Source organism: Aotus nancymaae, unplaced genomic scaffold (assembly GCF_030222135.1).
Source record: "Aotus nancymaae isolate 86718 unplaced genomic scaffold, 86718_ANA_hifiasm-v0.15.2.pri h1tg000004l, whole genome shotgun sequence".
NCBI classification, from domain to species: Eukaryota; Metazoa; Chordata; class Mammalia; order Primates; family Aotidae; genus Aotus; species Aotus nancymaae.
The window spans coordinates 62041088-62113176 of record NW_026988415.1 but is presented as its reverse complement, the minus strand read 5'-3'; the positions used below and the strand labels follow the sequence as shown (position 1 = coordinate 62113176).

General features: G+C 35.6%; 2 pseudogenes; one reads left to right on the top strand and one right to left on the bottom strand.

The window, feature by feature from the left end:
• Positions 1-11076: 11076 nt before the first annotated feature.
• On the bottom strand, positions 11077-11196 carry LOC135269284 (5S ribosomal RNA; annotated as a pseudogene).
• Positions 11197-11637: 441 nt separating this feature from the next.
• Positions 11638-53475, top strand: LOC105729862 (selenoprotein K-like; annotated as a pseudogene).
• The last annotated feature ends 18614 nt before the right edge of the window (positions 53476-72089 follow it).

Sequence of the window (72089 nt, the reverse complement as noted above, 5' to 3'; positions counted from 1 at the left end):
CTGTGGGTCTATCATTTATGGCTACTACTATGGTGAGTTATGTTTCTTCTATATATAAATGTTTGGTATAATTTAGTAGTGAAGTCATTAGGCGTTTCTTTACTGGAAGAATTTTTATTATGACTGATTTTGTTATTTGTTATTGATCTGTTAAGGTTTTTTGTTTCTTCCTGGTTCAATCTTTTTTAAAAAATAAATGAGTTGTCCTTAGGTTGTCCAGGCTGGCCTCAAACACATAGCCTCACCTCCTCAAATGCCAGGAGAACTGGCCTGAGCCACTGCAGCTCCTGTCTTCCTGGGTCAATGTTAGTACACTGTATGTGTCTCAGAATTTGTCCATTTCTTTCAGATTTTTCAATTTATTGACATATAGTTACTCACAGTTTTCACAAATGATCTTTTGAATTTCTGTGGAATAAGTTTCGATTTCTCCTTTTTCATTTCTGATTTCATTTACTGGTATCTTCTTTCTGTCTTAGTTACTCTGCATAATCATTTGTCAAGTTTAACTTCAAAAAAACTTTTTGTTTTATTAATATATTGCATTGCTTTATTAGTTTCAGTTTCATTTATTTCTGCTCTGGTCTTTATTATTTATTTTCTGCTACTAATTTTGCATGTCATATGCTCTTGCTTTTCCAGTTAATCAAGATACATTATTTTGTTGTTTTTTTAAAATTTTTCTTTTTTTTTTTCTTTTTTTTTTTAATGTATGCACTTACAGTTACTGGCTTGCCTCTTAGTACTGGTTTTGCTGCATTTTATAAATTTTGCTGTCCTGAATTTCCATTATCCTTCGCTTCAATAAATCTTACAGTTTCCTTATTAATTTCTTCATAGATCCACTGGTCAATCAGGAGCATCTTGTTTAATTTCCACATCTTTGTGTAGTTTTCAAAATTCCTTTTGTTGTTGATTTCTAGTTTTATTATAATATGGTGAGGGAAGATACTTAATATTATTTCAATTTTTTATTGTTTTAAGACTTTTTCTGTGACCTAACATATGGTCTATCCTCGAGAATGTTCTATGTGCTGAGGCTAAGACTGTGTACCCTTAAGCTGTTGGATGAAATGTTCTTTAAATATTAGATCCATTTGATCTGTAGTGCAGAATAAGTGTCATATTTCTTTGTTTATTTTCTGTCTGGGAGATCTAGCCAATGCTGCAAATGGAGTATTGAAATCTTCAGCTTTTATTGTGTCTGAGTCTGCCTCTCTCCTTAACTCTAATAATATTTGCTTTATCTATCTGGATGCTCTATTGTTGTTGCATATGTTACTTCTAAAATTGTTATGTTCCTTTGCTGAATTGACCCATTTTTCATTATATAATATCCTCCTCTGTCTCTTATAGTTTTTTGTCTTGAAATTTATTTTTGATGTAAGTATAGGTTCTTCTGCTAATTTTTGGTTTTCATGGTCATGGAATATCTTTTTTTCTATATCTTTATTTTCAGCCTATGTGTGTCTGAATAGGTAAATTTAATAACTTTGGATAAACATTAAAATTGTGACAGAAATAAATTTTTTTTGAAACAAATTAAAATTGGAGCACAGAATACCAAAACCTTTGGGGTGTGGCAAAAGCACTGTTAGGAGGAAAGTTTATATTGTTAAACATCTATATGAAGAAAATAAAAAGATCTGAAATTCAAAACCTAACTTCACACATAAAGAAAAAACTAACCCAAATGCTAGAAGAAAAAAATAATCAATAAAATTAATAGCACAACTAAAAGAAATTGTGACCATGACATTTATTTTAAAATCAATGAAATGACAAGTTGTTTCTTTGAAACAATAAAAATTTATAGACCACTAGCTAGATTAACAAAGATAAAGAAAAATTCCAAGTATGAACAATTAGAAATGACAAAAATGACAGTTTAATCCTGAAGAAATACAAAAGTTTCTCAGAGACTTCAGTGAGCATCTCTATGCACACAAACCAGATAATCTAGAGGAAATGAATAAATTCCTGGAAAATGTACAATCTCCCAAGAATGAACCAGAAAAAAATTAAAACCCTGAACAGATTAATAAATAGTTACAAAATTGAATCAGTAACATAAAATCTACCAACCAAAAAAAGCCCTTGATAAGATAAATTCATAGCTACATTATACTTGATATGCCAAGAAAAGCTGGTATCAATCCTATGAAACTATTCAAAAAATTTAGGAGAGACTTTTCCCTAACTTAATCGTTGAAACCAGGATCTTCCTGATTCCAAATTCTGGCAAGGACACAACAACAATTAAAGAAAACTACAGGCCAATATCTCTGAGGAACAGATGCAAAAATTATCAATAATATACTAGCAAACCTAATCTAACAGCACATCAAAAAGATATATCACCATGATCAAGTGTAATTTATTCCCAGGATGTTAAAATGGTTTGACATATGAAAATCAGTAAACACAATTCACTACATTAATAGATTTAAAAACAAAAACCTCATGGTTATCTCGATAGACATACTCAATATTAATAGATGCATTGAATATTAAAAGCATTCAATGAAATCCAACAGCGCTTTGTGATAAAAACTCTCTTTAATCTAGAAATATAAGGAACAAACCTCAAAATAATAAGAGTCATCTATGATGAATCACCAGTAAAAATCAAACTGATTCCGCAAAAGATGTAATCATTCCCTCTACGAACTGCATCATGAAAAAGATGTTCAATATCACTACTGTAGTTCAACATAGTATTGGAATTCTTAGCCAGAACATCAGTTAAAATGAAGAAATAAATGGCATACTAATAGGAACAAAAGAAGTACAATTATATTTTTCTTGATTATATGATTCTATATCTAGAAAATGCTGATGATTCTGCAAAATTGACTACTAAACCTGATTAATGACTTCAGTAGTCTCAGCATACAAAATCAACATATAAAAATCAGTAGAATTTCTATACATTGATATTATTTAATTTGATAATCAATCAAGAGTGCAATCCCATTTACAATAGCCAAAAATAAAGATAAAATACTTATGAATACATCTTGTCAAGAGGTGAAGTTCTCCACAAAGAGAATAACAAATCATTTCTGAACAAAATCATTGATGACACAAAATAATGAAAAAATAATCCATGCTCATGAACTGAAGATATCAACATTATTAAAATATTTTTACTGTCCAAATCACCCTACAGACTCAATGCAATTGCTATCAAATTTCCAACGTTATTATACAAAGAATTAGGAAAAAAGCTATTCCAAAATTAACATATACCCAAAAAAAGAATTTGGATAGCCAAAGCAATCCAAAGCATAAAAGAAAAATCCAGAGGCATCACATTCCAAATACATACAACCAACTAATCTTTGACCAAGATGACAGAGATAAACAATGTGAAATGAAACCCTATTCAGTAAGTAGTGCTGGGAAAACTGACTAACTATAAGGAGAAGAATAAAACTGGATCCCTACCTCTTATTATATACAAAAATCAACTTAAGATGGCTTAAAACTTAAATTTAAGACCTCAAACAATAAAAATACTAGAAGAAAACTAAGGAAATCCTATTCTGGAAACTTCCTTAGGCAAAAAATTTGAGTGAGCTTTCAAAATCAAACACAACAAAAACAAAGATGAACACTTGAGATCCAATTAACCTAAAGAGCTTCTGAACAACAAAATAAACTATCTAAGTAGTAGATACACAACCTACAAAATGGGAGAAAATATTTTCAAAATATGCTTCTGACAAAGGGCTAATAACCAGAATGTATAGGATACTAAAACAAATCAAGGACAAAAAATTAAAAAGTAAGCAAAGAATATGAACAGACATTTCTTGAAAGAAGACGTACAAAAGCCAATAAATATATGAAAAAAATTCATCATCACTAATCATCAGATAAATGCAAATTAAAACAACAATGAAATATCATCTCCCACCAATCAGAATGGCCATTTTTAAGGAAAAAAAAAAAAAAAAGCAGATGTTAACAAAGATGTAAAGAAAAGGGACTGCTTTTACACTGTTGGTGGGAATGTAAATTACTTCAGCCACTGTGGAAAGCAGACATTTCTCAAACACATAAAAATACAACTACTATTCAACCCAGCAATCCTATTATTGAGTGCATACACGAAGGAAAGTTTAATGAAATTATACCTATGCTTGTGTGTTTATCACAGCATTAAGCACCATTCATAATAGCAAAGATGTGGATTCAACCCAGGTCTCATCAATGGTAAATGTACACTATGAAATACTTTGTAGACATAAAAAAAATTAAGTTTTTTTAGCAACATAGATGGAGCTAGATGCAATATTCCTAAGTAAATTAATACAGGAACAGAAAACCAAATATCACATGTTCTCACTTATGAGCTAAATATTGAATTTATATGGACAAAAAATGGGAAAAAACCATATTGGAAACTCCAAAAGGCAGGAAGGAGGAAGGGTGCTAAGGATTGAAAAATTACCTGTTGAGTACTATGTTCACTATTTTGATAATGGGTTATAGCAGCCCAAACCTCAGCATCACAAAATGTATCAAAGTACCAAACCTGCACAGGTACCCCTTGAATCTAAAATTAAAATGAATAAAATAGAAAATAATAAAAATATAAAAGCTGTTCCAACTTCTTAAGTTGCTTTTAGCAGCATAATAAGTGGTTAATAGTATGGGCATTGAAGTCACAGACACTCTGGTTTGGGCCTACATTGAGCCCTTAAAGATTATATAACTTTATGAAAATAATTTCACCTCATATTCCTCATTGAGAAAATTACTGTTAAGAAATCTAATTCAATGCAAATGAGCACAATGCCTGGCACAAAAGAAAACTCAATAATTTATTAACAGTGGTAAGTTTATGATGTTTTTGTTACCAATTAACTGAACATATTTTTAACATTCCAAACCTCCTTTTTCCAAAACTGGGTGGTTCAGGGACATTTCACTGTCACATTGAGAAAACATGAGTCTCTGAGGAGCCATTGACGTCATTGTGCCAATACGTTATTAAAAGATGGGTACCAAGCCAAATTTAATAATAGTGATTAAAACTGTCCTAGCCTCCTGGACTCCAACATTCTAAGGGAGTAAATTAAAAATCCTTTTCCCCCACTACCAGCCCTTAGTATTTTGTTATTGTTATTATTTTTGTCCATATACTTGGGCCTAACAGAATAGGCACTTGTATGAAAATGGAGGCTACATTTTTCTGCAGAACACTTGAGAATATCTTAGAAACTGATTTTAACTGGCATATCTAAGCTTTATAATACAATTTAATGATTTTCAATCTTGTCTTTAAATTTATGAACATAATACTTTTAAGAACAGAGGACAGTGACTTTCATTTCTCATTCTGACTGAAAAACTTGTTTTAAAATAACCCTAATATCTAGAATAAGTGCAGAAGTTTGAAACATATTTAAGATCAATTGTTTAAAATTTTCAGAGAACAAATAAGGTAGCCAGACCTTGAAAGGCCAAGATTTCAGGAACAAGGAAAAAGCACTGAAGTTAGCCTGATGTTCTTTGCCACATCTCCCATTAGGGAATTTGCTAATTCTAGATAAGTTTGGATGAGATGCTGAGTAGACAGTGGCAGCCCAAAGCTTTTGACAATTTAACAGCATTCAGGAGACAAATAAAATTTAGGATGACTAAGGCTTCAAGAACTTAAAGTACAACATATTAAACACACTAAGAACTCATTAGATGAGTTCAACAGCAGATTAGACGGAGTATAAGACAAGATCAGTGGGCTAGAAGATAGCTTACTACAAAATATTTATACTAAAATGTCAAGAAAAAATGATGGAAAAAGTTTAGAAACATATGGCACATGGCACCAAAAAAGTAACGTATAGCTAAGTAGGGGGCAGGAAGGACAACAGCAACAATGGGGTTGAAATAATACCTGAAGTACATTTCTACATACATATGTGTGTGATAAATTTTTTAAACAAAAAATATGTCAAACCACAAAGTCAAGAAATGCTGTGAACACTAACTGAGAAAAATACAAAGCAAAGTACACCTAGGCATACCTCAGTGAAACTAAGATAAAAATCCAAAAAGCAAATTATTTAGAACAGCAAGAAAAAATAAGCACACAATTTTCCAAGGAGCAAAAGACAATAAAACTTACAGCTAATTCCTGCTGAAACAGTGAAAGTCAGAAATGGAATAACATTGTTAAAAAGAAAAATTAACATCCCCAAAATTCTGTATGCAACAAAAAAATCTTTAAAAAATAGAAGCTAATCAAAGATCTTTTAAGACAAACAAAATCTGAAATAATCTATTGACCACAGACTCACTAGAGAGTGTTAAAATAATTCCTCAGACTCTAAAATAATTATCCCTGATTGTTAATCTTGGAGAAACAGGGGAGAGTGATGAGTAATACTTAAAGAGATAAATAAAATGTTAAATACAAATAAATACTTTACAGAAATTAAAACAATGATTCCTTGCAGGGTTCAAACATATATGTTTGCATATGTACAAGTGCATATGCATACATACATATGATTAAAATTCAGGAAAACAATAGCACAAAAAATACGATGGGTAAATGAAGTTAAAGTTCTCTAAGTTCCTTGTCTTACTGCAAAATGGTAACTGTACTAATTTTTAGTTTTAATTCAAGGATACATGTTGTAATTGCTAGAGTAACTGCTATGTTCATGTCCTTTGTAGGGATGTGGATGAATCTGGAAATCATCATTCTCAGAAAACTGACACAAGAACAGAAAATCAAACACTGCATGTTCTCACTCATAGGCGGGTGTTGAACAATAAGAACACATGGACACAGGGAGGGGAGCATCACACACTGGGGTCTGTTGGGGGAAATAGGAGGGGGCAGTGGGGGTAGGGAGGTTGGGGAGGGATAACACGGGGAGAAATGCCAGATATAGGTGACGGGGGGATGGAGACAGCAAACCACTTTGCCATGTATGTACCTATGCAACAATCCTACATGTTCTGCACACGTACCCCATAACCTAAAGTGCAATAATATATATTACATATAATTATATATATATATATATATATAAAAAGAATAAACCCAAGAATATACAACTAATATCTATTAGAGGACAAATGTGGAATAACAATAATAAACTTGATTAATTCACATGAAGGCAAGAAAGAAGACAGCAGGAACAATGAAAAAATGGAAGACAAATAGCAAATGTCAGATATAAACAAAATTATATCACAAACTATACTAAATATCAATAGATTACTCCATTTAAAAGCAGAGGTGACAGACTATATAAAAATCAAAACAAAACTCCAAAATATAAGCTGCTTACAGAAGCATATCTTAAAAAGTAGTTCACAAAAAGTTTGAAAATTTAAAAAAGAGAAAATATATACTATGCAAATATTAACCAGAAGAAAGCTGGACAGGTTACACGTCACAGGAAAACATAAATAGACTTTAATTGAAGAAGTATTACTAAAGAAACAAAGAAACATGTAGATAAAAATGTCAATCCCTCAGAAATGTGAAACAATTTCTAAATTTTAATAACTCTAACAGCATGGCTTCAAAGTCTTTCAAATAAATTTTGTGTGAATTAAAAAGTAAAAGACAAATTGATTTTAACACATCTCTTTCAGTAACTGATAAAAAAGAATACCAAAAATCAATAAGGATAAAGAAGGTTTGAACTACATGATAAAAAAATTGGACTGTACATAAGGAAATTCTGTACTCAACAATGACAAAATACTAACCATATATTAGGTATTATAGAAAGCATTAGCCAATTTTAAAGTATAAAAGCCACATTTTAAATAACACATACAAAATGTGTTACTTAAAAATGGAAGTTTTCTTTTTTTTTGACATGCTATTTTATTTTATTTTATTTTTATTTATTTATTTATTTATTTTTATTGCATTTAAGGTTTTGGGGTACATGTGAAAAACATGCAAGATTGTTGCATAGGTGCCTATGTGGCAGTGTGATTTGCTGCCTTCCTCCCCTTCACCTATATGTGGCATTTCTCCCCATGCTATCTCTCCCCAACTCCCCACACCCCGCTATCCCTCCCCTATTTCCCCCCAACAGACCCCAGTGTGTAGTGCTCCCCTCCCTGTGTCCATGTGTTCCCATTGTTCAACACCCGTCTATGAGTGAGAACATGTGATGTTTGATTTTGTGTTCTTGTGTCAGTTTGCTGAGAATGATGGTTTCCAGGTTCATCCATGTCCCTACAAAGGACACAAACTCCTCGTTTTTAATGGCTGCATAATATTCCATGGTGTATATGTGCCACATTTTCCCTGTCCAGTCTATCATCGATGGGCATTTGGGTTGGTTCCAGGTCTTTGCTATTGTAAGCTGTGCTGCAATGAACATTCGTGTGCATGTGTCCTTATAGTAGAACGACTTATAATCCTTTGGATATATACCCAGTAATGGGATTGTTGGGTCAAATGGAATTTCTATTTCTAGGTCCTTGAAGAATCATGTCACTGTCTTCCACAATGGTTGAACTAATTTACACTCCCACCAACAGTGTAAAAAAAATGGAAGTTTTAAGCCAGAAATTGATAAGAAGATAATTAGAAAACCTCCATATCCCTATAAATAAAACAACCTACTTCTGACTTCTGTATAACCCAAAGGTCAAAGAACAAATTACATTGGTAATTAGAAAATATTTTGAGATGAATGACAGCATAATTATGATAAAAATGAGTGCAATTTATCTAAAGCCTTGTTTTGAAGGAGATTTCTTTCCTTAAATGCATATATTAGAAAAAAATAAGATGACTGAAAATCAATAACCAGAACAAATTAAATGTAACAAAACAGAAGAAATAAAATAACAAAGATAAGAGCAAAAGTTAATTAAGTAGAAACAAATGTACATCAGAAAAAAATCAAGATAGATAAAAAAGTTCATGCTTTGGAAAAAGTAATAGAATTAATAATCCCATAATGAAATTGATTAAGTAAAATAAACATTTTAAAAAATGAATAACAACAAAAATAATAATAGCAATAATGGCACATAACACATTAAGCATTAAAAATATTCCAGGTTTTGTACTAAACCTCTTATTTGCATTATATCAAGGATTCTTGATACTGGCTGCTTATTATAATCTCATAAAGAATTTTCATAAAATGTTCAGAGTCCACTTAGATAATTAAATAAAATTTCTGAGGATATCTGTCATCAAAAGTTTTTAAAAGGTTCCTAGGTGATCTGATTATGCAATGTGGAGGAAAAAGTATTATATTGTATTATTTAATAATTACACCCACCTTGTATGATACTACTCATATTAATAACTTTATTTTTCTAAAGTAAAAACTGAGATAATAAAAGGCTAAGTAACATACTCTGGGTCAAACAGCTACATAGTTAGTTATCAATCTTTGTACTCTGATAGACACATAGTATTTGAATTGTGTTATGAGATGGCCTACCCTTTAATAACACTTCAGTTCCCAGAGTAACTCTTAAAATTTCTGTAGAGTTTAGGTCAAAGTCTAGAAAGTTAGTCAAATCAAGCAATACCATACTCCTAATAAATGCCTTACCAATCTTTCTTTATGCATTTTTGCTAGAATGAAAATTCTCAACTGTTCCATGAAAACATTCCTGATCATATCTCCAGGTAAAATTATTTGTTTTCTTCCTTACTGTACTATACAGTGTAAATACTTCTATAATATTATTTCCTTGAAGGTAGAGATGACATGTTATTTGCTTGAGCATTCCCAGAATTTAGTGCAGCCCTTGCCACATAGTAGGTGCTCAGTAAAGGTGAATGAATGAATGAATGGATGGATGGATGGATGGATGGATGGATGAATGAGAAGGGATATCTACAATTATCAATGGCATCAGTGTGAGTGTTTCCAATATGCTTCTCTCCTCTACCTCGATAAAAGCCATTTGTATAAGCCCCATGATTTCTTTCAAGCTTTGAGTTCCAAGAGATACGGTGTTGAAGGTCAGACTTGTTCTCTTTGATAACAATTTCAAATTTTAAAGTGCTCCTCAAACGTCTTCAGTTGGTTGCTAGTTTCCTACAATGGCTAACATTTATTTGGCATTTACTGTGCACCTGGTTACTTTTATCTCAATTCATTCTCAAAACTAGCTCATGAGGTAGATACTATTACTATCCTTATTTTGCAGACAAGAAACTGAGTCGATAAGAAGATAAATTATTTACTCAAGTTTACCTGAAAGTAGAGCCAAATTTATTTCCAGTTATACATGACTACAAGATCGAATGATTAGGCTACATTTCTTCTCAAATACTGATAATAATAGTTAAACTTAACATTTCCTGGGCAATCATTTGCAAGGCACTCAGAGAAGTGCTTGATCTAATCTACTTCACACAAACAACTGTGAGAATTCAGTACTGTTATCACCAGTTTTTACTACTAATTAAAAAAAAACTATTTTAAAATGATTAAATACCCTATATAAATTCACCCAGTCCATTCTTCCATCTTTCTGTTATGTCACTCACTTGTTTTTTCATGTTACAATGGCCTTCTCCATGACCAAAACCAACCGCTTCTTATTTATATTAGGACTTTACAAACACATTCCTATGCCTGCAATACTCCCTTGACTACTCTGCCTAGATTTAGTTCTACTCATTTTTCACATCAGAGCTTAAATATTCCTTGACTCAACTCTCTCAGTTCTAACTCATCACCACTATTTTACTCTCATAATAACAGAAATTTGTATTTTCCTCCCCCAAACTTAAAATGACTTGAAAATTATTAATTTATATTTATTGGGTAATAATTTATTAAATTTTTGTCTCTTCTATTGGATTATCAGCTTCATGAGATGTGTATTTATTGCTCAGATGTTTTACTTACTGTTCTATATCTAGCACCTGACATAGAGAAAACATGCAGAAAATATATGTTGAAGGAACAAATAAGACAAATCTTGATGTAGTTTGGATATGTGTCCCACCCAAATCTTAGATTGATTGGAATCCTGTATTGGAGGCAGAGCCTGGAGGGAGACGATTGCATTGGTGGTGGGGGGAGGCAAAGTTTTTTTTTTTTTTAAAGCCTACAGCACCTGATATTCCCAGGCAGTCTCCCATCCAAGTACTAACCAGGCCCAACCCTCCTTAGCTTAACAAGATCAGACTAGATCAGGTACATTCAGGGTGGTATGGCCTTAGATGCAAAGGTCTTATAAATGGTTTAGTACCATCCCCCTCTGTACTGTGTAGTGAGTTCTCATGAGATCTGGTTGTTTAAAAGTGTGTAGTACCTCCCCCATCATACTGAGTTCTTCCTGCTCTGGCAATGTGAGGTGATTCACTTCCTCTTTGCTTTCCACCATGTTTGCACATTTCCTGAGGCCTCCCTTGAAGCTGAGCAGATGTCCAGGATTATGTTTTCTATACAACCTGTAGAACCATAAACCAATTAAACATCTTTTTTTTAATAAATTATCTAGTCTCAGGTATTTTTTATAGCAGTGAGAGAATAGACTAAACAGAAAATTGGTACCAGAAGTGGGACGTTTTTACAAAGATATCTGGAAATGTGAAAGTGGCTTTGGAACTGGGTAACAGGCAGAGGTTGGAACACATTGGCGGGTTTAGAAGAAGATAGGAAGATGAGGGAAAGTTTGGAACTTCCTAGTGGTTTGTTGAATGGTTTTTACCAAAATGCTGATACTAATATGGATAGAGACAGCCATGCTGAGGTGGTCTCAGATGGAAATGAGGAACTTATTGAGAACGGAACTAAAGGTCACTTTTGCTATGCTTTATCAAAGAGACTTGTGATTTTGTGTGCCTAATCTAGAGATCTGTGGAACATTGAACTGGCGAGTGATGATTTAGGGTACCTGATGAAAAAGATTTCTAAGCAGCAAAGTGTTCACAAGTGACCTGGCTGCTTTCAACAGTGTATTTTCATATACATAAGCAAATAAATAACCTGAAGCAGGAACTTATATTTAAAAGGAAAATAGAGTGTAAAAGTTTGAAAACTTTGATGGCCGGCCGTGTGGCAAAAAAGAAAAACAATTCTCTGGGGAGGAATTCAAGGCAGCTACAGAAATTTGCATAAGGATAAAGAAGCCAAGTGCTTCAAAGGCAATACAGAGACCTTTGCAGCAGCCCCTCCCATCACAGGCCTGCAAGTTTAGGAGAGAAGAATGGTTTTGAGGGCTGAGTCCAGTGCCCCTCTGCCCTTTGCAGCCTCAGGACACTGTTTCTCACATCCCCACTGTTCCAGGTTCAGTTGTGACTCAAAGGGGTCCAAGTATAGCTAGGGTTCCTGCTTCAGAGGGTGCAAATTGTAAGTCTTGGCAGTTCTCTCATGGTTTTAAGCCTGTGAGTGCACAGAATGCAAGAGCTGATCTTGAGATCCTCCACCTAGATTTCAGAGGATGTAAAGAAAAGCCTCAATGCACAGGCAGAAGCCTACGGCAGGGGTGGATCCCTCATGAGGAACCTCTACTAGGGCACTGCAGAGGGAAAATGTGGGGTTGGAGCACCCACAGAGTTCCCACTGAGGCACTGCATCGTGGAGCTATGAGCAGAGGGCCACCATCCTCTAGACCCCAGAATGGTAGATCCACTGGCAGCTTGCACATTGTGCCTGGAAAAGCCACAGACACACAATGTCAGGCCATGAGAGCAGCCACCAGGGCTTACCCCTGCAAATCCACAGCTGCCCAATGACATGGGAGCCTACCCCTTGCACCAATGTGCCCTGGGTGTGACACATGGAGTCAAATGAAATTACTTTGGAGCTTTTAGATTTAATGACTGCCTTTCAGGGCTTCAGACTTGCATGAGGCCTGTAGCCCCTTTCTTTTGGCTAATTTATCTCTTTTGAAAAGGGAGTATTTACTCAATTCTCATACCCCCATTGTATCTTGGAAGTAACTAATTTGTTTATTTTACATGCCCATAGGCAGAGGAGACTAGCCTTATTGCAGATGATACTTTGGACTTTGGATTTTGTAATTAAGACTTTGGAGGACTGTTGGGAAGCCATGATTGTATTCTCAAATGTGAAAAGTTTATGAGATTTAGGTGGGGCCTGGGGCAGAAATAGAAGATTTGGAGCTATGTTTTCAGCCAAATCTCAGGTCAAATTGCAATCCCATGTTGAAGATGAGGGCTGGTGGTAAGTGCTTGAATTAGGTTGTCAGAGTTCTCATGAATGTTGTAGTACCATCCTCCTTGGTACTGTATAGTGAGTGAGTTCTCACTAGATCTTGTTTAAAAGTGTGTAGCACCTCCCCTGTCATTCTCACTTTCTCTGGCTCAGATCATGTAAGGTGACTTGCTCCTCCTTTGCCTTCTACCATGATTGTGCCTTTCCTGAGGCATGCCCAGAAGCGAAACAGATGGCCAGCATCAGGCTTTCTGTACAGCTTGTGCAACTTTGAGCAAATTAAACCTCTTTTCTTTATAAATTACCCAGTCTCAGATATTTCTTCATACCACTGTGAGAAGGAACTAATTCAGGCCTTAAACCTGATTCTTGATTCCTTGGCATGAACTCCCAATTACTACTTAACAGAGAACCTTTAGACATTATTTTCTCAGACTATAATTACATCTCAAGACAAGAGATTCCACACTTTTTTCCTATTAGGTAAAGTAAGAATTATTTTCATTTTTCCTTGATATCTCATTTCCAAGCAACAAAAGAAGTTTTTTCATTCTACTTTAACAGGATTTGGTTGTGGAAATAGTCTGTGTTTTTTTGTTTTTTTTTTTCCTCAATGTATGTTTTCTTGGTTTGTGGACTTTGATCACTTCCCTTATCAGCACTCGTCTTTCCAAACTAATGAATCTCCATTTTTTAATTTGTCCTCTGTGCTTAATGTCACTCCTCAACTCCACTGTTTTTTGAGAATTTTATAGTATTATTTTATTTTGCATGGTCTTCATAAATGAAATAAATCACATCGACATTCTAGTAGGTAGTATCAATAGTAGAATTCTTAAATAATAATGGAAAAACAAAACTGAAATAAAACAACTGAAAAAACCACTTTGACTATGAGATAAATGTTGATTAGGGGGATATGTGTAGTCTCGGTAAGAGTTTTTTTCAGAGTAATGCTGTAACAAGTTATCAAAATTACTATAATAAATATTTTTTCTAACCTTTAGGCTGTATTACTGTAATCCATTATTTTAGTGTTTAATATAGTTTGTATTTCATCAACAAACGCTATTGTTTCCACAGTTTTTTCTTCCACTTTAAAAAAAATAGACTTAATAAAAATAATTTATAAATGACATATAAGCATTATCTACTAAGAACAAGAAGATTCAGGTCTTCACATTCTAAAAAAGAAAAGATCAATTTAGTTAAAAATTACTGTTTCCTAGTGTTTCAAAGAAAATGTTAAAGCTAAGATGACATTGACAAATTGCCACCATTTATTTAAATGGTGTAATGCAATCTACCAGTAGTTCTACAATCTGTGTTTTTGAAGTAGTTGACCTGACCAACTAATGCAAACAAATTAGCCTCTTGGGAGCTAGCTGTATTCTATAGGCAATTAAATATCATAAGCTAACATTATTTGATACATAAGATCTACTATCTTAAGCATTTTATTAAATGTGAATGATATAATTGCAACACACTTGTCTTTATCAAGTTTGGTGGCAATCATTTCTCCAAATTGCATGATTGAAATATATTTAAAGTTCAAAAAATAAAAAAAAAAATGTGTAAGCAGTATAATGCCTTCTCCATATACTAATTAAATCCCTATCCACTATCTCAAAAGAGTTTTCTTTGGGCTTGAAGTTTGAGTCTTTGATCTGCATTGTGATTTTTTTTTTTTTTAATCTTCCTGGTTACTGTGCTTTAAATGAATTAAATTTAGTTTTAAGACAAAAATCAGTAAGCTAATGGAAAGAACTGTGAGTTATAACCATTCTTTATTTCAAAGGTTTATCTGAAGTCAGGACAAATGCCAATTCTTTATAGTGCACTAAAGTGACCAATGTCAATCTACATGTATATATATTTTTTCCCAAATGTCCAAAGGACAATTGCCAATCAGTAACTTGCCCAATTAAGCTTCAGTTCTATTTGGTTACAAAGTTGTTTCCAACAATCAGTCCTAACTACATCTTGCTGCTCAATGATTAACCTACAGATGATTCATCAAAATAATAATGTTAACACAGCATGAACATTAATTTTTCAAAGACCCAGGTTTCAAAATACTCTACATCACCATAGCTAATCTATGTAATACATGTTTAACAATACTTTTAATGCCTCTAGAGGTGCAACTCATGAGAAAAAATAGTACTTTACGAGGAAATTGGAAAAAGAAAATTTATTAATTATGCAAATGCAGCAATATGAATAAAAATGTTATTTTAATATATTTTTATTCTTGATCACATGGATTCTTTTCTTGCAAGAAGTAATGTGATTATGAGTAAATACACATATTCTTTATTTGAATATATATTATTTTATTTTGGTATAATTTCTTCTGTTGAAATGATACTAAATTTTATTTTTCAGCTGGCTAAAATGCTATAAGATTTTATTACTACCCTCTTCCATAATAATTCAAATTTGATGTAACATGTAATTCAATTCCGCATACTTATTGGCACCTGTTATATACAAATAATTTTATTAGAAAAAATAAGGGAGAAAAATTGTACTATCCCCAGCAAAAACTTACAAGCAAGTGAGAGATGGGAATGTGTATGCACATATGTATATATACAATTGTAATGCATGGCTATCTTAAAATAATAAATATCCATGATGATTTCTTACTAATTGCTAATAGCTTATGATACCTCAATTGTTAAGCTTTTTACATACATTTTTTTACTTTATCCTCACAACTACCCTATCAGTCAAGTTCTAATTTTAATACTTATTTTACATAAGAAGAAACAGTTATACAAGTTAAATTATGCACCATGATCACAAAAGCAAGGAAAGAACTAGATATCATTCAAGTATATGAAAAATATTTATTTTTCAGTTTTGAAAACAGCCTCGAAGAATCAATTGAACTTCTCTACAGTAGAAGATTGTGGAAATGGTCATGCAAATAAAAGAAAACCGTTTTTGGAAAGTTTCTAAGTCAAGAAAGTTCATAGTCTCTTTGTAAAATAGCAAATGTAAATAGAACGCTGTGGTTATAGGTGTGCGCTCTGCATTCAAAATACCTGGTTTTGAAATCTTGCCAATAGTTATGCAACCTGGGGCAAATTACTTTTTCGTTCGTCATTTAACTTATCCATAAAATGAAGCTGATAATTGTACCTTTCATGTATGGTTTTTGTGAGGACAAAATAAGATGATATCTATAAAATGACTAGAACATGGCCTAGCACCACAATAGTGGTGAGTAGCCTGAGGGGGCTGGCTTAGTAACTCCTATTACTGATTTTTGTTCATGTAAGACACCCAATACTTAGTTTTTCCTTGGTTACTCAACTCAAAAGTGGCTTGTCATCTCTTAACTGATATTTTGATTATGATTTGTGCCATTATTTTAGAGTTATCATATTGTAACTACCTTTTATTTAGCTAATTTTAACCTTTTTTTATTATACTTTAAGTTCTAGGATACATGTGCAGAACATGCAGGATTTTTAAATATGTATACATGTGCCATGGTGTTTTGCTGCACCCATGAATCCATCATCTACATTAGGTATTTCTCCTAATGCTATCCCTCCCCTAGCCCCACTAGCCCTCCACTCCCCAGCAGGTTCTTGTTTGTAATGTTCCCCTCCCTGTGTCCATGTGTTCTCATTATTCAACTCCCACTCATAAGTGAGAACATGGAATATTTGGTTTTCTGTTCCCGTGTTAGTTTGCTGAGAATGATGGTTTCCAGCTTCATCCATGTCCCTGCAAAGAACATGAACTCATCCTTTATGCCTGCATAGTGCTCTATGGATGTGTTCCACATTTTTTTTAATCCAGTCTATCACTGACAGATATTTGGGTTGGTTCCAAGTCTTTGCTATTGTGAATAGTGCTGTAATAAACATATGTGTGCATGTGTTTTTATAGTAGAATGATTTATGTTCCTTTGGGTATATACCCAATAATGGCATTGCTTGGTCAAATAGTATTTCTGGTTCTATATCCTTGAGAAATCACCACACTGTCTTCCACAGTGGTTGAACTAATTTCCACTTCCACCAACAGTGTAAAAGTGTTTCTATTTCTCTATATCCTCTCCAGCATCTGTTGTTTCCTGACTTTTTAATGATCACCATTCTAACTGATGGGAGAGTGTAGCTGATTGTGATTTTGACTTGTATTTCTCTAATGACCAGTGATGATGTGATCCTTTTCATATGTTTGTTGGCTGCATAAATATCTTCTCTTGAGAAATGTCTGTTCACATCTGTTGCCCACTTTTTGATGAGGTTGTTTGTTTTTTTCTGGTAAATTTGTTTAAGTTCTTTGTAGATTCTGGATATTAGCCCTTTGTCAGGTAGATAGTTTGTAAACATTTTCTCCCATTCTGTAGGCTTCCTGTTCACTCCCATGATAGTTTATTTGCTGTGCAGAAGTGCTTTAGTTTCATTAGATCCCATTTGTCAATTTTAGCTTTTGTTTCCATTGCTTTTGGTGTTTTAGTCATGAAGTCTTTGCCCATACCTATGTCCGGAATGCTATTGTCTAGGTTTTCTTCTAGGGTTTCTATGGTTTTAGGTTTTACTTTAAGTCTTTAATTCATCTTGACTTAATTGTATAAGGTGTAAGGAAGGGGTCCAGTTTGAGTGTTCTGCATGTGGCTAGTCAGTTTTCCCAACACCATTTATTAAATAGGGAATCCTTTCCCCATTGCTTGTTTCTGTCAGGTTTGTCAAAGATCAGATGGTTGTAAATCTGTGACATTATTTCTATGTCCTCCGTTCTGTTCCATGGGTCTATATATCTGTTTTGTTACCAGTGCCATGCTGTTTTGATTACTGTAGCCCTGTAGTAGAGTTTGAAGTCAGGTAGCATGATGCCTCCAGCTTTGTTCTTTTTGTTCAAGATTATCTTGGCTATGAGGGCGTATTTTGGTTCCATATGAAGTTTAAGGTGTTTTTTTCCAGTTCTGTGAAGAAGGTCATTGGTAGCTTGATGGGGATAGCGTTGAATCTGTAAATTACTCTGGGCACTATGGCCAATTTCACAATATTGATTCTTCCTAACCAGTAGCATAAAATGTTTTATATCTGTTTGTGTCCTCTCTTATTTCCTTGAGAAGTGGTTTGTAGTTCTCCTTGAAGAAGTTCTTCACGTACTTTGTTTGTTGTATTCCTATGTATTTTATTCTCTTTGTAGCAATTGGGGAGTTCCTCATGAGTTGGCTCTCTGTCTGTTATTGGTGTATAGAAACATTTGTCATTTTTGCACGTTGATTTTGTATCTGGAAACTTTGCTGAAGTTGCTTATCAGCTTAATGAGATTTTGGGCTGAGACAATGTGATTTTCTAAATATACAATCATGTCATCTGCAAACAGAGACAATTTGATTTCCACCTTTCCAAAGTGAATACCCTTTATTTCTTACTCTTGCCTGATGGCCTGGCCAGAAATTCCAATACTATGTTGAAAAGGAGTGATGAGAGAGGGCATCCTTTTCTTATGCTGATTTTCAAAAGGAATGCTTCCAGTTTTGGCCCATTCAGTATGATATTGGCTGTGGGTTTGTCATAAATAGCTCTTATTATTTTGAGATATATATTATCAATACCTAGTTTATTGAGAGTTTTTAGCATGAAGGGGTGTTAAATTTTGTCAAAGGCCTTCTCTGCATCTTTTGAGATAATCATGCGTTTTTTGTCATTGGTTATGTTTATGTGATGGATTATGTTTATCAATGTGTGTATGTTGAACCAGTCTTGCATCCCAGTGATGAAATTGATTTGATCGTGATGGATTAGATTTTTGATGCCAGACCACTTGGATCCCTGGCTTCAGCCCCCTTCCAGAGCAGGGAAGAGTTCTGTCTTGCCAGAGTTCCAGGTGCCACTGGGGTACAAAATTAAAACTCTTCCAGGTAGCTTGGTGTCTGCCCAAATGGCCAACAAGTTTTGTGCTTGAAACTCAGAGCTCTGGTGGAGAAGGCACTGGAGGGAATCTCCTGGTCTGCAGGTTGCGAAGGCCATGAGAAAAGCACAGCACCTAGGCTGGAATGCACCATCTCTCAAGGCATAGTCTTTCACAGCTTAGACCCTCAAGTTTTCTCTTGGCTAAGAGAGGGAGCTTCCCAACCCCTTGCACTTCCAGGGTGAGGTGAAGCCCATCCTGCTTCAGCTTGCCTTCCATGGGCCTCACCCACCATCCAACCAGTCCCAATGAGATGAACCAGGTACCTCAGTTGGAAATGCACAAATCACCCACCTTCTGCATAGATTTCACTGGAAGCTGCAGAACAGAACTCTTCCTATTCAGCCTTCTTCTATAATCTTATATTTGTAGAAATTTAGATAATCCACCAAAAAACTATTAGAACTAAAAAATTCAGTAAAGTTGCAAGATACAAAATTAACATAAAATATCAGTAGCACTTTAATATGCCAACAGAAAGCAATATGAAAAATAAATCAAAAAAAAGAATTTCATTTATGATAGATACAAATAAAATAAGATAACCAGAAATGAACTCAACTGAAGAAGTAACAGATCTCTACAATTAAAACTATAAAACATTGATGCAGGAAATGGAAGATGAAACAAAAAATTAAAGAGATATTTTATGTTTATGAACTTAAATAATTAATGTTGTTAGAATGTCCATACTACCATGCTAATGTCCACACAATCTACAGATTTAAGCAGACCCTTATCAAAATACTGACATTCTTCATAAAAAATTTTAAAATCCTAATGTTTATTTAAAACCACAAAAGTCCTAGCCAAAGCCATTTGGGAAAAAAAAAAAACTGGAGAAACCACATTACTGGACATTAAATTATACTACACAACTCTAGTAACCAACATAGCATTGTGCTGGTGTACAAACAGACACACAGAGCAGTGGAACACTAACAGAAGAGAGACCTCATGAATAAATCCACATCTACCATGAAGCAATCCTCAAAAAAGTTTCCAAAAACATGATGGGGAAATAACAGTTTCTTCAATTAATGGTGCTGGGAAAACTGGATATCCCATGCAAAGCAGTGAAACTTACCAGTAACTCCAATGTACACAAGAAAACAATCAAAATGCATTAGCACCTAAATCTAAGACCTCAAACTATGAAATTACTAAAAGAAGACATTGAGTAAACTCTTCAGAATACTGACTTGGGCAAAGACTTATTGAATAATACCCCAAAAGTATAGGTAATCAAAAAATTTGACAAATTAAATCAAATCAAGTTTAAAAGCTTCTGCACAGCAAAAGAAACAATCAAAGTAAAGAGACAACCTATAAAATAAGAGAAAAGATTAACAAACTATCTGACAAAAAAATAAAAACCAGAATACATAAGGAGCTCAAGTAACTCTATAGAAAAATCTAAGTATCCACTTAAAAATTGACAAAAGAGAGCTCTGCCAAGATGGCCAAATAAGAACAGCTCCAGAGCTCAGTTCCTAGAGAGAGATGCAGAGGGTGAGTGATAGCCACATTTCCAACCTAGGTACCAGGTGCATCTCAATGGGACTGGTTGGATTATGAGTGTAGCCCAAGGAGGGCCAGCTGAGGCAGAGTGGATCACTGCCTCACCTGGAAAGTGCAGCGGACCAGAGAATCCCCCTCCTACCCAATGGAGGCCATCAGGGGCTTTTCCAGCCACTCCGACCCTCTGATTCAGATACTGCACTTCTCCTGTGGTCTTTACAGACAAGGACATTCCTGCTGGCTGACAAGTGCTATGAGTTTCCAGCACAAAAACCTGCACAAATCTGGGTGGCCATTTTAACTGTCACCTGGAACACTTGCGAGGCAAAGCCACACATTCCCCGGAAAAAGAGGGGGCTGAAGGCAAGAAGCTAGGTGGTCTGGCTCAGCAGGTCCCACACCCACAAATATCAGCCATCTGAAACACATTGGCTTGAGAGTTTTGCAGCCAGCACAGCAGTTTGAGCTGGACCCTGGATGGTCAAACTCCCTGGGGAGAAGGGCGTCTTCCATTACTGAGGCAGTCTGCCATTACCAAGGTAGTCTGCCATTACCAAGGCAGTCCATCATTACTGATGCAGTTCTAACCATACCTGTGTAAACAAAACCCCAAGGACATTTGCACAGCAGCTGGACAGAGCCCATGGCAGCTCAGCAATGCCACTGCAGGTAGACAGTGAATAGACTACTTCCTTGCTAGTCAGGGCATCTCTGAAAAAAGGCAGCAGCATGTCAGGGACATATAAATAGAGCCCGACCTTCCCTGGAAAGAGCACCTGGGAAAAGAGGCGGTTGTGAGTTCCACTACAGCAGACGTAAATATCCCTGCACAGCAGCTCTGAATGGAACAATGAAGCTCCCAGCACAGCATTTGAGCTATGATAAGGGTCAGACTGCCTCCTCAAGCTACTCCCTGACCCCAGTGTATCCAAAGAGACACCTCATAAAGGAGAGCTCTGGCTGACATATGGTAGGTAACCTTCCAGGACAAAGATAATGGAAGAAGAAACAGGCAGCAATTCTCACTGTTCTGCAGCCCCCACAGGTGATTCCCAGGCAAGCAGGGTCTGGAATGAATCTACAGGAGTCCTGCAGCAGAGAGGCCTGACTGTTAGAAGGAAAATGAAAAAGCAGAAAGAAATAGTTTCAACATCAACAGAAAGGACGTCCATTCAGAGACCCCATCTGAAACATCAAAGACCAAAGGTAGATAAATCCAGGAAGATGGAAAGAAACCAGTGCAAAAAGGATGAAATCACCAAAAAACAGAAAGCCTCTACTCCTCCATGGGATCACAACTCCTCACCAGCAAGGGAGCAAAACTGGATACAGAATGAGTTTGACAAATTGACAGAAGCAGGCTTCAGATGGTGGGTAATAACAAACTTCCCTGAGCTAAAGGAATATGTTCTAAATCAATGCAAAGAAACTAATAACCTTGAAAAAAGTTAGACAAAATGCTTACTAGAATAACCAGCTTAGAGAAGAACATAAATGACTTGATAGTGCTGAAAAACACATCACAAGAACTTCATGAAGCATACACAAGTTTCAATAGCCGAATTGACCAAGCAGAAGAAAGGATATCAGAGATTGAAGACCAACTCAATGAAATTAAATGAGAAGGCAAGATTAGAGAAAAAAAATTGAAAAGAAATGAACTAAGTCTCCAACAAATATGGGATTATGTGAAAAGACCTAATCTATGTTTGATTAGTGCACCTGAATGTGACAGGGAGAATAAATCTAAGCTGGAAAATACTCCTGAGGATATTACCCAGGAGAATTTCCCAACCTAGCAAGGCAGGCCAACATTCAAATCCAGGAAATACAGAGAACACCACACAGATATTCTTGAAGAAGAGCCACCTCAAGGCACATAATCATCAGATTTACCAGGGTTGAAATGCTAAGAACACCCAGAGATAAAGGTGGGGTTACCCACAAAGGGAAGCCCATGAGACTCACAGCAGATCTCTCAGCAGAAACTCTACAAGCCAGAAGAGAGTGGGGGCCAATATTCAGCATCCTTAAAGAAAAGAAGTTTCAACCCAGAATTTTATATCCAGCCAAACTAAGCTAGATACTTGAAGGAGAAATAAAATCTTTTATGAACAAGTAATTGCTGAGAGATTTCATCACCACCAGGACTGCTTTGCAAGAGCTCCTGAAGGAAGCACTAAACATGGAAAGGAACAACCAGTACCAGCCACTCCAAAAACATACCAAATGGTAAAGAGCATCAACACAATGAAGAAACTGTGTCAACTAATGGGCAAAACAACCAGCTAGTATCAAAATGGCCAGATCAAATTCACACATAATAATATTAACCTTAAATATAAACTAGCTAAGTGCCCCAATCAAAAGACACAGACTGGCAAATTGGATAAAAAGTCAAAACCATCAGTGTGCTGTGTTCAGGGGACCCATCTCACATGTAAAGACACAAATAGATTCAAAATAAAGGGATGAAGGACGATTTACCAAGCAAATGGAGAGCAAAAAAAAGTAGGGTTGCAATCCTAGTCTCTGACAAAATGGACTTTAAACCAACAAAGAGCAAAAGAGACAAACAAAGGCATTAAATAATGGTAAAAGGATCAATGCAACAAGAAGAGTCAACTATCCTAAATATATATGCACCCAATACAGGAGCACCCAGATACATAAAGCAAGTCCTTAAAGACCTACAAAGTGACTTAGACTCCCAAACAATAATAGTGGGAGACTTTAGCACTCCACTGTCAATATCAGACAGATCAACAAGACAGAAAATTAACAAGCATATCCAGGACTTGAACTCAGATCTGGATCAAGCAGACCTAATAGACATAAACAGATCTCTTCACCCCAAATCCACAGAATATACTTTCTTCTCAGCACCACATTGCACTTACCCTAAAATCGATCACATGATTGCAAGTAAATCACACCTCAACAAATGCAAAAGAACGGAAATCATAACTGTCTATCAGACCACAGGGCAATCAAATTATAACTCAGGATTAAGAAATTCACACAAAACTGAACAATTACATGGAAACTGAATAATGCCTACTGGATAAATAATGAAATGAAGGCAGAAATAGAGATGTTCTTCAAAACCAATGAGAACAAAGACACAGTGTATCAGAATCTCTGGGATACATTTAAAGCAGTGTCTAGAGCAAAATTTATAGCACTAAATGCCCATATGAGAAGCAAGGAAATATCTAAAATCAACACCCTATCATCAAAAGAGCTAGACGAGCAAGCTGAAACAAATTCAAAAGCTAGTAGAAGACAAGAAATAACTAAGATCAAAGAAGAACTGAAGGAGATAGAGACACAAAAAGCCCTTCAAAAAAAATCAATAAATCCAAGAGTAGGTTTTTTGAAAAGATCAAGAAAATAGACCACTAGCCAGATGAATAAAAAAGAAAAGAGAGAAGAATCGAATAGATACAATAAAAAATGATAAAAGGGATATAAACACCTATTCCACAGAAATAAAATCTACTATCAGAGATTACTACAAACAACTCTATGCACATAAACCAGTAAATCTAGAAGAAATGGATGAATTCCTAGACATTTACACCCTCCCAAGAATAAACCAGGAAGAAGTTGAATCCATGAATAGACCAATAACAAGGTCTGAAGTTGAGGCAGCAATTAATAGTCTACTAACCAAAAAACGTCCAGGTTCAGATGGGTTCACAGCCAAATTCTACCAGATGTACAAAGAGCAACTGGTACCATACCTTCTGAAATTATTCCAAACAATAAAAACAGAGGTAATCCTTTATAACTCACTTTATGAGACCAAAATCATCCTGATACCAAAATCTGGCAAAGATGCAACTAATAAAGAAAACTTCAGGCTAATATCAATGATGCACATTGATGTAAAGATCTTCAATAAAATACTGGCAAACCAATGCAACAGCACATCAAAAAGTTTACCCATCATGATCAAGTAGTCTTCATCCTGGTGAGGCAAGGCTGGTTCAACATACACAAATCTATAAACATAATCCATCACATAAACAGAACCAATTACAAAAAACACATGATTATCTCAATAGATGCAAAGAAGGCCTTCAACAAAATTCAAAAGCCCTTTATGCTAAAAACTCTCAATAAACTAGATAAAAATTGAACATATCTCAAAATAATAAAATCTATTTATGACAAACCCCCAGGCAATATCATACTGAATAGTCAAAAACTGGAAGGATTCCCTTTAAAAATTGGCACTAGACAAGGGTGCCCTCTCCCACCTTACTATTCAACATAGTATTGGAAGTTCTAGCCAGAGCAATCAGGCAAGAAAAATAAATAAAAGATATTCAATTAGGAAGTCAGATTGTCTTTATTTGCAGGCTAGATGATTATATATTTAGAAGACCCCATCGTCTTAGCCAAAAATCTCTTTGAGATGACAAGCAATTTCAGCAAAGTCTCAGAATACAAAATCGATGTGAAAAAATCACAAGTGTTCCTGTACACCAATATAGATTCAATGCTAATCCCATCAAACTACCATTGACCTTCTTCACAAAACTGGAAAAAAACACCTTAAACTTCATATGGAACCAAAATGAGCCAGAATAGCAAAGACAATTCTAAGCAAAAAGAACAAAGCTGGAGGCATCATGCTACCTGACTTCAAACTCTCCTACAAGGCTACAGTAATCAAAACAGCAGGGTACTGGTACCAAAACAGAGATATAGACCAATGGAACAGAACAGACGCGGCAGAAGTAACTCCACAGCTCTACAACCATCTGATCTTGGGCAAACCTGACAAAAACAAGCAATGGGGAAAAGATTCCCTGTTTAATAAATGGTGGTGGGAAAACTGGCTAGCCATGTTCAGAAAACTGAAACTGGATCTCTTCCTTACATATTATATAAAAATGGACTCCAGATGGATTAAAAATTTAAACATAAGACCTAACACGATAAAAAGATAAAAACCCTAGAAGAAATCCTAGGCAATGCCATTCAGGATATAGGCATAGGTAAGGACTTCATGACTAAGACACCAAAAGCAATAGCAACAAAAGCCAAAATAGACAAATGGGATCTAACTAAACTTAAGAGCTTCTGCAAAACAAAAGAAACAATCATTAGAGTGAACTGACAACAAATAGAATGGGAAAAAAATTTTGCAATCTTCCTAGCTGACAAAGGGTTATTATCCAGAATCTACAAAAAAACTAAAAGTAATATACAAAAACAAACAAACAAACAATCCCTTCAAAAAGTGGGTGAAAGATATAAATATACACTCTTCAAAAGAAGGCATTTGTATGGCAAAAAAAATATGAAAAAAATGTTCATATCACTGGTCATTAGAGAAATGCAAATCAAAACCACATTGAGATACCATCTCACGCCCATTAGAATGGTAATCATTAAAAAATCTGGAGACAAAAATGCTGGAGAGGATGTGGAGAAATAGGAAAACTTATAATGTTGGTGGGAGTATAAATTAGTTCAACCATTGTGGAAGACAGTGTGGCAATTCCTCAAGGATCTAGAACTAGAAATGCCATTTTATTCAGCAACCTCATTACTGGGTATATACCAAAGGATTATAAATTGATCTATTATAAAGACACATGCACATGTATGTTCACTGTGGCACTGTTCACAATAGCAAAGACTTGGAACCAACCCAAATGCCTACAAAAGAGACTGGATAAAGGAAATGTGGCACATATACACCATGGAATACTGTGCAGCCATAAAAAAGGATGAGTTCATGTCCTTTGCAGGGACATGGATGAATCTGAAAACCATCATTCTCAGGAAACTGAAACAAGAACAGAAAACCAAACACCACATGTTCTCACTCATAAGTGGGTTTTGAATAATGAGAACACATGGACACAGGGAGGGGAATATCACACACTGGAGTCTGTTGGGGCAAGGGGGGCTAGAGGAGTAATAGCAGGGATGGGAAGATTGGGGAGGGATAACAGAAGAAATACCTAATGTAGGTGATGGGGGGATGGAGGCAGCAAACCACCATGGTATGTATATACTTATGTAACAATCCTGGAAGATCTGCACATGTACCCAAGAACTTAATGTAAAAAAATGAATTGACAAAAGATATGAACAGGTATTTCTCAGAAGAATAAATACAAATGGCAAATAGGCATTTGATGTTGAAGGTGCTCAACATCATTGATCATCACAGAAATGCAAATCAAAACTGAAATGCGATATCTTCTTACTTAAGTAAAAATGGATTTTTTTTCTCCAACACAGGTAATAAATGCTGTTGAGGATGTGGAGAAAAGGGAACTTGTACCCTGCTTGTGAGAATGAAAATTAAAGCACAGCTTCATGGAAGTTCCTGAAAAAAAAAAAAAAAAAAAGTTTCAACTACTGTATTATATTTTAATTACATTACTGGATATTTATTCAGAGGAAATAAAATCAGTATGTCAAAGAGATATCAGTACTGCCATGTTTCCATGTTTATTACAACATTGTTCACAATGGCCAATATTTATTTGTATATTTTAAACTTTTATTTTATGTTTGGAGGTACATGTGAAGGTTTATTACATAATTAAACATGTGTCCTGGGGTCTTGCTGTATGTAATTTATTTCCCAAGTATTAAGTTTATTATACAATAGTTATTTTTTCTGCTTTTCTCTCTTCTCCCACCCTTTCCACTCAAATAAACCCCAGTGTCTGGCCAAGATTTAAAGGTAGGTGCAGAAAGATGAGGTCATAGTCTGGCATAATTCCTTGTGGCAAATGGTAGCAGTGGCTATGGGGTGGTGAATACTCTGCCTTTGAAAAAGCGGGGAAAGAGTGGGAAGGATCACATCAAGTTATTGGAGTTTCATCTTGGCTGCAGTACAATAGAAAACTAGATATACTTCTAAGGAATTTTTCTCTATGCCCTGACCCAAAATAGGCACCCCTGTACCCACCCAGGGCCTTTGGCGACTCACTATCCTAAAGGGAAAGACACAGTTTTGGCTGGTTTTGCCACCTGATGATTGTAGAGCCCCAGGGCCTTGAGCAAAATAGGCAGTAACCAGGAAGTGGTTACAGCAGGTCTTGAGTGAGACTCAGTGCTGTGTTGGCTTCAGCTCTGACCCAGTGCAGTCACAGTGGTGGTGACCAATGGAGTGCTTGTGTTACTCCACCCCCAGCTTTAAGTGGCTCACCATAAAGAGAGAGTCTTTGTTTGTTTGGGACAAAGAAAGGGAATAGAACACGATTATCCACCTGACAAACCACAGAATTTTTCAGGTCTTGTTCAAGACCATTAAGGCAGTACCTCTATGAGTTTGCAAAATACTCAGCATTCCTAGTAATGTGATGCTACCTAAAGCAGATAAAACTTAGATAACAACACCCAAGTCCTGGTAAGTATAACCAAGAAAGATGAGTACAAACAAGCCCAGAAAGTAAAAACTACAGTAAATACCAAATTCTTAAATGCCCAGACACAGAAGAAAATCTACTAACATCAATACCATCCAGGAAAACATGACTTCACCAGGTGAACTAAATAAGGCACCTAAATAAGTGAACCCTCAGACAGAGAATTCAAAAGATGTGTGTTGAGGAAACTAAAATAAATTCAAGATAACACAGAGAAGAAATTCAGAATTCTGTCAGATAAATTTAACAAAGACGTTATGTAAATTAAAGAATGAAGCAGAAATTCTGTAGCTGAAAAATAGTTCATAGAATACCATCAGAAGAAGCATCGGAGTATTTTCATAGCAGAATTGATCAAGCAGAAGAAAAAAATCAGTGAGCTTGAAGACAGACTATTTGAAAATATACAGTCAGAAGAGACAGAAGAAATAAAAATGAAACAAGTCAAAAGCATCTAGAAAATAACTTCAAAAAGAAAAACTTGAGACTTATTGGCCTTAGCAAGGAAGTAGAAAAAAGATAGGGGTAAAAAATTATTCAAAGGAATAATAACAAAGAACTTTTCAAACCTAGAGAAAAATAACAATATCCACAAACAGGAAGGTTATAGAACACCAAGCATATTTAAACAACAACAAAAAAGACTACCTCAAGACATTTAGTAATCAAACTCCCAAAAGTAAAGAATAAAGAACAATCCTAAAAGCAGCAAGGAAAAGAAACAATGGCATACAATGAAGGTACAATATGTCTGGCAGCAGACTTTACAGTGGAAATCTTACAGGCCAGGAAAAAAAAAGAAATAACATATTTAAAATGCTGAGGGGGAAAAAAAAATACCTTTAGTCTTTAATACTATATCCAGCAAAAAGTATCCTTCAGACATTGGAAATAGAAAGATTTTCCCAAACATAAGCTAAGGAATTTCATCAATGCCAAATCTGTCCTACAATAAATGTTAAAGGGAATACTTTAATCAGAAAGGGAAAAACATTAGTAAAAAATAACTAATCACCTAAAGGTACAAACCTCACTGGCAGTAGTAAATAAACAGGAAAGTATAGAATGTCATGATGCCATAACTATGATATATAAACTACTTTTATCCTGAGTAGAAAGACTAAATGATAAACCAATTATAAATAATAACTACAACTTTTCAAGACAGTCAGTATATAAATAGAAAAAATAAAAAATTAGAATGGAGGAAGACAAAGATAAGGCATAGATTTTTTATTAGTGTTCTTTTGCCTATTTGTTTGTTTCTTTAGGAAAACAGTGTTAAGTTGTTATTACATTAAAATAAGAGGTTATAAGATGATATTTGCAAGTCTCATGGTAACCTCAAATCAGAAAACAAACAGTGGATACAAAAAACATAAAAAGTACAAAAATGAAAACATATCATCAGAGAAAATCAACTTCACTAAAAAAAAAAATGTAGAAAGGTAATGAAGAGAAAACCACAAAATTATAGAAAACAAATAATAAAATGGCAGAGTAACTCCTTACTTTTCAATAATAACATCAAATGCAAATGGATTATACTCTCCAATCAAAAGACATAGACTGGCTGAGAGGATGAAAAAACAAGACCTATTAATCTATTGCCTACAAGAAATGAACTTCACCTATAAAGAAAACATTGATTTAAAATAAAGAGATAGAAAACATATTCCATGCCAATGGTAACCAAAAAAGAGCAGAAGTAGCTATACTCATACCAGACAAATTAGATTTCAAGACTAAAACCATAAGAAGAGATAAAGAAGCTCATGATATAATGATATAGGGGTCATTTTAGCAAAAGAATATGACAATGTTAAATATATATATATATTCAACATTGGAGCATCCAGATATATATAGAAAATATTATTAGAGCAAAAAAAAAAGAGGTAGTCCACAATCAAATAATAGCTGGAGACTTCAACAACCCACTTTAAGCATTAGACAGACATTCCATACAGATAATTATCAAAGAAATGTTTGACTTAATCTGTACTATAAACCAAATGGATCTAATAGATATTTACAGAACATTTCATCCAATGGCTACAGAATGAATATACATTCTTCTTCTCAGCCCATTGATCATTCTCAAGGATAGACTACATATTAGATCACAAAACAAGTCTTAAAACCTTGAAAAAGCATTGAAACAATGTCAAGCATTTTCTCTGACCACAGTAAAATAACAGCAGGAATTAGTAACAGGAGGATTTTTGAAACTATACAAATTCATGGAAATTAAACAATATGCTTCTGAATTACCAATGGGTCAGTGAAGAAACTAAGAAAAAAAATTAAAACTTTTTGAAACAAGTGATAATAGAAGCACAAAATACCAAAACCAGTTGAATATAGCAAAAGCAGTACTCAGAAGGAAATTTATAACTACAAGTGCCTGCATCAAAAAAGAGAAAACAATTGCAAATAAACAATTTAACAATGCATCTTAAAGAACTAAAACTGCAAAAGCAAACCAAATCCAAAATTAGTAGCAGAAAAGAAATAAAAATCATAGTAGAAATATATAAATTTTTAAAAATACAAAAAAGTTAAACATAAAGTTATTTTTATGAGAAGTTAAACCAAATTGGCAAACTATTAGCCAGACTAACACAGAAAGAGAGCTCCACATAAATAAAATTAGAAATAAAAAAGGAAACATTACAACTGATACTGCAGAAGTTAAAAATATAACTAATGGCTACTACTAACAATTATATGCCAATAAGTTGAAAAATATAGAATAAATAGGCAAATTCTTAGAAACATACAACCTACCAAGATTGAACCAGGGAGAAATCCAAAACCTTAAAAGACCAATAACAAGTGATGAGACCAAAGCCATAATAAAATGACTTCCAGAAAAGAAAAGAAAAAAATGCTCAAGATCTTGTGACTTCACTGTTGAATTTTAGCAAACATTTAAAGAATTACTAATACCAATCCTATTCAAACTATTCTGAAAAATAGAGGAGGAAGAAATATACCCAAACTCATCCTATGAGGTCAGTATTAACCTGATACAATAAAAAGAAAAGAAAGAAAGAAAGAGAAAGAGAGAAAGAAAGAGAGACAGAAAAAGAGAAAGAAAAACATATTTGAAAAGGAAAATTACAGGCCAATATATCTGATAAATACGGATACAAGAATTCTAAGCAAAATTCTAACAAACTGAATTCAACAAATCAGTAAAGAATCATTTATCATGACCAAGTGGGATTTATTGCACTTGGAATAAATACACATATCTAACAATGTGATATATTATAACAATGGATTCAAGGATAAAACTGTATGATAATTAAAAGTGATGCCAAAAACTCATTTGATAAAATTTAACGTTGCTTTATGATAAAACAAAATCTCAAAAAGATGGGCATAGAGTAAACATATCTCAAAGCAATAAAAGACATATATTTCAGACACACCGCTAATACCATAATAAATGAAGAAAAGCTGAAAGACTTTCCCATGAGATCTGGAACACAACATGAATGACTGCTTTTGACACCGCTATTTAACAAAACATTCAAAGTCCTGGCTAGAGCAATCAGACAAGAGAAAAATGTAAAGGGCATCCAAATTTGAATGAAAGAAGAGAAATTGCCTTTGTTTGCAGATAATGTAATTTGGCATTTGAAGAAATTCCAAGACTCCACAAGAAAACTATTAAAACTAATAAACAAGTTCAATAAAGTGTCAGGGTACAAAATCAACACAGAAAAATTAGTAGAATTTCTATATACCAAAAGTGAGCAATCTGAAAAAGCAATAAAAAAAGTAATTCCATCTACAATAGCCACAAATAAAATTAAATAACTAGAAATTGAACAAAGTAAAATATGTCTATAATGAAACCTAGAACACTGATGAAAGACATTGAAGAGGATCCTAAAAGATGAAAAAATATTCCATGTTCATGGATTGAAAAAAATCAATATTGTTAAACTGTCCAAACTACTGAAAGCAATATACAGATTCAATGCAATGCCTATCAAAATACCAATGACATTCCTCACAGAAATAGAAAAAAGCAATCCTAAAATTTATATGGAACCAATAAACACTCAGAATAGCCATATCTACCTTAAGCAAAAAGAACAAAACTAGAGGAATTACATTACCTGACTTCAAATTATACCACAGAGCTATAGTCATCAAAATAGTATGTTTTTTTCTGTATTTTTTAAAACAGACGTGTAGACAAAAAGAACAAGATAGAGAACTCAAAAAAAAAAAAAAATTACACACTTATAGTTAACTCATTTTTGACAAAGTTGCCAAATACACACTGGGGAAAAAGCAGCCTGTTCAATCACGGTGCTGGGAAAACTGAATATCCATATGCAGCAGATTTAAGCTAGACCCCTATTTCATGCCATATACAACAATCAAATCAAAATGAATTAAAAACCTAAATCTAAGACCTCAAATTATGAAACTACTACAAGAATACATTAGGGAAACTCTCCAGGACCTTGGTCTGGGCGAAAGTTTCTTGAGCAATACCCCACAAGAACAAACAAAGCAAAAATGGACAAATTGGATCAGATCAACTTAAAATGTTTCGGAACAGTAAATAAAAAAAAAATAAGAAAGTGAAGCAACAACCCACAGAATGGCAGAAAATATTTTCAAACTCTCCATTTGACACGGGGTTAACAACCAGAATATATAAGAAGCTCAAACAAGTCTATAGGAAATGAAATCTAATAATCTGATTTAAAAATGGGCAAAAGATGTGAACACCTATTTCTCAAAATAAAACAAGTAACAAGCAGGCATAGGAAAAGGAGCTCAATACTATTTTTTCATAACAGAAATGATAATCAAAACTACAATGAAATGTCATTTTACCCCAGTTGGAATGGCTTATATCAAAAAGACAGGCTACAAAGCTGGTAAGAATGTGAACAAAAGGAAACCCATTTACACTGCTGGTGGAAATGTACATTATTACTACAACCACTATGGAGAACTGTTTAGAGTTTCCTCAAAAAACTAAAATTAGAGCTACAGTGTTATTTAGCAATCCCATTCCTAAGCATATAACCAAAAAAAGTCAATCAGTATATCAAAGAGATATATGCACTTTTATGTTTCTTGCAGCACTGCTTAAAATAGCTAAGATTTGGAAGCAACATAAGTGTTCATTAACAGATGAATGAATAAAGAAAATGTGGTATATGTACACAATGGAGTACTATTCAGCCTTAAAAATGAGATCCTGTCATTTGTCCCAACATGGATGGAATTAGCGATCATTATGTTAAAATGTACCATGTACAGAAAATACAGGTAATAATAATAACAGGTAATGAAATTCCTCTAGTTTTGTTCTTTTTGCTTAAGGCAGCTATGGCTATTCTGGGTGTTTATTGGTTTCATACAAATTTTTGGATTGTTCTTTCTATTTCTGTGAAGAATGCCATTGATATTTCCACAGGCATTGCATTGAATCTGTAGATTACTTTCAGTAGTTTAGACAGCTTAACAATATTGATGCTTTTCAATCCATGAACATGCAATTTTTTTTATCTTTTAGTATGCCCCACAGAATAAAATGTACCATGTACAGAAAAACAGATATCACGTATTTTCACTTATTTGTGGGATCTAAAAGTTGAAACATCTAATCTCATGAACATAGAGTAGAAGTGTTGTTACCAGAGGCTGGAAAGGGTAGTAAGGGTCTGGGAAAGAGGTGGATATGGTTAACTGGCACAAAACATAGAAAGAATAAATAAGAAATAATATTTGAGGCCAGGTGCAGTGGCTCATGCCTGTAATCCCAGCACTTTGGGAGGCTAAGGCAGGCGGATCACCTGAGGTCAGAAGTTCAAGAACAGCCTGGCCAATATGGTGAAACCCCATCTCTACTAAAAATAAATTTAAAAAAATTAACTAAACATGGTGTCAGGTGCCTGTAATCTCAGCTAGTAAGGAGGCTGAGGCAGGAGAATCACTTGAACCCGGGAGGCAGAGGCTACAGTGAGCCAAGATTGTGACATTGCACTCTAGCCTGAGTGACAGAGCAAAACTCTGTCTCAAAAAAGAAAGAAAAAGAAAGAAAGAAAGAAGAAAGAAAGAAAGAAAGAAGGAAAGAAAGAAAGGAAGGAAGGACGGAAGGAAGAAAGAAAGAATATTTGATCACACACACACCAGGGTGGCTACCGTCAATAGTTACTTAATTGTATGTTTTAAAATAATTATAAAAATGTGATTGCATTGTTTGTAACAAAAGGGATAAATGCTTGAGGAGATGTATACCCCATTCTCCCTGATATAATTATTTTATGTTGAATCCCTGTGTTAAAAATGTCTCATATACCCCACAAATATATACACCTAAATATAAAATATAAACTAAAAATAAAAAGAAAAAAGAATAACCAACATTTGAAAGCAGCCTAAGTGTCCATCAAAAGATGAAAGAATAAAAAATATGGTACAAAGGCACATATACACTGTGGAATATTATGCAGCCACAAAAAAGGATTAATTCATGTCCTTTGCAGGGACATGGATGAATCTGGAAACCATCATTCTCAGCAAACTGACACAAGAACAGAAAACCAAACACTGCATGTTCTCACTCATATGTGGGTGTTGAATAATGAGAACACATGGACACAGGGAGGGGAATATCACACACTGGGGTCTGTTGAGGGGTGGGAAGCTAGGGGAGGGATAGCAAGGGGTGAGGATATTGGGGAGGGATAACATTAGGAGAAATATCTAATGTAGGTGACAGGGGGATGGATGCAGCATGCCACCATGGCATGTGTATACCTATGTAACAATCCTACAAGATCTGAACATGTACCCCAGAACTTAAAGCAAAATAAAATATATATATATATGGTACATATACATAATGAAGTGCTATTCAGCCATAAAATATTATAAAATTTTGCCATTTGCAATTACATGGATTGAACTGGAGGTCACTATGTTCAGTGAAATAAGACAGGCAAAAAATGACAAGTTTCTCATGTTCTCACTTTTTTGTTTGAGCTAAAAATTAAACAATTTGTTTCATGGATATAGAGAGTAGAATGATGGTAACCAGAGACTTGAAATAATAGTTAGGAGATGGGGAGATTGTGGATGTTTAATGTGTACAAAACTATAATTAGATAGAATAAGACATAGTATTTGATATCACAAGAGGGTGACTACTGTCAACAATAATTTATTGTACATATTAAAATAACTAAAAGAGTATAATTGAATTATTAATAACACAGAGGAATGACAAATGCTTGAGGTGATGGATATCTCATTTACCCTGATGTGATAATTATAGATTGTATTTTTTATAAATATATCTCATTTACCCTGTAAATATATACACCTGCTATGTATGCATAAAAATTAGAAGTAAAAAAATTATATAAAAGTAGTTAAAACTTCATACAAAAATCATAATAGATATAGTGAGGCAGAAAATTAACAACAAAATACAAGATTTGAATTAGTAGATTAGCTTACTGTGCTACATCCCATGTAAAATTTCAGGTTTTACAAGAGTTTAAACAGTGAAATATACTCAAATTATTCACTTTTTGGATAATGCAACACAAAATATCAAGAGGATTTATTTTACTCTGAAATAGATTTGCCATATTTTAGGCAATTTTCTGGTTTTCTATTCTACTAGCCAATAATAGTAAAACTTAACAACTTTTTGGCCCCCAAACCAAGCCTTAACTTTACCACTACTGTATATGTTCATACTGAACCCAGTACTTAAACTTCTTTCCTCTCAATGAACAACCATTGAAATCACATCCATTTTTTTTTTCTTTAAGTTCTGGGGTACATTTGCAGATCATGCAGGAGGCATCATACTCCCTGATTTCAAACTATACTACATGGCCACAGTAATCACAACAGCAGGGTACTCGTACCAAAACAGAGTTGTAGACCAATGGAACAGAACAGAGGCTTCAGAAGCAATGCCACACATCTACAACCATCTGATCTTTGACAAAGTGGACAAAAACAAGCAATGGGAAAAAGATTCCCTGTTTAATAAATGGTGTTGGGAAAACTGGCTAGCCATGTGCAGGAAGCTGAAATTGGATCCCTTCCTTACACCTTATACAAAAGTTAACTCCAGATGGATTAAAGATTTAAACATAAGATCTAACACCATAAGAACCCTGGAAGAAAACCTAGGCAGTACCATTCAGGACAGAGACATAGGCAAGGACTTCATGACTAAAACACCAAAAGCAATGGCAACAAAAGCCAAAATAGACAAATGTGTTCACTATTAGAGTAAACTGGCAACCAACAGAATGGGAAAAAAAAATGCAAGCTACCCATCAGACCAAGGGCTAATATCCAGAATATACAAAGAACTAAAACAAATTTACAAGGAAAAAAACAAACAACCCAATCAAAAAGTGGGCGAAGGATATGAACACTTTTCAAATCACATTCATTCTTACAGGTTCATCTCAACAGTTTTCTCATGCAAGAGGCTCCCTTAAGCATTTACACAATAAAGTTGTGGATTCAAAGATTTGGTGTGAGATTTGGAGGTCAAACTCCTCTTTCTAATTGTAAAAAAAATGTAACTGTTACTCCCTTGAGTCACTTTTAATTCTTCTTATTACACCTTATCTACTAAATCATACACAGATGTTCTCAACTTATGATGAGGTTACTTCCCCATAACCTCAACATATGTTGAAAATATTGTAAGTAAATGCATTTTTGACTTACAATGGGTTTATATGAATGTAACCCCACTGTCAGGTTAGGAGCATACCAAATACAAATCACTTTTACAGCATCATATAGTCGAAAAATTGTAAGTCAAACCACCATAAGTCAAGGACTTTCTGTACTTCTAAGTGTATGAAAATGTGCCCTTCTTATGTCTGTATCTTGAATAACCTGAGCATTGTCCCTTGTGCTTAACACTGGTAAAAATAAACACTGGTGTAAATAAACAATTGAAGGAATATATAAATTAATGTGAACAATATATACTGGAAAAGCAAGACATTATAAGAAGAGAAAACACCATGGCAGCTTCTAAAGTTGCAACATACAACAAAATCTGAATTACTATATGAGATATTTCTTTTATTGTACACCTTATGTATCTATGAAACTTTTTCTTGTAGCAGAATTGAATCTGTTATATAAGTTTGAAAAATGATACTATTGTTATTACTATGATCCATGATTGTAAAATGTCTTGCAAAACTTTACAAATACACTACTATGCTAGGCCTTAATGAATTTGTATTTCATTGTAAAAGAGAGCATTTATAAAGAACGAAATCTACCTTAACCTGAATGGCAATATTTGAAGTACTTTAAATGAGCATTTAATCAAAATTTAGTCAAGTGATAATATGGTAATTAAATTTCCATTGTTTGCACAAGGCCACTGAATGAGTTTAATAAGCACATGAAAGATAGAAATCTGGTTACCATGAGCTTCCTGCATAAAGAAACAGACTGTGTTAAGAAAGCTGTAATTGATTTAAAAAGCAACACTAGAGCAGTGACTCAAGCTAATCCAATCTAGTGCATTCTATTCACAAGGCAAATATCCTCTATTTCCGAGTTGTAAAATGAAACTACTTTATTGCAGCTATTTGTAGCTTCCTTACATGTCTTCTTTTATTAGAGATCTTCAGAATACATAAAAACCTAAAACGTACTGTGGAATTATGTGTCACAATTGCTCAAAAGACAGAGCACTTATTAGAATAAATAGAATGTCTATAAAATTTGATGACTGAGCCTTTGCTTACCATGTTTCATTTTTACAAAGAGCTCCTCCATTACCTCTTTTTTCACTTTTGGTTTTAATTTTTGAGGGTACATAGTATACACATATGTATCCAGTACATGAGATATTTTTATACAAGCATACAATGCATAATAATAACATCAGTGTAAATGGGGTATCATCACCACAAGCATTTACCATTTCTTTTTGTTACAAACATTCCAATTATATGCCATTAGTTATTTTTAAATATACAACAACTAAAATACTGTTGACAGTAGTCACCCTCCTGTGTTATCTAGATCTTATTTATTCTATCTAATAATATTTTTGTACCCATTAACCGTCCCCACTTTCCCTACCTCACATTACCCTTTTTAGCCTCTGAGAACTCCACCTACTCTGCATCTTTATGAGCTTTTTAAAAAATTTATTTCCCACAAATATGGGAAAACATGCAAAGTTTATCTTTCTGTATTTGACTTATTTCACTTAACATAATGACTACTAGTTCCATCCATGTTGTTACAAATAACAGGATCTGGTGCTTTTTATGGCTAAGGAGAATTTCATTTCGTATATGCAACACATTTTCTTTATCCATTTATCTGTTAATGAATATTAAGGATACTTCCAAATCTGGACTATTGTGAATAGTGCTGCAATAAACATGAGAGTGCAAATATCCCTTCACTATAGTGATTTTTTTTCATTTTGAGGGTACATACCTAGCTGTAGGATTATTGGATTATGTGGTAGTTCTATTCTTAGATTTTAAGAATCTCCAAACTGTTCTCCATAGTGATTGTACTAACTTACATCTCCAACAACAGTGTACAAAGGTTCCATTTTCTTCACATCTTTGCAGCATTTGTTACTGTCTGTCTTTTGGACATAAGCCATTTCAACTGAGTTGAGATAATATCCCATTATAGTTTTGATTTGCACTTATCTGATGGTCAGCGATGTTTTTGCCATTTGTAAGTCTTTTATTTTATTTTGAGAAATGTTTATTCAGATATTTTTCTTATTTTTTTATGTCAGATTATTAGAATTTTTTCCTATAGGGTTCTTTGAGCTTCTTATATATTCTGGTTATAATTCTTTGTTAGATGAATAATTTACAAATATTTTATCTCATTCTGTGAACTTCACCCTCACTTTGTTGATTGTGTCTTTTCCTGTGCAGAAGCTTTTTATCTTGATTTGATTCCATTTGTACATTTTTGCTTTGGTTGCCTGTGCTTTGAGATTATTACTCAAAAAAAAAAAAAAAAAAAAAAAAAAAAACTTTGCCAAGACTAATGTTCTTGAGAGTTTTCCCAAATTTTTCTTTTTGCAGTTTCATAGTTTGTGAGCTTAAATGTAACTCCTTAATACATTTTGTTTTGCATTTTGTATATTGTGAGAAACGTGGGTCTAATTTTATTCTTCTGCATATAGATATCCTGTTTTCCCAACACCAATTATTGAAAAGACTGTACTTTCTTCAATTAATGTTCTTTGCATCTCTGTGGAATATAAGTTCACTATAGATGTGTGGATTTCTTTAGGGGTACTATTCTGCTTTATTTTTCTATGTGTCTCTTTTTTGCCAGTACAATCCTGTTTTGCATACTAGAGATATGTAGTAAATGTGAGGTCAGGAAATGTGATTCCTCCAGTTTATTTTTGCTCAAAATTAACAACTATTCTAAGTCTTTTGTAATGTCATATAAACTGTAGGACTTTTTTAAAAAATTCCATGAAGAACATCATTGGTATTTTGATAGAGATTGCACTGAATCTGTAGATTACTTTTAGTGGTGTGGACAGTTTAACAATATTGATTTTTTCAATTCATGAACTTAAAATATCTTCTTTGTGCGTCATTCAATTTTTTGAAGCACTATTGTATAATTTTTTATCTTAGAGATCTTTCATTTCTTTGCTTAATTCCTACATATTTTATTTCACTTGTAGCTATTGTAAATGAGATTGCTTTATCGATTTCTTTTCAGCTTGTTCACTCTTGGCATATAGAAATGATACTAATTTTTATGTTGATTTTGTATCCTACAACTTTACTGAATTTGTTTATCAGTTATAACATTTTTTGTGGAATCTGTAGGTTTTTCTATAATAGGATATCATGTCATCAGCAAACACGAACAATTTGACTTCTTTCTCTTGAATTAGATGCCCTTCATTCCATTATTCTCTCCTATTGCTCTATCTAGTACTCAAGTATTATGTTTAATAATGGTTGCAAAAGTGGGCATCTTTATTGTGCTCCCAATCTTACAGAAAAGGTTTTCAGTATTTTTTCCCATCAAGTATGATACTAACTGTCGGTCTGTCATATATGTTTTTTATTACATTGAGCTATGTGCTTTCTGTACCCGTTTTTTTTTTAAACTTTTATTTTAAGTTCAGGAGTATACATGCAGATTTCTTACAAGAGGAAACTAGTGTCATGGAGGGGTTGTTGTATAGATTATTTTACTACCCAGATATTAAGTCTAGTACCCATTAGTTATTTTTCCTGATCCTCTTCCTCCCTCCATCCTGCACTCTCCAATAGGCCCCAGTGTATGTTGTTCCCCTCTATGTGTCCATATGTTGTCATTATTTAGTTCCCACTTATAAGTGAGTACATATAGTGTTTGATTTTCTATTCTCACATTAGTTTGCTAAGAGTGGTGGTCTCTAGCTCTATCTATGTCTCCTTAAAGGACATGATCTTCTTCTTTCTAAAGAAAAAAAAAAAAAACTAATCTTATCTCCATAGATGCAGGAAAGGATTTCGATATACCCAGTTTTTTTTAAGTTTTTATAATAAAATATGGTGAGTTTTATCTCATGCCTTTTTAGTATCAATTGAAATAATCATATGATTTTTGTTTATTCTCTTCATATAATGCATTAATATTGCATTAATTAATTTGTGTATGTTGAACTATCCTTGCATGTCTAGGATAAATCTCACTTTGCCAAAAATGATGGTTTTTATGTGTTTTGTTTAAGATTTTCACTTCAGTATTTATTGTTGATATTGTCCTACAGGTTTTTTTTTTTTTTTTCTGATGTCTCTTTATCTGGTTTCGGTATTAAGGTAATACTAGCCTCAAATAGTGATTTGGATGTATGTCCTCCTCCCTTGTTTTTGAAATAATTTGAGTAGGATTGGTATTAGTTCTTCTTTAAAGGTCGGTGAATCCATAAGGTCTTGAGCTTATTTTGGTTTTGGCCAAAATAGATCTTATTATGGCTTCAGTCACATTACTTTTTATTGGTCTGTTTAGGTTTCAGATGTCTCTATAGATTAATCTTGGTAGATTGTAAGTGTCTTGAAATTTATTTATTTATTCTTGATTTTTCTATTTATTGGTGTAGAGTTGCTCATAGTAGCTGGTAACGATACTTCAAATTCTTGTGGTGTCAGTTGTAATGTGTCTTTTTTCTTCTGCATTTTTATTTTAATTTGGGTATTCTTTTTTCTTTTATCTGTCCAAAACATTGTCAATTTTATTTATCAAATACAACTTTTGTTTCATTAATCCTTTGTATGGTTTTTCTTTATTTCATTTGTTTCTGTTTTAGGCTCTATTTTTTTTTTTCCTACTAATCTTGGGCTTGGTTTGCTTTTGCTTTACTAATTTTTTGAGATGCAATGTTATCTTGTTTATTTGAAGTTTTTCTTCTCTTTTGATGTGGACACATATAACTACAAACCTCCCTCTTTATGTTACTTTTGGTAAGTTCCATAAATTTTGTTTTGTTGTATTTTCATTATCATTTGTTTCAGAAATTTTTCAATATTCTTAATTTATTTATTTATCCACTGGTCATCTAGGAGAGAATTGCTTAGTTTCCATGTGTTTAAATATTTTCCAATGCTTCTCCTCTCATTGATTTCTAGTTTTATTCTATTGTGGTCACAGAAGATGCTTTATATTATCTCAATTTTCAGAATTTTTTAAGATTTGTTTTTGTGGCCTAACATATAGCCTATCTTTGAGAATGATCTGTGTGCTGAGGAAAAGAATGTATTATTTATCCATCGGAAGAAATGTCCTGAAAATATATATTAGATCCATTTGGTCTATAGCGCAAACTAAATCTAATGCTTTCCTGTTGATTTTCTGTATGGATGATCTGTCCAATGCTGAAAGTGGGGCATTGAAATCTCAAGCTGTAATTGTATTGGGGTTTATCTCTCTCTTTAGCTTTAATAGTATTTGCATTATATAGCTGAGTATGCCATTATTGGGTGCATATATATTTATAGTTATTATAGTTTGTTGCTGTATTGATCTCTTTGTTATTACATAATAACCTTTCTTGTCTCTTTTTATAGTTTTTGTCTTAAAATCCATTTTATCTTATATAAATATAGTTACTTCACCTCTTTTTTTATTTCTATGGCATGAAATATATTTTGTTTCTATGTCATGAAATATAATAAACATACTTTATTAACTTGAAGGCCGTGGAGAAAAGGATCTTAGAGTGGTTGTGATCAAGGGTCTTTTGCTTGTATCCTGAGGGCTCCATCCCAGAGATATTTTGGTCAGCAATCACTCAGTGCAATCAGCCCAGGATAGAGAACCTGTGCTGTGGGCATAGCCAGGGTTCCCTGTCTAGTGACAGGCACTATGAGGGGGGAGGGGTTGGGGAACCTGTGAAATAGACCAGCCTCCCCTTCTTGAGTTGACTGCAGTTTTTTACGGATATGGATTGGGTCTTTGCACCTCCATTAGTTTGAGGGTATCAAGGGAAGTTCCACTGCAGAAGTCATGGCAGAGAGGTGTTCAGTTGCCACCGGAGGCTCTGTCCGTGGAGATGCCAAGCTGCTACTGGCTCAATAGCTATGGAAGAGGGTGACTGGAAGCTCAGGCTTTGATTAGCTGCCCCATGAGGAGATAGGGAAATGGGCACCCACATAACAGTCTGGCCACTTTTCCATAGGGCTGTGGTGGTATGTTGGGCACCTGCTCTGGTCCCTAATTGCCTCTAATATTCCAAAACCTGGAGGTATCACCAGCAAAAGCTATGATATGACAAAGAGGGCAGTCAATCCTTCTTTCTGGAAGCTCCACCCCATGGAGGTACATAACTGTTGCTAGCCCAAACACACTTGTAGAAGGTAGCTGGAGACTCAAGTCAGGGTTTCTTTCAATAGAGCTGCTGTGCTATGCTGGATCTTCACTTCAATCCTTGGTCCTCTTGGACTCTCCAAAGTCTAAAGGCTGGAATGGCTAAGTCACCCAAACAGCAAACATAGCAGCCTATCCCTCCCTATAGGAGCTCTGTTTCAGGGATGTTTGAAACCTCTGTCAGCCAGAGAGCACCACCATGGATAGCTGGAGACTCTGGATGGGAGTCCCCAACCAGTGATAAGGAATGAGATTAGAGACACACATATAAAAGTAGCCTGGCCATGTTTTCATAGAGCAGCTATGCTCTGCTGGATTACTGCTTCTGCCCCCAGTCAGCATGGACTCTTCAAAGCCTAAAATCTGGAAAAGGCTAAGTTGCCTAAACAGCACAGATGGTGACCCACTCCTCTCTCTGGGATCTCTGTCCCCAGAAAGGTTTCAAGTCTTTTTGGAGTAGAGAACACTAGAAAGGGAGGCTGAAGGCTCCAGTTGGGAGATCGCTGCCCTCCTAGTGAGGAAGAATAAAATTGGGAACCTACAAAGGGTAAGCTGGAATGGCTAAGTTGCCCAAACTGCAAAAATGGTGGCCTGCCCCTCCCCCAGGGAGGTGCAACACTGTTACCAGTGGCTGGCTGGAATTTCAAGCCAATGGGTCTTTTCCTGTGAGGTGCCACTGAAGTGGGGCCTGAAGACTATCACTACTCAGGCCCCTGAATTCAACCTCTTGCCTAGGGGTATATATGGGAGTCTTAACATCCTGCTTTGTCAGAGTTGCAGCTACTTTTGCTGGGAAGCCCAGAGAACCAAAGTATCTAAGGCTCCCAGGTCTCTGTGAAAATACCTCATTTTCTGGAATAACACCCAAGCACTGTCGTCTCACAGCCACAGCGAACAAGGTAGTGAACACACAGAGTGAGGTTGAGAGTGAGAGTTTAATAGGTGAAAGAAAGAGAAAGGCTCTCTGCTACAGAGAGGGGTCCTGGAAAAATGGGTTGTCAGATCTGAGATAAAATGCAAGGGGTTTTATAGATGAGGTGGTAGGAAGGTGGTGTCTGATCTACATATGGTGTGAAAAACCAGTTGGAACAGGTGTGATATTTGCATAGGGTGTGATTCTCTCTTAGCCCCCACTCTAATCTTTTATTATACAGGGGAGTTCTCTGCCTGAGCTGTGCCATGTTGCCCATTTCTTTATAACTGTATACATGGTAACAAAAAAACAAGATGGAGCCTTCATGTTGAACATGCAGCTGCCGGCATTCCCGCATGCAAGCTTCTTGTTTCCTATATATGTTTGCAGTTTGCTTTTTCAGGCTGCTCTTTGTTAGAAAAGAAGTAATTTGGGGGGCTGCTTTCTGATAGGAGGGAAATTCTGCTGAGGACTATTTTGCCCTTACTATCTGCCTAAATAATTTATTTTTACCTCTTGTATCATCTCCCCCATAAGAAGTGGAAACCCTAACTTCTGTTAGTGGGTTTTGGATGATGACTCTTTCTGGCTACTTTCTGCTGGAGAGGGGTGACATGTGGGAATCAGCAACGAAGGCTCCTCTTGGTGTCAATCTAAGGGCTCTCAGAAGAAATGTGTATCCATGCATGGCTCTATCTGCAGCACCATTTGGAGTTTAGTAGCTTCTAGGTAAGAAGATTTAAAATTTACAAGGAGGTTTAAAATATAGGGTTTAAATATGATTATTTAAACTACCACTATTAGTGGGAGTACTATAGGCTACAACCATGACAGTAGAGTTTGCATGATAACCTCTTAGCCATTCTGATGGATTGTAATACTGGTTCACCTCCACCAGATGTTGCTATTTTTTACCAGAAGCATTAATATAGAAGCAACATTTTACTTAGGATAAGAGGCATTTGGATTGGGCAGCTGGAGTAACTTTAGTATTAACTTTGGCTATTTTTTTCTGTAATTATTAATCCTGTTATGCATGTGATAATTAGGAAGAATGTTACAGTAATTGGTAATTTCCAACCAGATTTCCACATTGCAGTTGCCATAGTATATAGTCCTACTGCAAGTGTGGTGTGGTAAATAATTTCCATTAAAATTTTTACTTGGAAGACATAGAATTTACCTTTGAGGGTCTTTAAAGTTACAAATGTAATTCCATGGATAATCAAAATCTCTTTGTAAATATGCATCCAAAGAAGTTCTAATAGCTGATGGCAAGACTTGAGAGGAAATGTAGAAATGACTGAAATTATCTATCAAGGTAGGAGTGAGACTGAGTAGGATGAGTGGTCCTCACTCATTTACTTAACTTTTATGGTTTTCAGCTTATGATCCTCTATCTCTTCACATTCATGTCCAGGAGATTCGTCTGGGATGTCTGGGACTGCTTCATCAGCTTTTCAGGCTTTGATTCATGCATGATGTATCCAGGAGTTGATTCCTGTAACTTTTACCACCACTGACAGGGTTAGAAGAATAGCAGTGTAAGACTCTCACAAGCTTAGGCTTAGGTGACGAGAGACAGAAGGGAGAGCCTTTACTAATATGAAATCTCCTGGGTTAAATAAAGGTGGTCTTATTTTCGGGGGTTGGACTTCTGCTAATTGTGTTTATTCCCGTTGGAAGTAAGCTAGAGAGGCTACATGCTTAATCAATTTTGAGGTCTCTTGGTCTAATAAAAAATTCTTTATAAGAAAAGGGCATCTATACAGCATTTTGGAAGAGCTCAGAACTAACTTTAAAGGGATATTGTTTACCCACAGTAAAGCCATGGGAAGATGAGTGACCGAAGGAAGGTAATTTTCTTGGAACAGGCACCTTATGATAATATTGTTTGTCTTCTCTATTCTTTTTGGCGGACTAGGGTCTCCAAGGACAATGGAGAAGATATTGTAGGCATAGCTCCTTTGAGACCTTCTTTGTGGTTGTTGCTTTAAATGAAGGGCCATTGCCACTTTGGAGGTATTTAGGTAGACCAAAGTGGGAAATTATTTATTAACTCACACTTTTATTACCTTAGATGCCTTTTTGGTATAGCATGAAAATTCTTCTACCCACTTAGTGAAAGTATCTACCCATATCAGGAAGTATTGGATGCCCTTTATCTTTGACATGTGGGTAAAATCTATCTACCAGTCCTCCGCTGGATAGCTTTCCATTCTTTGTGTTTGAGAAGGAAGGAGATGTCTGTTAAGAGGATTATAGTTAAGGCAGACAACAAAGGTTAAAAACCTGTTTAACTGTTTTTATTAAGTTCTCCCTTGAAAACAATCTCTGGGCACACTAATAAGTTTTACCTCTTCCAAAGTGAAAAGTTTGGTGAAGGATCCTCAGAGACTTTTCACTGGCTGGAGGCTGGAAAGTACTTTGCCTTTCCCTGACTGCAGCCACCCTCAGGTCTGAAAACTGTACCCTGAGTAGATGTCTCATTCTGTCTTTGCAGGAGAGTACTGAGGCTTAATTTCTCTTAAGTACTGAGGCTTAATTTCACCTTCTCAGATGAGAGGGGCTTTGAATATGTTGAGACCCTGAGGCTTTCTTGCCACTGACTCGGCTGCCTAATCAACTAACTTGTTCTCTTTGACTATTTCATCTGTTCCCTTCTGATGTCCCTTAGAATGCATCACTGCTACTTCTTGTGGAAGAAAAACTGAAGATAATAACCTGTTAATTTTCAGATGGTATTTTAAAGGGGATCCATTAGCAATAAAAAAAGTGTCTTTCCTTCCAAATGGCAGCATGAACATAAAGAACTAAGAAAGCATATGTGGACTCTGTGTAAATGTTAGCTACTTTTCCCTTGTTCAATTCAAGTACTCTTGTAAGAGATATCAGTTCAGCTAGTTGAGCACTTGTGGCTGGATAGAGGGGTGCAGTTTCAATAACATTGTTCAGACTGACTACTGCACATCCTGCCTTAAGAACTCCTTGCTTCACAAAGGAACTTCCATTTGTAAAGAGGGTCCAGGCTGGATTTTCCAGGGAAGTTCCCTTGAGATCCTCCCTGGCTGCATAGGTGTCTACCACCACTTGTTCACAGTGATGTTCAGGTTCCCATTTCTTTGGGAGGAAAGTGGCTGGGTTTAAGTGAAAGCAGATTTTTAATTGGACTGTAGACCCCTCTAACAGCAAAGCCTGATACTTAAGGATCTGGCTTTCTGTTAATCAAAGGTTGCCCCTAGAGGACAACAATCCTGCTACATTATTGGTGGGGGAGTATAAACAGTTAAGCCATTTTCAGGGTTAATTCAGTGGACTCTGGTACCAATAGGGGCACCACAGCAATGACTTGGAGGCATGCTGGCTATCCTTTAGCTACCAAATCAGACTTTATACTCAGGTAGCCCATTGGCTGTTAAGCTGGTCTTTGGGCTTTAGTTAAATCTTCCAGGGCCATTTTCTTCCTTCTTCATACATAAAGATTAAAGACCTTCCCTATGGGAAGGCTGAGGGCTGGTGCCTTATGCAAGGCTTGTTTTAACTTGTTAAAAGCCTTTTGAGCTTCAGTTTACCAGGTGAGACAATTAATTTTAGCAACTTGAGTTTCTTTTATGTAGTGATATAAGGGTCAAGCTATCTCACTGTACCCAGTACAAAATCTTGTAATGTCCAAAAATACTCATAGTTGCTTGAGAGTTTTAGGGAGGGGAAAAGAGAAAATTGGCTTGATCTTTTCTTCCCTTAATACTCTAGTCCCTTAAGACAATACTAAACCCAAGGACTTCACTGAGATTTGGCAAAACTGGGCCTTGAATTTTGAAACTTTATATACTCTGTGTGCCAAAAAATTAAGAAGAGCTTCAGTGACTTCCTGAGGAGCTTCCTCAGTTGAGGCACAGATACAAATTTTATCTAAATATTGCAAGACCCTGGACTAAGGATGAGAAAATTTGAAGAGGTCCTTTGACAGTACCTGTCCAAATAAGTGCAAACAGTCTCAAAATCCCTGTGCATTTACTGTCCATGTTAACTGAGCAATTTGGCCAGAGGAGTCTTCAAAGGCAAGCAGGTATGGAGAGTCAGGATGTAATGGTATACAGAAAAAAAGGCATTCTTTATGTCTAGGTCTGTGAATCATTTAATTCCCTCAGGTATTTGAGTCAGCAAGGTATAGGGATTAAAGACCACCAGATGAATCGTGTCTACGGCCTCATTAATGAGCAAGAAGTCATGAACTAGTCTCCATTTCTCATTGGGTTCTTGTACCCCTAATATTGGGGTATTGCAGGGGCTGTTACAAGGTTTGAGGAGGTCCTACATTTTTAGGTAATTAATAATTGCTTCTAGCCCTTTCCTAACCTCTAGCTTTAGGAGATACTGTCTCTGGTTAGTAAAAGGAGTGAAATTCTTAAGGTGAATCCAGACTGACCTAGTGTCTATGGCTCAACCTATTCTTCATTGAGTTGTTCACACTTCTGTATTAATATTAGCTTCCACTAGGTAGAGACAGAGTTTGTCCTGTGTAATACATTTGTCCTTTCACATTAGCTGTCCCTTAACTGGATCAGAGGATCAGAAGGTGTGCTTTATTAGTGCCTCTCTCAGCCTTTCAACAAAGGCAGCGGGATTCTCACCTGCCTTTTGTTCTATCATGGATAGCTAGGGTAATTAAGAGGTTTGACCCTAATTATTTATAGGCCCTCCAATATGCACATTAAAAAGTGTTTCTTTTTCTATTTATCTGTGGTGTCATTGCAGTTCCAATTTAGGTTGTCAAAAAGTACAGCCTGCCTTCTTATTGGAAATGGTAATTCTCCTATTTTTTCACCTTCCCTACTTTTTCTTTCCTTCTTTCTTTATTTTATTTTATTTATTTTATTTTTTTTTGCCTACTATAGGAGACATATTGCTTATCTGCGAATTTGTCTGCTGCCTGCAGAGCTGCCTGTTTTTTAGCAACAGTTAGGATTTTGCTTAGGAGCAGCATAACATCCTTCTATGTGAGGTCAAACATCTGAGTTAAATTTTAGAAAGCTTCTATATACCTATCTGGGTTGTCAGAAAATTGGCCTAAGTCTCCTTTTATTTGCCTGAGGTCCTGCAATGAGAAGGGAACTTGAACTCTAGTGCCATCACCTCCATTGTGCATTTCTTGTAGGGGTAAGAGTAAAGTTGGGGGAGTGGGGAGTTTTGGAAATGATGGAACTGGAGGAACTGATGGTGTGTTTAGAGGGGACAATCAATAGCTGCCTCAGATGGCCCCCGCATAATTTGATTCCTTAGTTCTGGGCAATTATTCCCTATGAGACTGTCTGATATGACTGCTAGAAGAGCTGTGTTGATTGTGCAATACTTGTAAAGGTCTAGTAAGAAGGCCATGCACTTGTGCAAAAGCAGAGTTTCAGAATCAATTTACTCTCAGTGTTTAACAATACTCTTTCAGGCTGAAATGGCTAGAAAGGTAGGGGAGACAAAGCATCCGTCATTCCCCTTATTTATTTGGAATGGTCCAAGGTAGAGAAGACAGTAGGCATGTCCGCCAAACTATTTTCCCTCCTTGGTTCCCTGGGACCCAACATTTGTCAAAGGTTCTGCCCATGGATTCAGGTGAGACCTTCAGCCATGGGTCCAGAGGAGTTAAGTGGTGAAATTAGTTACACTTAGTCATGCAACTTTTTAGTCCTCCTTTGGTGATTTCCTTTTGAATCCCTAGACTTGTGTGACCTGTGTTGCTCCCCATTAGATATATCTCAGGAGAGACCATAACAATTGTTCTCCGTTGGTCAAGCTGTTTCCTTGATTAGTTTTAATGTGAGTACCTGGATGTTTCAGTTGAAGGTGCTGTATTTATTTTCCTATTCCATTTCTTCTTGTAAAAGCCATGCTCACTAGCTGCTTCTAGTTGACCATCTTGGCAAACTCCTTCCTGCAATTTACTCTTAAATGATTCAGAACAAGTGGGTGTTCACAGGTTCAAAGACATATATACATGGAGAATGAGAAAGATAAAGCAAACAAGTAAAATTTTAACATTTGAATCATCTAGATAAAGTGTATGTGGTACATTTTTGGAGAAATTTACAACATAATTCTGAAATTATTTTCATTTAAAAAGTTAAATGTAATAATGAACAATAATTTATTGTTAATATGTATTTCAAATTTTTTAATCACACATGAATTCACATGACATTTGGAGAGAAATGTATTATTCATTAAAATATGGTACAACAAAAAGAAGTGGTAGTAATTCTATTGTAACTTCAATTTTCTGGTCTTCCTTTTAAAATATGAAAGCAGTATAGTAAAACTTTCCCAAGTTGTATATAATAGTAAGGATAACAGTGATTTTCCATAATCATATCTGTTTTTAATACATAGTAACTCCATATGTAGTTATTACAAACTGCTAATAATGATTTTATAAACATATTGGAAATGGGATTTTTTGTTTTATTTCCTTCTTTTTCTTAGTAAAAATTTACCAAACATGCACCAACCACCCAAAAGTGTGTTAAATACAATTTGAGAAATGGAAAAAGGGTGCAAAAAAGTCACACAATGAATTGAGGGAAAAGAATGAAAGACTACAAAGTAAAGGTTATCGTTTGTGTGTGTGTGTGTGTAAATGTGTACAAGTGTATATGTGTGTATGTGTATACACACATATACTGTTGAAATAATTACTCATTTTCTAAATTAGAATATCAAGTTGTCACTACAGGAAAACGGCACTATCTTAAAATCTAAGAAGTAATTTGAAAAGTTAATTGGGGCAAAATAAATATCATATTTAGTTTACTACTTTTGAAAGTAATTTTGTATTTACTTTTCTATAAAGTGCTATGCATATTAAATACTGACTACATGAAAAGGCACTGTTTGGGCAACTTGGCAGACTTGATACACTGAAGCAGTTTACAGAAGTATTTTATTTTAATTATCTATGGTTTTTGATGGTGTTCCCTCTGAGGCAGACATCTCACTTTAGTGCATTTCAGGCATATGAAGTGCAAAGGGGGCTTATGAAGTCCAATCCATAGACAGGGAATAGCAACTATCTATTTTATTATAATTAAGTCATAACCATAAAGACAATTGCAAAGGAAGGTGCAAAAGTTCTGCAGCTCAGGGCAGTGGTAAAATAAGCACAAAATTTACATACATTTTTATGAGACTATTTACTCTTATTCATTAAGAACAAAAGTGCTTAGTATAACAACTAGTACAATCACCATGGACTAAGACAGAGATTAACTCTGACATCTTTGGCCTTTTTGAAAACAAATATATTTAAGCACTAAGTAAATTACTTTCCCTTTAAAGTTCCAAGGGTCTTGTTACAAGATCAAAAAATATATATTTGAAATTTTTCTTTATATGTGGATGCTGTAAATTTTTTTTGTTTGCTTTTTGAAGAGTATCTGAAAGTGAAGGTTGAGCTGCTTCCAAACAAGGATAAAGTGGCAGACTGAATTTAACACCTAAATTTAGATAAGAGTCGTAGCAAGATAGCAAAGAACATAAACCTTGTCTTTCTAGCTTTCTTTGCTCTTTTTTATGTCCATCTCTTATTCCTACTTTTTTCAGTATATTATATAGGACAGCTCTTTCATGCTTTTTAATGTGAATCTAAAGTCATTATTTTAAGTTTATTCTTACTCTGATGTACAAAATATGTTACTCTCTCCAGGCAATTTGTCTTTTACTAAACAAATGGTATTGTAAAAATAATTATGGAAGTCATCTGCATTGGGTTTTTTCTTTGCCACTTAATTAGTTTATGACTTTGGATATGGTCTCAGCCTCATGTGAAACTTGAACCACATTGGTTATTATCAGTGAAGATCATCATACCTCAATAAGGGAAGTCATATATAACAATGTTGGGGGTATAGTTTGCAAAAATCATGCAGGTAATTTGAAAAGCACAACCTCTAGGATCCACTTTTCTCTATACACATATATTTTCAGTTGAGAATCATTACACTAGAGAATCCTGAAGGCAGTTTTTCCACCAAATTTGTAGTCACTGATGTTTACTAATATTCATACAGTTGGGTGTCACTCAAATGCTGATTTGTGACACAAGAAAAATGCAGAAATACAAATAGGAGTGGTATTCCTATACGGGAGTCTTGAGTCTGTTCTGATGTATGAAAGCAATTATTCCATTCAGTATGCTATTTATTCAATTTGTTAATGGTAACAACAAACAATAAATATTATCAGTAACAAAATGATTGTCATACTTTTCACAGCTTATTGTGATTCACCAGTAAACACTAACAAAACTACTACCATTTAATTTATATGATTCTAAAATTCAATTAATCTCTAGGAGTAAGGTTTTTAATTTCCAGAATAGATCAAAAAGGAAAATATTTGGAAGCAGAGAGCTGACCTGGTGTATACTAAAGCACTCTACACTGGTACTCCCTGAATTGATGTTTGCATAAAATTTTCTATGGCTGTGTTGGAATAAGTTAATGAAGGTTTACATTTTATGATTCATGTGTTTTACGATTCTTCCTCTCCTTTCCTTGGTTTAAATTACATGTCTGTCATTTGTTAGTCTTGTGATTCTGAACAAATATCTTTACTCTTTTAACCTCAATTTCTCCACAGTAAAAATATGGAAAAATAATGTACATTTCATACAAAGTTGCTGTGAAGATTAAATGAGAATTAATTTGTACATACATCATAGACTCTAAATTTGAGGAGTTAAATTAAAGAAAATGTAAGCCTGGCAAGTAAGAAGTAAACTTTGGATGTCAATTCCAAGGAAGTAAGTGTTGGATATACCTAGGCAGGACCAGAATTCATCATCACCCTAAGTTAAGGCAATTCAGGCATGAAGATTGGCAGAAAACAATTGGCATCTACACAACTGATGTTTTTGATATATATATATATATATATACACACACACACACACACACAGATACACTGTTACACACACACTTAATCATGTATCACCTAATAAAGGCGATTCATTTTCAGAAAGGTGTTCTTTGGCAATGTTACCATTGTGCAAACATCGTAGACTACATTCAAACAAACCTAGATGGTATATCTTACTATATGCCTAGGCTACATTATATGGCCTATTATTTCTAAGCTACAAACCTCTACAGTGTATTACTATATTGAATACTGTAGTCAATGGTAACATAGTGGTAGGAATTGGTGTATCTAACAATATCTAAACATAGAAAGGTACAGTAAAATGTGGTATCATAATCTTATGGGACAACCATCATTTATGTGGTCCATGATTAACTAAAATGCAGTTGTTCAGAGTCACTCCGAAGTGGGGAAGTGGAGCAAGATCATTTACATCTAGAATGGACAAGTGTTGGACAGCCGAAATCAGTCTCCATGGAGATTATTTTTGATAACAGATTTCTTCTGGGGAATAGCTGAATGTGTGGTTTTATTTTTCAGAACTCTGCTTCAGCACAATGTGGAAAAAATAAGCAGCTATGGAAACTCATCTGATTCCAGATATGATGATGGAAGAGGGCCACCAGGAAACCCTCCCTGAAGAATGGGTAGAATCAATCATCTGCATGGTCCCAGTCCTCCTCTAATGGCTGGTGGATAAGGAAGGTAACTGTCTGCTCTAAGAAGCAGACAACTGGACATGAGCATTCATAGCAGAAGGAAACCATCAAGAAGTGGAAGGCTGACCATGCTGAGCAGTAGATAAATGTGTATGTCTAAACAAGACTGCTCTTTGTCCTCACAGATGAATAAGGTCATGCTGGGAATTCCCTCTTCAGGGAACTAGCCTGACTGACTTACAGTTCCATAAATGTACATGTTTGTCTCATTACCTTTTTGTATAGTTTATTAAAGTATTAATATAGTTTTAATAAGTAAAGTTTTAGGTTGCACAATGGACTCCTCATCTTTATATCAAATCAAGAAAAAACTGCATCTGAAGAAAATAAATAAAAGCCTGTTTAGCACTGTTCAAAATTGCAGTTATTCAGAGGATGACTGTGTATATATGAGGGCATTTATTAGGGAAATTAGCTCATGTCATTATAAAGTCTGAGGCCACCTGCAAGCTGGAGATTCCACAATGATGATGGCAGCTTAGTCTAAGTTCAAAAGCCTCAGTAACAGGAAATTCAATAGCACAGTTCTCAACCTGAGGCGGAAGGCCTGAGAATTACATGGGGGGAATGGGAATAGGAGCACTGGGGTAAGTCCTGGCATCCAAAGACCAGAGATCAGGGGGAATTATCATATTCAAGGGCAGAAGAAGAAAATGTCCTAGCTCAGGAGTGAGAAGGAGCTGCATTTTCTCTGTCTTTACATTCTATCCAGACACCCCACCAATTGGATGATGCCTGCCCACATTGAGGCCTAATCTTTCTGACTCAGTTTACCAATTCACAAGCCAATCTCCCCTGGAACATCCCCACAGACAAACCCAGAAATAATGCTTTACTACTCCTGTAGGTTTTCCTTAGTTCAGTCAGGTTGACACATAGAACTAACAATCACAAATCGATTTGCTGTCAACTTGGCACTCATAAGCATCCCATTAAGCCATACTTAATCTCCAAATAAAGACAATAACAGGGTATGAGTTCTGCCTAACATAATGCAAGTATCCTTTATACAATGGAAAATACATTAATTTATCCCACAGAAAAAGAGAAAAATTCCTTGGGTGATGTTTGCTTTCCCCTGCTATTCTATAATTTAAATACTGATATAAAGTCAACATATTTTATGTTACATGATAAAAAATAAAAACAAATATATTTGTTTAATGTGTGTGTATATATATCCACAAACATATTCTTAACAAAATAGAGAAGAACTATTCATGACAGTTATAGTCTTTGTTTCTACAACTTATCATCTGTTTGTGACTGGTATTTATTACTATCTTCTTCTACTACCCATTCTATATTCTGTTTGCCTTCAGCAAGCAACTCAGCTTGTCATGTTTCTTCACCTGGTGGGATAATCCAAATATTCAGACCTGAAGGGTCTGTGTCATTTTTATTATAGTCCTGCCAGTATTGGTTTGTTGTAATTTCCCATTGTCCTTAATCACAGAGCATGGTAATATTGAGAGACATCCTACTGTATCTTCTGTATTCCAAACATACTCTTCTTTACCTCTATTGTAAAGTATTTATTCAATTTTCCCTCAGTAGTCTGGAACAATAACACCAGCAACAATGTAACTTCCTTGTTAGCCTGTTGACTCGGGGTCATGAAAAACCCAAAGTGGCAGAGTGGCGGTCTCAATTTCCACTTCAATAAAATTATTGTTGTGCATCCTGGTGAAACCATTTCTCCCTTTAGAAATAAGACCTATCAGACAACAGAGTATATATAAATTCATAAGAACAGGAAGCAAAAAACTGTTAGTGGGTCACTTGAATTAATGGTGACTCATGCCATTTCAATTTCACTCCTTGATTTCAGAACCAGTGAATGCTATCTGTGAGAGAAACAATGCCGTCTATTGGATACTGTTTCTCAGCATATATAGACTTCTTCATCTCATTGTGCAAAGTACAACAAACTAGCTGGTGCTGAACTGCAACATCAAAAGGTCATTTCACCATTCTATCAAGTCAAAAGCTTAAGGATAATATGGAACATAGTAAGATGAGTCAATTCTAGAAACCTGCACCCACTGCCACACTTCTTTGGCTGTGAAGTGAGTTCCTTTGCTAGAAGAAATGTTGTGTAGACTACCATGACAGTGGATAAGGCATTTTGTACATCCATGGATAACAGTTTTGGCAGAAAAATTGCCTGAAAATTATGAAAATCTATATCCAGAGTAAGCGTCTATTCCAATAGGGCTAAAATATTTCTCCTTCCATAATAGAGATGGTCTAAGGTCATCAACCTTCAATTAGGCAGTTGGTTGATCACTCCAGGGTATGGTGCCATACTGAGGTTCTGTGCTGGTCTCTGCTGCTGAATGATTGGGCACACAGTGACGATTGTATTCAGGATGACCTTGGTGAGTAAAAGTTCATGTTTCTGAGCCCACGAATAACCTTAATTCCGGTCATCATGGCCACTTTTTTTAGGAGCCCATTGGGCAAGGACAAGGGTGACTGAGGAAAGAGACTTGCTAGTATTCACAGAATAATTTATCTTATCCATTTGATTATTAAAGTCCTCCTTTGCTGATGTCATCTACTGGTGGGCATGCACATGGCACACAAATATGTTTACATATTTTGCCCACTCAGAAGAGTATATTCTCATCTCTTCCCCAAAATTCTTTGTCACTAATTTTCCAATTATGTTCTTTACAAACACCCAACCATACAAACAATTGGGTACAAATGTATATAGTCACACTTCCGGCATTTCTCTCTTCAAACAACATGGACCACCTGATGTGCTCCCTGAAGTCCTGCCCATTGACAAGATATCTCTTCAAAACCATCCTTAATAGATGTCCCAGAAATGAACCATAGTGCTGCAGCTGTCCACTTTTGAGTGATGCTTTTATATCATGCAGAACCATCCATAAACCAGCTCCTAGTATCTTACTTCTTTGTCAACTGATAATAAGATACTCTCTATGAGGCCATAAGTGAAGGTTGAGACAAAGAACGCAGTGTAGTAGGAGTGTGAACCATAAATATTTGGGCCACTTCTTTATGCTACGTAGTTTAGTTGTGCTTTCAGGACCTGCTTGGGCATGATCATGTATGTACAATTTCCACATTATGATAGAGTGTTGCCGTGCACAATCAGTTTTATGGCTTGGTAGGGTCAGATAACACTCAATTAATGAAAGGCAGTTCAGGTTGCCTGGTAACGTGGTGGCCCATTGTTATGCAATCAATTTCTATGAAGGCCCGTTAGCAAGCTTAAAACCATCTCAAACAAAAGAATAATTATCTGTTAGTAATAGCAGAGTGCTTCACTAAAATTCTTAGGTCTCCCACTTCTATTCACCTGTAGAAGCCTAATAAAGGCTCCAATCAGCATTCCTATCTGCCAGTGGCATCCCAAGTACTGCTGAAGCATATAGCTCAAGTGTCAGAGCAGCTTGCACAACAGTCTGGGCCTGCTGCAGAGCCTTCTGTCTTGGGCTCCACTCAAAACTAGCAGCTTTATGGATCACTTGGTAGATGGACCAGAGTAACACACCCAAATGAGGAATGTATTCCCTCCAAAATACAAATAGACCTACTAAACAATGTGCCTGTTTCTTGGTTGTAGGAGGGTCCAGATGCAACAATTTATTATTGACCTTAGAAGAGATGTAGTGGCATGCCTAACACCACTGGACAATAAAACATTTAACTGAGATAGAAGGCCCCTGAATTTTAGTTAGATTTACAACCCTTTGACACACAAGTATCTTATCAATAGATACAGATTACTTGCTACTTTAAGCTCAATAGATTCAATCAGCCTAATGTTATTGATGTAATGGACCAGTGCGATATCTTGTGGAAGGTATAGGTGTTCGAGATCCCTGATAACTAAATTGTGACATAAGACTGAAGTGTTTTTATAACTCTACTGTAGGATAGGAAAGGTGTATCTTCGCCCTTGCCAGCTGAAAACAAACTTTATTTAGTGGATCTTGTAGACAGGTATGGAGAAAAAGGCACTTGCCAGATCAAAAGCTTCATGCCAGGTACCAGAAAATGTGTTAATTCACTTAAGCAATGAAGCCTCATTTGGTACAGCAGGTGCAATTGTAGTTACCACTTGTTGAAGCTTACATAATTCACTGTTATTCTCCAGAATTCTAGGGAAGTTAAATAGGGATGTGTTGGGAATCACCAGCCCTGTATCCCCAAATTGCTTTCATTTGGCCTTTTATATCATAATAGTCTTCATAGCACAGGTCACGTAAGCAATGTGGGTATTCTTCGAGTTGCTAAGTATCCCTATTCCAATTATGCATCTGGAACTGGGGAAATAACCTCGATATGGGTTCAGGGATCCACTGAATCCACTGTAAATCAGACAAGCTTTAAATAAAACTCCATTGATTACCTGACTTCCATAAAATCTTACTCTAAGTGGAGCACCACAGTGACATTTTGGTCTCCAAGAATCAGTCAGTTCAGAACTACCGTTCAGTGGTTTCTGAAATGTCTAATTTTTTCCCAATATACAGTTACTCCAGGAAAAGGCTGTAGGTCCCTTTGTGAAAAGGTAAGAGAAATATTAACAGTGCTGAATAAATTTTCCATAATGTGCCTTGATCCTTTCTGGAAGAGACCTGGTTACATCTTCATTTAAAGAATTCGGGACTGTAATCTGACTTAAGTCTGGGAATTAATTAAGGGACCATGATTCTTTATTTTTTATTCAAGTTAGGCTTTTGTTCACTTTATCTGAATGTTTTCTATGTATACAAATCAAGTAAAAATTTAATAGATCTTGTAGCTATTTTACTTCTAAGAAAACCATGATTAACAAGCCAATACCACAGATCTACACAAGTCAAACTATTCTGATTCTTGCTTTACTTCTTCTATCTATTATGATAAACACACCTGACATATTTTTGATGGTTAAATGGGGCCATATGGTTTCTGTCACCCCAGGATCAAATGATTTTCATGGCATTTAAGTTTTTCAATTAAATGACTGTGGCTCTCACAATAAGTCTGACCTATAAGAAGAGCAATTATGGAGATCTTCAGACATGCTAGGGATCCTCTCACAAATCTGTTTTTCAGAGCTTCGATGAAGGTTGTCTTCTGGATGCTTCAGGCATGGTGAGTACACTTTAAGTGACAAATCCACTCTAGCATTCCAGTCTTCCTAAGGTTTTGAATCCCTTCCTTTACATTAAATCAGGGATATCAGGCACCTACAACTTAATCACAGGGGTCATCTTTTGATTCATGTTTCAGCTAAGCTACTCAATGTTTGCTACATTTTTAACTCAATGAGGTGCAATACTAAATGAATAATCACTATGTGGTGGGCCCATATTAATAAATTCACCCTTATCCAACTTTATGTTTCTTTCGCCATTATCCCACACCCATGATATTTGTTCTCACATGGGTTTCCCCCACACTTATTCTTAAAAAATAAGTATTTCTTTCATAGGGTAGCACATCCCCTCATGGGTTACACTTTTTGCCTCATCTTTAAAGGCCTCCTTGGACATGAGTCTAGCTATGGGTCTACAAGCAAAGAGGAGTAGGTGGGGTTCCTGAGGAAAGTCAGCATTGTCTGACTGCCTCAGGAGATACTATTATCATTTTCTCAAGCAATGTAGAGTTAATCCTTGAGACAGAAATGTAAAGGCCTATATTACTGTGGGTGATGATGCTGCTGCCACTGTGAATGGGGGTAAGGGTGGGTAGGTCACTGACAAATAAGACTAATAAGAATTTAGGAACTCAATGTTCCTAGCCTCGTCAGGATTTTCTGCATGCCCCTAACCCAACTTGCAGGATCTAATTTTCCCCCACAATATAGAACTTCACTTTAAAGTAGACACTCTGGGAGACTGAGAATTCAACTTCTATTGTAATTGAGCTAATTGCATGATAAAAGCTTGAGTGTGATTTTCAACAAATTTATTTTGGTGGCTCCGGGAGACAAGATACTCTCTCAGGACACATTTTGACACCTTGGGGTAGGTATTTATACAAAACTGGAGTCTGAGATTTGAATCCCCAAGTTTATCCTTTTCTATCATCACTTTGTTCAGTGACACTAGAAGCAACTCACCAACATCACTATATTTTGTGGCTTTTCATTAATGTTCAGAAGTTTCATATATCAAGTTACCAAATTCCTTGCCTTTTGTAAGTTGTTTCTTAGGATTATCAACTGCAGATAGTTTGTATGTCTTATAAACAATTTATAACATAGACTATCAATGTCCTCTGAGTCTATTCTTAAAAGAAGAATTGCTAACATTTAGATCTAATCCAATTAGAAAGCCAATTCCAGAAACACAAAAAACAATTCTTAAAAAAATTTCCTAAAAATTTTTCTCTTTAGAACCATTCCTTGGACCAAAATCTGTATTCAGGAAGGTACTCTAGAGAGACAGAACCAATAGTAGATACGCGCGCACACACACACACACACACACACACACACACACACACACGAGGATCTTTATTAGGAGACTTAACTGATGTAATTATGGAGATTGAGAAGTCCATGTCAGGCTATTTGCAAGCTGAAAAGAGTTGGGCACCAGTAGCATGGCTCAGTCTAAATATGATGATAAAAGAAAAGTAGCTCAGAGCAGTCTGAGCTGTATGAAATATGCAAGAATTATCAGACAAATAGACATGAATATGGGACTTCAGTCATGAACCATAAACTCATGCCTGGAGAAAATTGTTTAAAGGCATTTTTGTTCCTGACCAACTTCCTCAACCATTGACTTCACATTTCTTAATTTGTGATGCTAAGAATAATGTATAGACAATCATCAATAGCTTAACACAAAGTCTTGAAGAGCAAATTTAGAAATTGCCTTTTTTTTTCTTTAAAAATGCACTTGTAAGTGCTGTGAACTGGAATACATATTCACGGCAACCTGAGTTAATAATCCCAGGGGGCCATCCTCAAGATTTTAGTTTAAATAAACTCTGTACTCAATCATATTTTCTGAATCTCATTATTTAAGGTTAATATTTTGGCTACCATAAAGAGACCCAAAGTGAGTCTCCAGTGATTTCCACCACTTCACAGACAATCAGAGCTTTTGTATCAGCACAGTAGACTTTCAATCATCAAACTCATCAAAGTCAGCAGGGATCTCTAACTGACTTTAAAGCCCTCTATTGATTTGCCTCCTTCTGAAGTTGGAACTTCGGACTTTTAGCCATATGCATTCCTAACCTGATATGTTTATAATTGAAGCTCTATTGTAAGGTACAAGTTTCATTTGTTATTGTTGAGATTATACTGATCACAGATTTGTGATTTCACTTTTCTCTGAGGTTAAGGTTTTGTTTTGAACGGTTCGTTAGAGTTTTTAAACTTTCTCCACCTGAAATTTGGTCAAAAAAGGAAAAAAAGATTAGATCTTGAAGTTTGGTTCGATTCACAAGTCTAAAACTTTCTTCTTGAGTGATCAAAATAATAAAAGACTCTATGAGGTTCATGAGATGTTTTGTCATTCAGAAACGAAAATTTCCAGTTAATTGGCTTAAAGAAAAACTAAGCTTTTAAATATGTTAACAGAAAAATAGAAACTAATTTAAATGGACTTCAGTTCACATGACTTGCATAAATCTTTAGTAGATAAGACTATTTTAATGTTTCTGGTTTAATGAAAACAATTGTGTCTTCTGATCAACACAATACCTGTGTATTTTACTTCAGAGTTCTTACCTAAGGGTGACTTTATCATTTACATGCTATATAAATGATTGGCAAACAGGTAACTTGAGAGAGATGACACTGTCAATGAAAACAGTCACACTCAGTAAAAAAGATGAAATGAATATTTTGAGCCAAATATGAGTAACCAATGGCCCATGACACAGCCCTCAAAAAATCCTAAAAATATGTGCCCAAGATGATCAGCCTACAACTTGACTTTGAGAACCCTGATAATCTGAGGCAGGTGCCATTTAATTTAGAAAGTTTATTTGCCAAGGTTGAGGATGCATGCCCATGACACAGCCTCAGGAAGTCCTGACAACATATGCCCAAAGTTGTCAGAGCACAGTTTAATTTTAAACATTCTAGGGAGACATGATACATCACTCAACATACACAAGATAAACATTGCTTCAGTCTGGAACGATGGGACAACTTGAAGCAAAGGCAAGAAGACACAAAGTGGGAAGGTGGCTTCCAGGTCATAGGTGGATAAGAGACAAATTGTTGCATTCTTTTGTGTTTCTTATTAGCCTCTAAAAAGAAGGTAATCATATATGCATTTATCTAAGTGAGCAAAGAGATTATGGAATAGAATGGGAGCTGGTTTGGCCCTAAGCAGTTCTCATCTTGAGTTTTCCCTTTAGCTTAGTGATTTTGAGGCCCCAAGATCTATTTTCCTTTCGCATTTCCCCCCTTTTCTTTAAAATCTTTTGGAGAAAGCATTTTAGAAGAAAATGTGTCTCTTGTCTTAGGTTATATCTGATCTCTTATGGCTAGAGTGCTTTATTCCTAGATGGATAGGTTCAAAGTTATTAGGAAAGCTCATTTTTTGCAGGTTGGGAAGTCTCATGTCCTACGTAGAGAAAATAGGGGGGGATAAGGCAGAAAAGCAACAACAACAACAACAAAAAAAACAAAAACAAAAGAAGAACCCTTGAAAATTGATACAGGCTACATTACTCTGAAGTCCATACATCAGTATGCAGGAATGAAAATAGCTTATGTATGTAAATAAGTTTCTACTATATTCTTCTGAAGTGTAACTTGTCCAGCTTTAGTTGACAGGGGTTTACAAAGGCACAGCTTAATTTTCGGTGATTTCAAATTAGGAAAATGGAGGAAAAAAGGAATAGAAGAAAGAAAAAAATGAAAATATTAGAGACATAGCCAAGAAAAAATTAGAAGTCAGCCTAAACTGTAGAAAATAATAAAAATTAAAAAAAAAATTAGGCAAAATTAGACGTTAAAAGCAGATGTACTACAGATTTTGAAACATAACATTTTTCTCTCTAGTTTCCCATTTTTACTAAATTCAAATAATGATAAGACCAGTTTACTTTATTATCATTGGCCAGATTATTTGTATAAGGTGCAGCAAGAATAATTATTTTTCACATAGGCTTTTAAAAAATGGCTTTGATGGATCTTTGCTTTATAAAAGCAATCTCAAATAAGACTTTCTTAAAGTAAAGCCCAGCCATGGATCTGTACCATCAAATAGCTATGATTTGGGTAAATTTTCTCTACTCGAGATTCCAAGGTAAACCTGGGGCTTCTGGGCCTGTTAGAAAGTGACATTCTTTACTTACCACAGGTCAGAAACACTGTATGGGGACTGTACAGAAAAACTATGAAGTCAGCTTTTCCAAAGGTTTCATTGGTTCCATAAGTAATCTTTGGTTCCTTAAAAGAAAGCAAATCATTTCTTCACAAATAATTTCCAAATTCTTGATAAATCAGGTGGAGATAAACAAATACTTTCCAAATTTTGTTTATAGGAGTATAATAAATTTTTAACAGCTGTCAATAGATTTAAAGAAAAGTTTCAGGACTCTGAAAAGCAAAACAAAGGATCAGCAATGTTTTAAATGAGCAAGAAGATAAAAAATATTAGTTCAGTCTATGCAGTTAATTCCTCTTCTGCTTGATATTCATGAAAGTTTTAGCTCTTCATGAGTCCTAAACGTTTTTCCTCTATTCTGATGTCACAATCTCCAGAATCATCAGAAACTTGATTCAAGAGGACCTGTTAGAGTTTTGTAGCTGATTATATAACTGCATTTTAAAGAGAATCAAAATAAGGCAAGAATTGTTCATGAATGACAAAATATTTTAAGGCAGATATAGTCAAAGACACAATTTATAAGAATTTGTTCTTACCTGTATGGCATACAATAATTTAAACAAAACAGTTATGATTATGACTGATAATGTACACTAAGTCATAATATAATTACAGGAGTTTCTCATAATTTTGGAACACATACCAGTATCATATATATACAAATACAGCCCAAACAATATCAAACATCATTTCATATTTGACAATGATTCCTGTATAGTTTTTATATCAAATAAACCAAATTATGTTATTTTTGGATATCAGGGAATCTAATATCTTAAAGGATTAATTGGGTCAAAAATAGACACAATTTATAACATGATTTTGGAAAGTTTGTAGAATAACGAAGGTTTAAAACACTTGTCATTCAAACCTGATAAAAACAAGCAATGGGGAAAGGATTCCCTGTTTAATAAGTGGTGTTGGGAAAACTGGCTAGCCATATGCAGAAAGCAGAAACTGGACCCCTTCCTGACACCTTACACTAAAATTAACTCCAGATGGATTAAAGACTTAAACATAAGACCTAACACCATAAAAACCCTAGAAGAAAACCTAGGCAAAACCATTCAGGACATAGGCGTAGACAAGGACTTCATGACCAAAACACAAAAGCATTGGCAACAAAAGCCAAAATAGACAAATGGGACCTAATCAAACTCCACAGCTTCTGCACGGCAAAAGAAACAGTCACTAGAGTGAATCGGCAACCAACAGAATGGGAAAAAATTTTTGCACCCTACCCATCTGACAAAGGGCTGATATCCAGAATTTACAACGAACTAAAACAGATTTACAAGAAAAAAACAAACAAGCCCATTCAAAAGTGGGCAAAGGATATGAACAGATACTTTACAAAAGAAGACATACGTGAGGCCAACAAGCTTATGAAAAAATGCTCATCATCACAGGTCATTAGAGAAATGCAAATCAAAACTACATTGAGATACCATCTCACGCCAGTTAGAATGGCGATCATTAAAAAATCTGGAGACAACAGATGCTGGAGAGGATGTGGAGAAATAGGAACACTTTTACACTGTTGGTGGGAGTGTAAATTAGTTCAACCATTGTGGAAGACAGTGTGGCAATTCCTCAAGGACCTAGAAATAGAAATTCCATTTGACCCAGCAATCCCATTACTGGGTATATATCCAAAGGATTATAAATCGTTCTACTATAAGGACACATGCACACGAATGTTCATTGCAGCACAGCTTACAATAGCAAAGACCTGGAACCAACCCAAATGTCCATCGATGATAAACTGGACAGGGAAAATGTGGCACATATACACCATGGAATATTATGCAACCATCAAAAACGATGAGTTCGCGTCCTTTGTAGGGACATGGATGAACCTGGAAACCATCATTCTCAGCAAACTGACACAAGAACACAGAATCAAACATCAATGTTCTCACTCATAGACGGGTGCTGAACAATGAGAACACATGGACACAGGGAGGGGAGCACTATACACTGGAGTCTGTTGGGGGGGAGTGGGGGGGACAGTGGGGGGTGGGGAGTTGGGGAGAGATGGCATGGGGAGAAATGCCACATATAAGTGAAGGGGAGGAAGGCAGCAAATCACACTGACACGTATGCACCTATGCAACAATCTTGCATGTTTTTCACATGGACCCCCAAACCTAAAAGGCAATAAAAAAATTAAAAAAATAAAATAAAAACACTTGTCATTTATGTAACCAAAGTGATAGCTCAAGGATTTTTAAAAAAAGCAAAAACCTTCATTCTTTGAGAGAGAAGATTTAATTTTCCATACAAGAAACCCCAATAAAAATAGCATGAAGCCACTTAAATGCGTTTTTCAAAATTTTGTAAACAGTCCATAAAATTTGAATCTTAGTCATAATATGTAACTTCCATAAGCCTTTTATGACCTTCACAACCCTTATTAAGGAATTGGTTAATGCTTCAAGAAAATCTTGCTAATCTGACACTGGGGTTTATATGCTGGTCTTGCATCAGTATGCCTTTGACATTAATTACTAATTTATAAAGAAACTGAACTTATTTTTTTTTTATTGTACTTTAGGTTCTGAGATACATGTGCAGATCATGAAGGATTGTTGTATAGGTACACATATGGTAATGTGGTTTGCTGCCTCCATCACTCCATCACTTACACCTAGCCTTTCTCCCCATGTTATCCCTCCCCAACCCTCTCCATCCCCCCTCCATCCCTCCCTTGATCCCCTCAACAGACCCTAGTGTGTGATGCTCCCCTCCCTGTGTCCATGTGTTCTCATTGTTCAACACCCACCTATGAGTGAGAACATGTGGTGTTTGATTTTCTGTTCTTGTGTCAGTTTACTGAGAATTATGGTATCCAGATTCATCCATGTCCCTACAAAGGAAATAAACACATCATTTTTTATGGTTGCATAGTATTCCATGGTGTATATGTGCCCCATTTTCCTTGTCCAGTCTATCATCAATGGGCATTTGGGTTGGTTCCAGGTCTTTGCTATTGTAAACAGTGTCGCTATGAACATATGTGTGCATGTGTCTTTATAATAGAATGATTTATAATCTTTTGGGTATATATCCAGTAATGAGATTGCTGGGTCAAATGGAATTTGTATTTATAAGTCCTTGAGGAAGCACCACACTGTCTTCCGCAATGGTTGAACTAGTTTACATTCCCACCAACAGTGTAAAAGTGTTCCTATTTCTCCACATCCTCTCCAGCATCTGTTGTCTCCAGATTTTTTAATGATTGACATTCTAACTCGCATGAGGCGGTATCTCAATGTGGTTTTGATTTGCATTTCTCTAATGACCAATGATGATGACCATGTTTTCATGTTTGTTGGCCTCATATATATCTTCTTTTGAAAAGTGTCTGTTCATATCCTTTGCCCACTTTTGGATGGGTTTGTTTGTTTTTTTCTTGTAAATCTGTTTTAGTTCTTTGTAGATTCTGGATATTAGCTCTTTGTCAGATGGGTAGATTGCAAAAATTTTTTCCTATTCTGTTGGTTGCTGGTTCAATCTAATGATTGTTTCTTTTGCTGTACAGAAGATCTGGAGTTTAATTAGGTGCCATTTTTCTATTTTGGCTCTTGTTGCCAATGCTTATGGTATTTTAGTCATGTAATCCTTGCCTATGCCTATGTCCTGAATGGTTTTGCCTAGGTTTTCTTCTAGGATTGTTATGGTGTTAGGTCTTACATTTGAGTCTTTAATCCATCTGGAATTAATTTTAGTGTAAGGTGTCAGGAAGGGGTCCAGTTTCTGCTTTCTGCACTCTGCTAGCCAGTTTTCCCAACACCATTTATTAAACAGGGAATCCTTTCCCCATTGCTTGTTTTTGTCAGGTTTGTCAAAGATTAGATGGTTGTAGATGTGTGGCATTGCCTCCAGGGCCTCTGTTCTATTCCATTGGTCTATATCTCTGTTTTGGTACTAGTACCATGTTGTTTTGATTACTGTAGCCTTGTAGTATAGTTTGAAATCAGGTAGCCTGATGCCTCCAGTTTTGTTCTTTCTGCTTAGGATTGTCTTATCTATGCAGGCTCTCTTTTGGTTCCATATGAAGTTTAAAGTGGTTTTCTCCAGTTCTGTGAAGAAAGTCATTGGTAGCTTGATGAGGATAGCATTGAATCTATAAATTACTTTGGGCAGTATGGCCATTTTCACGATATTGATTCTTCTTAACCATGAGCATGGAATATTTCTCCATCTGTTTGTGTCTTCTCTTATTTCCTTGAGCATTGGTTTGTATTTCTCCTTGAAGAGGTTTTACAGCCTTTGTTAGTCATATTCCTAGGTATCTTATTCTCTTTGTAGCAATTGTGAATGCGAGTTCACTTTTGATTTGGCTCTCTGTTTGTCTGTTATTGATGTATAGAAATGCTTGTGATTTCTGCACATTGATTTTGTATCCTGAGACTTTGATGAAATTGCTTATCAGTTTAAGGAGATTTGGGGCTGAGATGATAGGGTCTTCTAAATATACATTCGTGTCATCTGCAAATAGAGACAATTTGACTTCTTCTTTTCATAATTGAATACCCTTTATGTTTTTTTTTTTTCTTGCCTAATTGCTCTTGCTAGAACTTCCAATACTATATGGAATAGGAGTGGTAAGAGAGGACATCCTTGTCTAGTGCTGGATTTCAAAGGGAATGTTTCCAGTTTTTGCCCATTTAGTGTGATATTGGCTGTAGGTCTGTCTTAAATAGCTTTTATCATTTTGAGATATGTTCCTTCAGTACCTAGTTTATTGAGAGATTTTAGCAAAAATGCTGTTGAATTTTGTCTAAGGCCTTCTCTGCATCTATTGAGATAATCATGTGGTTTTTGTGTTTTGTTTTGTTTATGTGGTGAATTAAGTTTATAGACTTGCCTATGTTGAACCAGCCTGGAATGAAGCCTACTTGATCATGATGGATAAGCTTTTTGATGTGCTGTTGCAATCAGTTTACTAGTATTTTAGTGAAGATTTTTGCATGTATGTTTATCATGGGTCTCTGCTGGGTTTTGGTATCAGGATGATGTTGGTCTCATAAAATGATGTGAGGAAGATTCCCTCTTTTTGAATTGTTTGGAATAGTTTCAGAAGGAATAGTACCAGCTCCTCTTTGTATGTCTGGTAGAATTCGATTGTGAGCCCATCTGAACCTGAGCTTTTATTGGTTGGTAGGCTATTAATTGCTACCTCAAATTCAGCCCTTGTTATTGGTATATTCAGGGCTTCAACTTCTTCCTGGTTTAGGCTTGGGAGGGTGCAAGTGATCAGGAATTTATCCATTTCTTCCAGGTTTAGTATTTTATGTGCATAGAGTTGTTTGTAGTAATCTCTGATGGTAGTTTGTATTTCTGTGGAATTGGTGGTGATATCCTCTTTATCATTTTTTATTGCATCTATTTGATTCTTCTCTCTTTTATTAATCTGGCTAGTGGTTTATTTTGTTGATCTTTTCAAAAAACCAGTTCCTGGATTTATTGATTTTTTGAAGGGTTTTTTGTGTCTCTATCTCCTTCAGTTCTGCTCTGATCTTAGTTATTTCTTCTCTTCAGTTAGCTTTTGAGTTTTTTTTATCTTGCCCCTCTAGCTCTTTCAATTTGGATGATGGGGTGTCGATTTTAGATCTTTCCTTGGTTCTCATGTGGGCATGTATTGCTATAAAATTTCCTCTAGGCACTGCTTTAAATGTGTCCCAGAGATTCTGGTACATTGTGTCTTCATTCTCTTTGGTTTCGAAGATCATCTTTATTTCTGCCTTCATTTCATTGTTTATCCAGTCAACATTCAAGAGCCAGTTGTCAGTTTTCATGAAGTTGTGTGGTTCTGAGTTAGTTTCTTAATTCTGAGTTCTAATTTGATTGCACTGTAGTCTGAGAGACTGTTTGTTATGATTTCCATTCTTTTGCATTTGCTGAGGAGTGATTTATTGCCAATTATGTGGTCAATTTTAGAGTAGGTGTGATCTGGTGCTAAGAAAAATGTATATACTGTGGATCTGGGGTGGAAAGTTCTGTAGATGTCTATTAGGTTTTCTTGGTCCATGTCTGAGTTCAAGTCCTGGATATCCTTGTTAATTTTCTGTCTCATTGCTCTGTCTAATATCAACAGTGGAATGTTAAAGTGTCCCACTATTATTGTGTGGGAGGCTAAGTCTCTTTGTAGGTCATTATGAACTTGCTTTACGTATCTGGGTGTTCCTATGTTGGGTGCATATATATTTAGGATCGTTAGCTCTTCTTGTTGCATTGATCCCTTTACCATTATGTAATGCCCTTTTTTGTCTTTTTTGATCATTGTTGGTTTAAAATCTATTTTATCAGAGAGTAGGATAGCAACTCCTGCTTTTTTTTTTTTTTTCTCTCCATTTGCTTGATAGATCTTCCTCCATCCCTTTATTTTGAGCCTATGTGTATCCTTGCATGTGAGATGGGTTTCCTGGATACAGCACACCGATGGGTTTTGACTTTTTATCCAATTTTCCAGTCTGTGTCTTTTGATTGGGGCATTTAGCCCATTTACATTTAAGGTTCATATTGTTATGTGTGAATTTGATCCTGCCATTTTGATGGTAGCTGGTTGTCTTGCCCATTAGTTGATGCAGTTTCTTCATTGTGTCATTGCTCCTTACCATTTGATACATTTTTGGAGTGGCTGGTACTGGTTGTTCCTTTCTACATTTAGTGCTTCTTTCAGGAGCTCTTGTAAAGCAGACCTGGCGTTGAAGAAGTCTCTGAGCAATTGCTTGTTCATAAAGGATTTTATTTCTCCTTCGTCTATGAAGCTTAGTTTGGCTGGATATGAAATTCTAGGTTGAATATTCTTTTCTTTAAGGATGTCGAATATTGGCTCCCACTCTCTTCTGGCTTGTAGGGTTTCTGCTGAGAGATCCGCTGTGAGTCTGATGGGCTTCCCTTTGTGGGTAACCTGACCTTCCTCCCTGAGTTCCCTTAGCATTTTTTCCTTCATTTCAACCCTGGTGAATCTGATGATTATGTGCCTTGGGGTTGCTCTTCTTGAGGAATATCTTTGTGGTGTTCTCTGTATTTCCTGGACTTGAATGTTGGCCTGCCTTGCTAGGTTGGGGAAGTTCTCCTGGATAATATCCTGAAAAGTGTTTTCCAGCTTGGATTCATTCTCCCTATCACAATCAGGTACACCAATCAAACATAGATTAGATCTTTTCACAAAATCCCATATTTCTTGGAGGCTTTGTTCATTTCTTTTTACTCTTTTTTCTCTAATCTTGCATTCTCATTTTATTTCATTGAGTTGATCTTCAATCTCTGATATCCCTTCTTCTGCTGGGTTGATTCAGCTATTGAAACTTGTGTATGCTCTGTGAAGTTCTTGTGTTGTGTTTTCAGCTCCATCAATTCATTTATATTCCTCTCTAAGCTGTTTATTCTCATCAGTATTTCATTGAACGTTTTTTGAAGGTTCTTAGTTTCTTTGCATTGGGTTAGAGCATGATTTTTTAGCTCAGAGAAGTTTGTTTTTACCCACTTTCTGAAGCCCATTTCTGTTAATTCATTACACTCATTCTCCATCCAATCTTGGTCCCTTGCTGGTGAGGAGTTGTGATCCCTTGAAGGAGGAGAGGCATTCTGGTTTTGGTTATTTTCATCCATTTTGTGCTGGTTTCTTCCCTTCTTTGTGGATTTATCTACCTGTGGTCTTTGTGGTTGATGACTTTCAGATGGTGAGTCTGAGTGGACATCCTTTTTGTTGCTGATGAAGTTATTTCTTTCTGTTTCTTAGTTTTCCTTCTAACAGTCAGGCTCCCCTGATGTGGGACTGCTGGAGGTCCACTCCAGACCCTGCTTGCCTGGGAATCACCTGCAGTGACTGCAGAACAATATGGGTTGCTGCCAGTTTCTTCTTCTGTTATCTTTGTCCCAGAAGGATATCCGCCAGATGTCAGCCTGAGCTCTCCTTTATGAGGTGTCTCTTTGGTTATACGGGGGTTGGGGAGCTGCTTAAGGAGACAGTCTGTCCCTTATAGGACCTCAAGTGCTGAGCTGTGAGCTCCATTGTTCTGTTCAGAGCTGATGGGCGTGTATGTTTAAGTCTGCTGCAGTGGAACTGATAACCGCCTTTTTTTCCCATGTGCTCTGTCCCGGGAAGGTGGGGCTTTATTTGTAAGTTCCTGTCATTCTGCTGCCTTTTTTCAGAGATGCCCTGCCCAGCAAGGAGGTAGCCTACTCACAGTCTGCCAGCAGAGGCATTGCTGAGCTGCCGTGGGCTCTGCCCAGCTGCTGTGTGAACTTCCTTGCAGTTTTATTTATAGGGATATAGTTAGAACTGCCTCGGTAATGGCAGTCTGCCTCAGTAATGGTGGACTGTCTCTGTAATGGTGACTGCCTCAGTAATGGCGGACTGCCTTGGTAATGGTGGACTGCCTCAGTAATGGTGGACTGCCTCGGTATTGGTGGACTGCCTTGGTATTGATGGACTGCCTCAGGAATGGTGGATGCCCTTCCCCCCACAGAGCTGGACCATCCCGGGTCCAGCTATGCTTGTTATGAAACTCTCAATCCAGAGCGTTTCAGATTGCCAGTCTTTGTGGGGGTGGGACCAGCTGAGCCAGATCACCGGGCTCCCTGTTTCAGCCCCCTTTTTTCCAGTTGAACAGGTGACTCTGTCTTCCAGGCATTCAAGTCACCAGTTGAAATGGTGCCCGGATTTGTATGAGTTTTTGTGCAGATACATGCTATGCTGGTTGAAATAGCCAAGCTGGAGACTTGTGGGGCTTTTCTGCCCAGGAATCTCCTGGTCTGTGGGCAGTAAAAATTCTTTTGGAAATGCAGTGATCACTGACCCTCTGTGTTTTTTGGGGGAACTGCCATCCAGAGCTGTTCCCATTTGGCCATCTTGTATCAAAATTATTTGCTTCTTAGGTTCTCAAATGGAAATTTGGATTATTAGGGGTTTATATAGCAGTTAAAATAGATAATTAAAACTATTAGAGATAATAGAAACAATTTTATATAGAGAGTAAATAAAGATGTATTTTTTATTCAAAGAGCTAAAGAGGGATTTTTTTTCTTTTACATTAGAGAAAATATTTGTATAGTTAACAAATGTTTTTTTCTAAAGTAAATTGCCAATATAAACATATACATATGTATATATATTTATATTGGCAATTTACTTTATATATATATATGTATATATATGTATATAAAATTTACTTTTCCTAAAGTAAATTGCCAATATAAATATATACATATGTATATATATTTATATTGGCAATTTGCTTTATATATGTATATAT